Raw genomic sequence first — 72,089 nt, 5'->3', positions numbered from 1 at the left:
TAATTAATTCACAGAATCTGAGCCCCAGCTTGGTGGGTGGAGCCCTGTGCCCCACTTGGTGCTCCCAGCAGAAGTAGGAGGATCACTGAGTTTGAGGCCAGCCTGGGATACAGAATGAGATCCAGGTCAACCCAGGATAAAGAAAAACCCTACCTCAAGACAAAAGAAAAAAGTCACAAAGATTAGCAGGTAGATAGTTCAGTGGTTAAAGGCACTTGCTCTACAACCTTCTGTCTCCCTAGCACAACCCAAAGCCAGAGGTAAAGTAGTTTATTGTTCTATAATAATACTTGCCTAAGGAAATGGGAATTGCAGCCAACAGAATCCCACAGCTCATAGGAAAGACTGGCCTTTCCAGGAGCAAAAAAAGTGAGACCTTGTTTTGGTAAAGGTAAATGGAGAGGAGAGCCATCCATCCCCAGAGGTTGTCCTCTGACATCCACATATGTGCGCACACTGACCCTCCATAATCAATTAAAAGAAATAGCAACTCAAAAGTAGAGACTTATTTTTTATTGCAAGGAATAATTATATGTAAAATAATGAATGCAAATCACAAGCACTTATGTTAAATAATGACGTGGTTAATTAACAAAGAAAAGATTGTAAAAGTTATTTGCAATTTGTGATATATTAATTTAAATGACAATGGAGTACTTTGTCCCAAATACCAATGGGGAATCAGTTGGCCCATATCTAGAGTTTATGAAGATGTGGACCAAGGGAAATTGCATTATGCCTCTGTTTCTTAAAATTAGAGGGAAAATCAGGACATCAGATCATACTGCTGACTATGGATTCTAGAAAACACTAACACATGTATTTTACTAAATGCATTCAAGAGTATTTATAGAAACAGTGCTAGGAAGGCAAAAGAATAAGTGAAAAGACACCAAATGGCAATTCTCAGTAGAATGTAAATATGGTCTAATGTGTGCATAAATATTCTACACAGTTAAAATAGCTAAGTACATTAACATGAATGAAATTCATGAATACATCATGTTGAATGTCAGAAAATCTCAGAAGAATAAAATTGTAAATAATGCATATATAATACAGAGAAATTAGAAAATGCTTAGTATAGCAAGTCATATTCTATGAAACAAAAATATAAGCAAAATGTAATTTGCTCTGAAACTCTGAAAATCTCTTACATCTGAGCATTTTGTCAATGAAGAACACAGAAATGGAGGCTGAAGTTTATCTCTTACTTTGAGGTCATGAGTTCATAACATCTGAAATTCATGTCAATCCATGATTTTACATATGAAATATTACAACATTTTCAAAAATGTTGATCAATCCCATTAAAAATATTCATATATATTTATATTGAATGTATTCTCTAAAGAATATGTAATTAAAAGAAATACTTCTCTCAGGTTGGCTAGCAATTTTGTTACTTAGTTTCTTCCTTAAAATCAATACATATGGGGCTGGAGAGATGGCGTAGCGGTTAAGCGCTTGCCTGTGAAGCCTAAGGACCCCGGTTCGATGCTGGATTCCTCAGGACCCACGTTAGCCAGATGCACAAGGGGGCACACGCGTCTGGAGTTCGTTTGCAGTGGCTGGAAGCCCTGGCGCGCCCATTCTCTCTCCCGCTCTCTATCTGCCTCTTTCTCTCTCTGTCACTCTCAAATAAATCAATAAAAATCTTTAAAAAAAAAATCAATACATATGGGCTGGAGAGATGGCTTAGCAGTTAAGCGCTTGCCTGTGAAGCCTAAGGAGCCCAGTTTGAGGCTTGATTCCCCAGGACCCAGGTTAGCAAGATGCACAAGGGGGCACACGAGTCTGGGCATCGTTTTCAGTGGCTGAAGGTCCTGGCACGCTCATTCTTCCTCTCTCTCTCTCTCTCTCTCTCTTCCTCTCTCTCACTCTCAAATAAATAAAAAATAATTTTAAAAGATCAATACATATGGGCAGTGGGGACATATGCCCATCATAAAATCTTTGAAGAAGATGTATGAGTCCTGGGTTTGATCTCTACAACATATATGTGTATGACAGTCAGGCTTTTCTAGTAAAATAATTAAACCATAGAGTCTTTGTTCTTTAGTTTTTTTGAGGGAGGGAGTTAGTATTCCACAAAAATTACAGATTTTCGTGTAAATAAATTTGTTATTCAACAAAGTTTTCTTTTGTACCTAGAACAGGAAACAGTTGTTTTTTTTTTGTTGTTGTTGTTTTTTTTTTCACTTACAGGTTTCATTTCTTTCCTGACTGATTAGCCAAAACATTTCAGGAATCTCTGCTGTCATCCTCATCAAGGTACAGATCAAAGCTATTGCAGATGAGGACACATTAATACATTGAATTAAGCAAACTGAAACCACTAAATGGTGATTTTTTTATGAAGAAAATTATTTATTGATTTGAAAACCAATAGAACTGATAATGATTTGCTATACTTAAAGCTATAAAATATATACTTAGTCACTGCTGAATAAAATGGCATTGAATTTCTTTTTAAAAGGAAACGTTTGTCAGTGCTTGAAACAATGCCATAAATTATTTTACATTAAATTCTCTCTTTATGATATTTATAATATATTTTGATAGTTATAGGTTTTCAGTAAACTACAGTGAAAATACAAACTTCCTATGCATGATATCAGTATTTGCCAGTCCCTATCATCTATCAACATCTCACTTCAGTGTAGATACTTAATAACTTACTTCATTTGTAAATAATTGATAAGCCAATATCAACAAGATTAATGCATTAAAATCAACAATATTCCACAGTTAAGGATCATCTACTTCTTGCCACATTTTTTTTGTCATGACAAATAAACAATGACAAGTATTAGACCATGAAGAGTCACAGGCAGTATTTATCCTGCTCTCCCATACTCTCTCCATTTGTCTAGCCCTTCTACCCATTGTTTCATATCTACAATAAAAACAAGTTTGCCTTATTATTTATGGCTATTTTATTTACATGTATAAACCTTCACTGCATAATTTGAAAATAACACTGGTATTGATTTTTTCAAAATATTCAAACTTTAAGATGTATATTATAAATATGTACATATTCAGATGTATATATGTGCCCATACATATTTAGATATTAAAAATAAGCCCAAATAGATTTTTGATAATTATATTTTACTTTAAATAATATTATAGTCCCTAACAAAATAATAAGGACAAATGAAAATTTTTCAGTTTATTCTTAAAGCAAAAGTATAGCTCAGGATACCAGAAACTAAACATGAAAGAAGCCTCTCAGAACACAGTAAAAGCACAATTTATAAATCACAAAATAAAAAGTATCTGACATTTTTCATGATTGGCTATTACATAAGTAACATTCTTATACTTATGTTTCCATCAGAACATTTTAAGCTGATTTGTCTATATCTGTTTGATTTTATTTCAATGAATTATTCTGACAGGGAAATAAAACTTGCATTCTGTGTTTCATTTATAATCAGAGCTAGTGTTTTAGGAAAATCAGGATGACAAGTTTAGCTGGTGATTGGCCTTGGCTGCTTATTTCATGAAAACTACATTTTATCCACTTCTCTGTACATCTTCTTAATTAAACAATTAAACAAAAGTTCAGGATGCCAAAATGATAGTAGGCATTTGACTTTTATGCTTTTTCAAGCTTTGGAACAAAACCAAAGCATACTTTTGTTGTATTTTGAGGTCTAGTGAGTGGCTTCTTTGTTTTTGCAATCTTGGTTTTGGGTCTCAAAGCCCTGCACACTCATCATTGAATATTAGTGTTATCCCTTGAAAACACCATTAATAAATCTTCTCTACTAGGAAATCAAATGAACTGGGTAATGCACACATCATCCAAGTCTGTTCCACTCTGATCACATAGTGTAAGCCTTAACAATCAACAGCAAAATAACAAAGGTGGATATAAAAAGAAGCAAATTAGTGAGTGAGTGAAATATGAGATGTTTTCATAATATAAAGTACATGGTACTGGGATAAAGTCTGAAAGAAGTTTGTGAACCAAGGGTGGACTTTTAGGGATGCAATAGATAAAAGAACTTTTTAAATAAAATGACATAGCTAGGTGATTCCTCAAAGGATCAATCAGACTGATGATACTAATGGCTGCCTAAACCAAAGTCTGTGTTTCTAATGATAAGCACTTTAAGTTGGTTATCAGGGAGTTGCATGCATGATGTCAAAGTGTAGCCTAGAAAGCAGTCATGTTCTGTTCAGAATCATGGCATAGACTGTTGTTGGCAAAGTGCAAGGCAGTGCAAAAACACTGATATGTTGGGTAATAATCAACTCTTCTTACACTAAATAAAGGAAAATTCTAAAGTTCTTGATTCCTTTTCTTGGAATAAATACTTCCCTTTGGACTATTTCAGTCTACCAAATGTTGAGGACCAAAGAATATAGGGTTTTATACTCCATGCAAGTAAACTCAAGAGCACATGACACTCTTGTGAATGCCGTCAATCACATGATAACAACATTCTTCAATTGGAGAAAAGGGGTGGCTTCTTATTCAAACCAATACCAGCTTACAGTATATCAGAATTAGTGCACTCTATTCAAATCTCCAATTCAGAAGAACAAAATACAAAACTGTTTAATACTTGCATATGTACACAGATTCAGGAATTTCTCATAATGTGTAGTAAACAAACCAAAAAGTCTCAAGGGGAGGATATGGTTATATGTAAAACAAATAAAATAAAACAGGAAAATAAACAACCACCTTTATCTGAACAAGATAACCACCTTTCAAATTTGTTGTCTATACACACACATGTCCTTGAAAAGACAACAAAAGTAACTTGTCATTTCCTTCACAAAAAAAATCAGAAAACAAATACAAGATCATCTCCCATGAAAAGTTATTTAAGGTGGTGTTGGAAAAATGTGTGTCCAGTGGCCTACTCTGGGTCAAGACAAGGTATTTCAGGGCAACACTCAGCCAGTAATGCTACAGTAAAATTCTACATGTAAGTTTAGTACCTTAGTGAATAAAATCAATAATGTAATTGCAATATAGTTCATTTTTAGTTGTCAACTCTAAAATTTTTTAAAAAAGGTTACCTATATTATGTCATGATAAAACAAAACAAATAAAATAACCTTACCAAGTCAATAAAATATTAAATTTTCATTCCTGAATGATAATAGGTTCAGAAAGATAAAGATTAAAACTCTATGAGTTCTGATCACATGTGAGATTTCAAAGCATATCCTGTAATTTTCCTATCATAGAAAATGAAATATTTTGGCCTTAGCACAGTTCTAACCCAAATATTTTAAAAAAATAGATTAAATGAGCACAATGTAGTAGTTCATTTTCATAAGAGATCCTTATGACTTTCAAAATAAATGTATCTTGGGAACATTGTATTATCCTGAAAATAGGTAAAAGAAGGAACTTTGTCAATCATTATTTTTTCATTGAGCAGATCTGTGTAGTTCCTTATATTTTTATTCCCTTATGTCATTGCATTTGCTGCATTGCACTAGCATTATCAATTAAGTTGGATGCCTTTTAAAACATTGATGGCTTTTCTCCAGAGCTGCTCCTTCAAATGAGTTAGATGATTTGAAACACACACACACATATACAGATATGCACGTACACACACACACACACATACACACACACACAAACACCCTCCCCACAGATGTGCATGTGTGTACATCGGGTCTTACTTGTTCACAGAAATTAAGTCTAGTATATGGTCAGTGCTATCGTACTTTTTCCCTTAGTGCATGACATTGTTCTTCTATAAATGGATTGAAGCAACTATCTTAAATCGTGCTATAGATAGCAAAGAACATATTTATCCATCTATGCTTTCCTTGTGTTCATCATAATGTCTGGAACACTGAAGTTACTTATGTATGCCTTACATTCATTCCAGCTGAAATTAGTGCAATCCAATCTTGTTTTTCTCATAGGCTACCCTAGTAGCTCCCTATTCTTCCATTTATTGCTTGCTCAGATTTAATAACATCACCACTCTATTTAAGACACCCTTGTAAACAAAGATAACTTTCCAATTATCAAATGTTGATAAATTCAGTAGATCAGTCTAACAATATAATCCAAACTTCTGTTTTTCTTATTTAAAACATTCTTTTGGTGAGATGGAAAAAAGATTCATCATATGCCCTAGGCTGGGTTTAACTTGTGGTGTAGCTGAAGCTACTTTCAAACTAAGAATCTTTCTGCTATCATCCTGTCATGTATGACCTTATGTTTGCCTCACCTTTGTGCATCTGGCTTACACAAGATCTGGAGAATCAAACATGTATCCTTAGGTTTTGCAGGCAAGCACCTTAACTGCTAAGCCATCTGCAATCATCCTCAGTACTGAGATTACAGGCAGGTATCACTACTTCAATTTCTGATGTTTTTAACCTAAACTACACAATATGATAAAATTTTATGCCTGTGTTTGTTTTCAAACTCATTTCAACATTCTTCTGTTTCTTCCCACAGTGGGAGGACATCTTTCCAGCAGGTCAATTTGATATGCAAATTTCTCAACATAGGTACCACTCTTTAGAAATTTGCTTCTGTTTATGTCCTACTATCTCATTTTCTCCATTGCTTCCAGTAAAATTATGAACTTGATGAAAGGACCTTTGTGAATATTGCATTGGAAGGAGCTGCTTTCAGACATGAAAGCCTATTTATTACTTTATTTCTTGTTTAGTTAAAAGATTCATGTAGGGCTGGAGAGATGGCTTAGCGGTTAAGCGCTTGCCTGTGAAGCCTAAGGACCCCGGTTCTAGGCTCGGTTCCCCAGGTCCCACGTTAGCCAGATGCACAAGGGGGCGCACGCATCTGGAGTTCGTTTGCAGAGGCTGGTAGCCCTGGCGCGCCCATTCTCTCTCTCCCTCTATCTGTCTTTCTCTCTGTGTCTGTCACTCTCAAATAAATAAATAAATAAAATTATTAAAAAAAAAAAAGATTCATGTAGGGCTGGAGAGATGCCTCATAGCACTTGCTTACAAAGACTGACAGCCTGGTATTAAATTCCCTAGTACCTACATAAAGCCAAATGCACAAAGTGGCATATGCATCTGGAATTCATTTGCAATAGGAAGAGGTCTTGGCATGCCCATACTCACTCTCTTTCTCTCCCCCATCTCTTTTTATGCTTTTTGGTCTCTCACTATCTCTCTCAAATAAATAAAAATATAAACAAAAGATTCATCTATATTTACCCTTATACTCTTATGGTATACCATATATATATACACACACACAAATTTATTTATTTATACAAATCTATGTGTATGTGTTGGGGATTTTTTTTGCACTTTTCATGAACTGTGTTGTTGAAATATAACAAAGTTAGTTGTTTTTATCTATTTAAATTTTTTAAATTTTTATTTATTTATTTGCAAGGAGAAAGAGAGAGAGAAAGAGATAGCAAAAGAGATATCAACTATAAATAAACTCCAGATACATGCACAGTTTTGTGCATCTGAACTATATATCCAGCCCCTTAATATTTTATTAAATTGACACTTTCGTTATTTTTTTCTGTTTTGGTTTTTGAGGTAGGGTCTCACTCTAGCCCAAGCTAGAATTCACCTGGAATTCACTATGGAGTCTCAGGGTGGCCTCGAACTCATGGCAATCCTCCTACCTCTGTCTCCTGAGTGCTGGGATTAAAGGCGTGCAGCACCACGCCCAGCTTCATTAATATTTTTAAGGAGAATAAAAATAAGTGCCACAGTATTAAATCAGAGTATAATATAAAATTTTCTAAATAATATCCCATTGTATTTTATTTTTATTTATTTATTTTAGAGATATTAAGAGGTAGACAGAGATTGAGAGAAAAAGAGGGAGAGAGAGAAACAATGGGCATGCCAGAGCCTCCAGCCACTGCAAACCAACTCCAGAAGCATGCACCACTTTGTGCTTCATATGCCATCTGTGCATCTAGCTTATGTGGGCCCTGGGGAACTCAGGCCATCATATTTTCTTATTTTAGAGAGACAGAAAGAAAGAGAGAGAGAGAGAAAGACATAGAGAATTGGTTCACCATGTCCTCGGCCACTGATATTCAACTCCAGATGCCTGTGCCACCTAGTGGGCATGTGCTACCTTTGTGCCTAAGGCTTACATGATATCTGGAGAGTGAAACTTGGGTCCGTAAGCTTTTCAAGCAAGCACCTTAACTTCTAAGCCATCTCTCCAGCCTTTTTTTTTTTTTTTTTTTGAGAAAATGTTCTATAGCCTAGGCTGGCCTTGAACTTTCTATGCAACCTCAGATGGCCTTGAATTTCTGATACTCCTGTTTCATCCTCACCAACTGGGATAACCAGTATGATTCACGACGCCTAGTTTATGTGGTACTGGAGATCAAACCTGGGGCTTCCAACATATGGGAAATTATTCTATCAATTGAGCTGTATCCCCAGTCAGTCCCCAAAATGACTCTCTTCATAGTTATAAATGGCAATACTCATGACTCTTAAAATTATCTCACATCTAGTTCTTTATTTTATTTTGTTTGTTTGTTTTTTTGAAGTAGGGTCTTACTCTATGTCAGGCTGACTTGGAACTCTATATGTAGTACCAGGGTGGCCTCAAACTCAGGATAATCCTCTTACTTCTGCCTTCTAATGACTGGGATTAAAGACACACAACACAGTGCCTGGCTACATCTAGTTCTTAAGTCTGAAAACAAAGATGATAAGTATAATAAATACAATTTATTTTTGCAATTTGATATTACCCGGTCAATTTGCTTTTTAGTTCCAAAAAATTAATCAAAAATCTCTGAATTTCATAGATTAACATAATTAAATGTTTCCTATTTGGTAGGGTATTGAAAATTCCATCCACATAATCTATTGTTTCTGTATTTTTCCATTTCTCCTAATGGAATTCAGATGCATTTCTCACTTTGTGTATCTGACTTTATGTGGGCACTGGAGAATCAAATTCATGTCACTAGGCTTTACAGGCAAGTGCCTTAACTGCTAAGCCATCTCTTCAGCCCTTGTTTCTATGTTTTTAATTATATCAAAGTGTTACTTCATTAAAGGGCCTTCAGAGATAAAATGTTGAAATTTTAACAAGGTATCCAGTCAATGTGGCTTCTTGTGATAGTGTATGGATAAGACTAACCAAGCTACATCATGACAAAAGTCTTTATCTTACAAAATCAGATATGTATAGCTCAACTTCAAGTGTAAAAATGCATCTGTATTGTAGTTATAGATGCTATAAATCCAAATATAAATAAATAAAGTTGCATTAGTTACCTTCTTGTTATTGGGACAAAATACCTGACAAAGATCATTGTTAGAGAGGAGGGATTTATTTAAGCTTCTAGTTCCAGGTTCTAGTCTACCATGATGGGACAGGCAAGGAAGGCCCAACAGCAGGTGCATGGAGGAGAGCTGGTCACATCTTGGCACAGTTGAAGCAGACTGTAATACATTCTGGTACTCAGGCTGTCTTCCTTTTTCAGGGCTAGCCAATGTAATGCTGTTGACCAGAGACAGGATGAGCTCTTGAACATTAATTTCTTAACTCAATCAATGTGTGCCATGAAGCTAACTTAATTTAGACAGCTTCACATAGGCATTTATGAATCCTGTCAAGTTAACAATCAATATAAACTATCATAGATTTTTTTGCTTGTTTTTTTGAATCCAAATAAAAGTGGTGATGAAGAAAAAATCCCTAAAAACTTGTAACATGTTATAGATTTTAATTTACTTTAGCAAATATTCAGTACCTATTTTATCCTATTATACTCCAAAAGCAAATCAGATCATACTATAGCTAACACTAGTTCCATTATTTCTCATTTTCTCAAGACCATTAAAACTAAGTCATCCATGAGGACTAAATTTGTAAATTACTTTCTCAAGCTATATTATGTATGCTAGCACATGTATTTTGCTTGGATTGCTATCTAAATATTACTGTTCATGAAAACTGAAATTAAAAATATCATTTTAACCTTAAATCAGTATCTTTGAAATGCTGAGAAATATGAATAGCTCAGTTTATATTGATGGTAGCAACAGATACAATGACAATTTGCTCCAATCTCTAGGAATTCATGCAATTCACCTGTTACTGAGGAGGAACAAACACAAATGTAGACCTAATGTAAACCTTCACCAAATTACCAGTTACTGTCAGAAGAGCCTTGTGGAGAATACTATACAACCCTGTAAGGAACTAAACATCCTCTAAAAATAATTTCAACAGAAAATCAATTCATTAAGATTGACATAAGTCATCAAGACTAAGTATAAATTTCATGGTGCTGATAGTATAGTGAAGTGATTCCCAAAATAAAGGCTGAGAATTTAAAGATGACTTAAGGACAAAAGCAAGCATACTATAAAGTATAGGATAAAGGCATTGAAAGATGTCTCTCAGAGGTGCCACCTCTCAAAGGTCACCAAAGCTCCACTGACTCATTGGCTCCAGGTTCTTTGTTTCTCAAATTCAGGAATGATTAAAACAGACAATGAAGGATGAGTACTAAAGAATAAATTTCATTGCAATGAGAAACCAAATTTAGATCAAAAGATTATTAGAGAAGGGAAGTAAACTGTATTGTATGGAAAACAGACAGAAGATCTCTCCAATGGGAAAATTCCATATAAGAGAGACTCAAAGAGAGGTAAAACTTATAAGGTAAAGAGGTAAGCAAAAGCAAGCATAAAAAGATGAGCTGAGCCTGGCGTGGTGGCGCACAACTTGAATCCCAGCACTCGGGAGGCAGAGGTAGGAGGATTGCCATGAGTTCGAGGCCACCCTGAGACTACATAGTGAATTCCAGGTCAGCCTGAACCAGAGTGAGACCCTACCTCGAAAAACAAAACAAAACAAAACAAAACAAAACAAAACAAAACAAAACAAAACAAACAAACAAAAAAAGATGGGCTGAAGCCAGGCGTGGTGGTGCACACATTTAATCCCAGTACTCGGGAGGCAGATGTAGGAGGATTGCCATGAGTTCAAGGCCACTCTGAGAATACAGAGTGAATTCCAGGTCAGCTTGGACTACAGTGAAACCATACCTTGAAAAAAAAAAAAAAAAAAAATGAGCTGTAAAGGGAGCAAGGAAAGAAGGAAAGGGTAAAAGGACACATACATGTGATATGTGTACAGAACAGCAGAGAATATTGGAGATAGGGATATGACTAGGGTGGGGAATTGGGGAGAAGGGGGATGAACATAAATTAAAACAAATTGCATTTGAAAATGCTAGAATGAGTAATACCTAAATTTCTATATGCCATCTAAAATTTTTCTATATGAAAACTAAAGAAATAAAAAAAGTTTTCATAAACAACAGAAGCAAAGTGAAAGAAGCAAAAGTATAAAGCTCTCTGTAACAGAGATACTTTCCTCATAAAATGTCCACATGTCTCCTTTTTTATCATCAGTCCTCATGGTGTCCAGGGGTCTCCTTCCAATCAAGGCATTACTTGGTTTCTGTTTGTCTTGGTGTCAAGGCCAGTGAGGAATTGGGTGCTCACTCACAAGCTTTGAAAGTGTGAAGTAAAGCAGAATTTACAATGAATTGCAAAGGGTGCTTCCTAGTTTGTTTTTTTTCTTCTTCTTTTTATTAGTTATGGACATAGTCAGTATGTTTCCCTTATCCCTGCCCCTCTCCAAAGGGTCCCTACTCATTGGAGATGGTCATTCCCATGGGGGTTGTGGGTTATGCATTGTGAGGGCAAGCCATCAGTTATAGGGAAGAAGCAATGTCTTTGTGCATAATGTCCCAGCTTGTGGCCCTAACAATGTTTTTACCACAGCTCTGTCCTTCCTCTTATCTGGTCATCTTGGCCATTTCACATCTAGCAGCAAGACCTCTGAAACCAGTTTTTCACTTAGTGAAAGGGATTGGATGCTAGCATGATGCTGATGAGGCAGCTCAGTTGATAATTTTGTTCAGTTCATTATGTTCTTTCCTTGCAAATGTGAGAGCCCAGTTCTGATCACTGGAAACACAGATAAGTCTGGCTGTAGTAATGCAGGAGTCTAATCCCAGTGTACCTTGTGGGAGATAGGAGTGGTCAAGGAAAATCCCCAAGAGCTCATGGAGCAACTAGCCTGGTGAGCACACTGCTGAACAACAGACACTGCCTGAAGCAAGGTGGATGGTGAGGACCAACACCTGAGTTGCCATACCATGTGTGTACCCACACTCATGTGTAATTACAATTCACACACAGATACACACCTCATGCATAAAGCTTGAATCAGTCAAGTCCCGTTAGTTCTTTGGTATGCATCACTACAAAAGATGGTGAGGTAATAACCTGTGATTAGAAAGCAGCAGCTGAACTTCGAAATGTGTCATCTTTCACTCAGCTTTATAGATTGTATTTTGATTTTTTTTCTCTCCATACCTGAGTTTAACTCACACTGCTGTGCTACATCTCTTCCGGTCTGAACAATCTCATTGGCATCTGTAGGAAACAGTATCAAACATTTATTAAAGCTGCTGTCAAAAATTTCAACCTATTCCTATCTGTTTGAAAAAATAATAAATTCTTTCTTCATCGTTTTTGAAAACTTACAAAACCAAGATTTAATAAAGTGTTTGGTCAACTTCATCAAAAGCATATTGAAAGTACAGTATCAGAAAAAAATGTAGGAATAATTGACTTTCACCTCAGTGGAGCTAGGGAAATAGAAACATTTACAGAGGTCACAATATTTTCCTATAATGTATTTTTTTTTCAATTCTTGTTTGATGATTTAATTTTTTCAGATCTAAAAAGCTTCTTGGAAACTGAAAAAGAAATTTAAGTGGGCTGAGATCAACATATGAGCTCACTTTATTTATCCCCAAATTTCAAGGGCTTAGAATTTGTATTAAGCATATTTGTTGAAAATCCTTTAGAACGCAGACTTTATATATAGAACAAGGAGATGATCTCCTAACTAGAAACACTTTTAATGTGATTTACAGCTTTAACAATGCTAAAAAAAAACTCTCAATCATGAAAAATAAATTTTAATGTTTGTTTTTACTGTTTAAAGCCTTAAAGTTTCTACATACTTTTACTAAAAGTAAGAATATTCCTAAAATTTAATTTTTGCCTGTTAACTTTTCTACTTGAATTAATTGAATATTTAAAGTCTTAAAACTTAACACATATGGCAGGTAACTTAGGTTAGAATACAAATCAGGCATTAGAATGAACGTTTATTACCAAATGATTAGTATGAAAGCTAATGTAACTGTGCTGAGGTGAGATGATCTCCAGTCTGCAGCTTTACTGTGTATATGGTTAGTATCTCATTGCTGGGATGAACTGTCAGCATGAAGTAGCTGATTGGAGGAAATGGTTTATTTTGGCTTGTAGTCTTGAGGGGAAGCTTCAGCAGCGAAATGATGGTAGAGAAGACACAGGTCATCACATCTTTCTGCCCAGCAGCTGGCAGAAAGCAGGAGTGAGGGAGCTAAGCTATAACACCCCCAAGCCTAACCCCAGAAACACACTTCCTCGTGGAGAGCTCCACCTTCAAAATTGCTACTAGATGGGACCAAGTATTCAAACCACACAAGACTATGGGATATATTTCACATTCAAACTGTTACACCATGTTAGACAAAGGAAGGCACAATTATGCACACTGAGATAACTCAAATGTTTGTCACTGTTTCTCAACATTGTAACATATCCTGGGATGCTGAAGTAGTACTCCAGACATTTTAGCTTGTTTTGCTCAATATGCCAGAGATTTTTTAAACTATATGTTTTATTGATTTATTTTTGAGAGAGAGACAGAGCACAAGAATTGGCATGCCAAGGTCTTTAGTTACTGTACAGCAACTCCGGTTGCATGTGTGCAGCTGGCTTGCATGGGTACTGGGGAATTGAATCTGGGTCCTCAGGCTTCTCTAGCCTAAGATCATTGATTTTTTTTTTTTCAGTAAAATATATTTTATTGTATTTAGATGGACCTCATTGACATAATTTATGATTTATGTAAAATTTTATGAACAAGTTTGGTTTTCAACTTTTTAATGCATATTTAAAAAATTATGTATATATTTTAATTTAATGATAATGCCTTCCCATTATCTTCTTTTGTATCCAGCACCCATTTGACTGACTTCCTTCTGTTTTTCAAATTGTCCATCCTCTATTTTGATGTCTATTTTTCTTCTTTGTCTTTTGCCAACATTCTCGTTGAAATGCTGATGTACTCCATATTGTGCAGGTCTTGTGGTAGGAAGCAGCTGGTCCCCACCACAGGGTCATTAATACAAAGGTTATTTCATCTCCAGAGTTCAGAGCTCACAAGTGCTCTTCCCCACCCTAGACCTCTGACATTTTTCTGGCCCTTCTTCAGTTCTCTAAGCAGGAGAGGGTATGATAAAGTTCTCAAATACCACTTCTTTTCAGCAGGGTGACAGTTTGTGAGCATTCCCAGAATTTACCATCTGCAAAAAGAAGCTTTTTTGCCAACAGTGAGAGCCAACACGAAACTATGAAGACAAGCATACTATAAGTTACAGGGAAAAATTTGTGGAGTATACCTTAATTTAATCACACAATAGGAATAGATTCCTCCTGAGGATCTACGGTCTTCTCATCCATAGTTTTTTGACTAGGTTTTTAGTGCCAAGCATGGATTTCTTACTGTGGAGTAGGCTTTAGATCCAAAAAAAAGAGCAGTTTGTTACCCCCACAGCAGACCTGCCACTATTGACCTTATCAACATTATTTCCTCATCTTGTAAATGACTCTGTCCTGTGCCCCACTTTCATGCTCATTATGAGAGTTGCACTTTGAGATTGCCTCTTTCCTCATGCATGGAAAAAATCTAAAATTACCATGTGAGAAGGATATGCATAACCCAATAATCCCAGAAGCTCCAAATGATACTTGGCCAGTGATGAAAAATGAATACTCTTATTTTTCTACTTGAAATTCATCAATTATGAGACTTCGATTGGTAAAAGGAATTGTTCTTTTTTTTTTTTTTTTTCCATTTTGGTTTAAGAACCAAATACATGACCAGTGAAGACTTGTTTTCTTATATTTTCATCTGCTTCTCCTCATACCATGACTTTAACACAACAGACAAGTAGCAGAGTTCACTTAGCAAGACAAAGATCTTGAAATACACAAATATTCTATTAATGGCATTGAAATTTGTTTTTTGTAACCTTGAGAGCACTTAATGCTTTTAGGCAGGCATTGTGAGTTATTTTAATAGATACACTAATAAAAAAGCAGAGAACATTCAATTTTCTCATTGTACTAAGCTGAAAATGTAGCTCTCTTTACTCGTTGGCTGCAATTAATCATGATTATAGTGTTTGATTGCTTAACACCTACAGGCTATTACAGAAAGACTGCCTTCTGAGTGCCGTAGGACCAACATTCTATTCATGTAGTACTTAATAGTGATTTTCATCATATGGATGGCTAGAATTGTGTATACTGACAGACAAATGCATTTTGTAGAAATAGGTAGTTCAGAAACTATCAATAATTTAATGACACAAATTTTAAAATAACTGAAAATATATCCACAGCAACACTGCTGCAAATATGCCTAATGAATACCAAGTTCTTTGTACTTTCTTTAAAAGGGTTAGGGGTACTATTAAAGACTGTGTGGAGGTAAATAAGAAAATTAAGATGAAGTTATGTAAATGCTTTCCTAAATGGAGTTCTCCTCCAGCCACAGGTAGCACACATACGTTCCTCATCCTCATTGATGAACAGAATGCTCTTGTGTGTGGAATAAAATCTGTTAATACTTTCAAAAATGAAGTCTCATGGTTACATTTATATAATAATCTTCCCACAGTTCTTCAACCGTGGGAAAACAAGTTTTTATTTGTAACCAGTTATCAAATGATTTTTAAGAAGAATGTTATATACTTCATGAAACACTTAACAATAGGATATTTTAATATTTTAGAAAATGTAGGAAGGTAACCAAAGAGAAACCAAAAAATCACAAATGCAAGGAAGAAATAGAAGAAAGGAAGGGAGGGATGAAAGGTGGGAGGCATCGAAAAAAGGTGGGATATACTGAAGGAGGAAGAACCTAGTTATTCTATGAAGGTACTTAGATGTGGAATGTGCATATATATTTAGCAAGACTACTTAATGAATGTTAAGTACTCTAGTAAAAACCATTTCATTTATTATTAAGCCATTACATGGCAAATATAATTGACTCAAAGCCATTTGGTAACATTCATTTAGAGTTAATGGCAAGCAAATCAAATATCTTGTGTCATTCAATTTCTGCCTCTCCATCTGAATATCATATATGATGATATAAACAAAAGTAATGCTTTCTCCTGAGCTTCTGCAGCCAATGACTGTATATCAGTGCTCTTATAATAAGTGTGTGGTGTGTATGTGTGTGTGTGATTGCACATGGGTAGTATGAGTGTATATAAATTTAGACAATAGCATTTTTTCGTGAATATAAATAAGAACACTCACCATCATTTGAAATGAAAGACCTCATCATAATTTACTAAAGATCAATTCCTATGATTTTAAGCATTAAAAGAGCTTAATTATTAGACTATTTAATATGTCTTATTCAATCTTATTTTTAAAATATATATTTAATTTTGTGAAAAAGAAACTGGATCAAAGATAGTATAGCTAATATTATTCCAAGATGCAACCTCAATATTTCATGTTTCCCCTGATAAATTGATACAATTTTTTTAAATATATCTTAACTGTAGTTTTAAATTATTAGATTCTTTAATAAATTGAGTTACATGTGATTTATGATTTTGTTACTGAAACATATAAATGACTTGAAAATTGTTTTATAGTTGCAAATAAAACAATCAGCCAAATGAGAAATATAAATGTATAAATATATACACTGATATCTCACAAGTATGAAATATAATATTAACTATAATTTTGTGAATATTGTAAAAATGGCAGCCTTACCAAAAGCAATTTACACATTTAGTTCAAACCCCATAACAGACACAGAAAAACAATCCAAAAATTCATTTGGAATCACAAAAAGTCTTGAATACCTAAAATAATACTGAGCAACAAAAATAAGGCTGGTGGTATCACCATACCTGATTTTAACCTATACTACAGAGCCATAGTAACAAAAACAGCATGGTACTGGCACAAAAGCAGACATGTAGATCAATGGAATAGAATAGAGGACCCAGATGTAAGTCCAGGTAGCTATAGCCACCTGATATTCAATAAAAATGCCAAAAAAATACTCATTGGAGAAAAGACAGCCTCTTCATCAAATGGTGATGGGAAAACTGGACATATATCTGCAGAAGGATGAAAATAGATTCTTCTCTCTCTCTCCATGCACAAGAATTAAGTCCAAATGGATTAAAGACCTTAACATCAGATGAGAAACTCTCAAGTGGCTAGAGGAAAAAAAAGTAGGGGAAACCCTTCAACATATTGGTTTTGGCAAAGACTTTCTGAGTATAACCCCAATTGCTCAGGTAATAAAACAACAGATTACTCACTGGGGCCTCATGAAATTACAAAGATTTTGTATGGCAAAGGACACTGTGAATAAAGCAAAGAGGCAACCTACAGAGTGGGGAAAAAAATCTTTGTCAATGTGGGGGTTCTGCCAACTCCTAAGTATATCTATCCCAATTATGCATTCTGGGACTGGGGAAATAACCACAGGGTGAGTTGGGGGACCCACTGGACCCACTGTCAGTCTAACATTTCCCAAAACTCCATTGATCACCTGACCTCCATAAGCACCTACTTTTACTAGAGGGCCATGGTGCTTTTTGGGGTCTCCTGGAATCAATGTCAATTCAGAGCCAGTGTCCAGTAGGCCCTGAAAGATCTGATTATTTCCTTTCTCCCAGTGTACAGTTACTCTAGCAAAAGGCCACAGGTCCCTCTGAGGAAGGATAGGTGTAAGCTTAATATTGAAACTTTCGGTAGTTGCAGGAGGGTCCTTCCTCGAGGGGACCCAGCCACCCCTTCAATAAAGGGGCTCAGGATCTGTAAACTGCCTCAGGTCTGGAAACTAAGAGCTCTTGATTCTCTGTTGCTATAATTCAAAGTGGCTTTATGTTCCCTTGTTCTGGAACTTTTCTGCTTATACAGACCAAGCAGAAACTCAGTAGGCTTCTTACCTATTTGACTTCTGGGAACACCATGATTAATCAACTAATTCCAATGGTCCATATAAGTCATACCTTTATGTGCATAATTTCACCTATGCTGTCTATTACAAAAAACACATTCACCCTGCCTTTGGAGATTCAGTGCTGCCACTTGGCCTTTGTTTCCCTGAGATCCAGTTATACCCATTGCATCTAAATCACCTAATGCAGCAACTGCAGCTCCCACTGTGAAGTCTTCTTTACATAAAAGACCATAGGGGCCTTTAAGTATGCTGGCACTCCCCTCACAAATCTGTTTCTTATAGTCTTAGTGAAGGCCACATCTCATATACATCTCATAGAGGATTAATATCTAGGATATACAAAGAACTCAAAAACTTAAATAATAAGAAACCAAACAAGCTATTTAAAAAAAAAATGGGCTATAGAACTAAATAGGGAGTTCTCAAAAGAAGAAATATGGAAATCAGTGTGGAGGTTACTAAGACAGCTAAAAATAGATCTACCATATGACCCAGCTATAGCACTCGTAGGCATATATCCTAAGGACTCATCGCATTACCTTAGAGATACTTACCCAATCATGCTTATTGCTGCTCAGTTCACAATAGCTGGGAAATGGAACCAGCCTAGAAGTCCCTCAACTAATGAGTGCATAATGAAGATGTGGCACATTTATACCATGGAGTTCTACTCAGCAGTAAAAGAAAATGAAGTTATGAAAAAAAATTTTCATTTGCAGTCTTATATTATTCTGATAAGTATATACAATGAATCAAAAAGTAGCAATGAGTTTTTGGTAGCTTACAATGATTAAATAAATTTTTAACTTAAATGATGGTTATTGTAAGTTGTCTGGGAGTACTTACTGTTACATCTTGTTACCTCATATTTGATAATATACAGATGGTTATTCAAAAATTTTTCTTTTGTATATCATATTGTGAGGCAAATTGATATCAATTTGAGCTTATGTTCAGATAAATCAAAAATCTTGGATGGTTTATCAGAGTATAGTTTATGTGGCTAAATAGATGATAATGAATAAATGATAGATGGTAAAATATAACAATGCTAGAAAGATAAATGATGATAGATAGATAGATCAATAGATAGATAAATGCTATGTGATAGATAGATGTCACTATAGTAGGAATCGGTGACTTCCTTGGAAAGCGGTTGCATTATAACTCTCTTGCATGTAGTGTCCTCTTGCCTCCTTACTGTCCCTTGCTCTTACCATGGGATGCACTCTGCCATGTCCTAACTCAGGACGAAGTCTTTTATCGGATACCAGAAATTGATATGTGGTTTCAAAGCCTTCAGAACTTTAAGAAATATATATATATATATATATACATATATATATATATATATGTATTTATATATACATATACACATATATATTTATATACACATATATATTTATATACACATATATTTATATATGTATATATTTATATACACATATTTTTTTATATTTATATACACATATATTTATATATACATATACACATATATATTTATATACACATATATATTTATATACACATATATTTATATATGTATATATGTATATACACATATATACATATATACATATATATACATATTGGTTTTTTGAGGTAGGGTCTCACTCTAGCCCAGGCTGACCTGGAATTCACTATTTAAGCTCAGGGCGACCTTGAAATAATGGCAATCTTCCTACCTCTGCCTACTGAGTACTGGGACTAAAGGCATGTGCCACAACGCCCAGCTCACGAAATATATTTTTTTTAGCTTGAATTATCCAGTGTTTTGTATTCTCTGATAGAAATATAACACAATTGAATAAAATTAAATAGAACATCTTTTGTGTATCTTATCTTTTCTTTGTTTTAATATTAAGTACTAGAGGCAGAAAGATGTTGTTATAAATAACTAAAAGCAATTATTGATTCTTTAAGATAAAAGAGTAATTATTAAGTAATTTTTATTCTATCATTTTTGTACATTATGATAAAATATGCATACTTTAGTGGAAAAACAGGTAAAAGATATCTTAATGCCTGCATTGCTCTTATATATGTCAATAAATGATGCACCTTTTTCTATAAAATATTTTATTGGTATGAAAATTATTTGTTTAATCATAAATTATAAGTTATATCCAAATTTGTAACAAACACTTTAAGTGTGGATGCCTTTCCTCAGCTATATCTAATTTTTTATTAGGTATACAATTTTAGATATATTTATGTTCTAAAAAATTTAAACTGTATTAAACAGCTTTAAAAACATTTGAGGTTTAACACAGGTTTTAGGAAAAAATGGTCAGAAGGATAAAACTGTTTTGATTAGATTAACAGAGGGACATTCATAATAGAGTGACATTTAAGACCAGAGCAAAGCAAACAAACAAACAGAAAAAACAAACAACCCTATGACTAATTCACTCATTTGGAAATACAGGGGGAGATGTACTGAGGAAAGTCAAAAATGTAAAGATGGTAATACGCTCTATATTTTCCTAAATACTTTTTATGAACTTTACTTTCTTGTACAAATATAGCCATTTTATTTCCCTTTCATTTATTTATAAATTGATTCTCTATTATTTTATTAAAGTACTTATGTATGTATATTAGAACATAAATTTCAACCAAAGCAATTTTGAAAAAGAATACAGCTTAGTATTCTCAAACTTCTTGAATAAAAAATACTAATCACAGATTCATAACAATCAAAATATCATAGTATATTAATGCAGACATATAGACTAATTGAATGATACATATATTATATATTTCAGAAATGAATGTTCTGTTTCAGCAATAAATTTATTACAATATTGACAAAGGAATAAAATCAGGCAATATGCATTAAAATATGTTCTACAAAATATAGTTAGGGGATATTTGAACATAAGTCAAAACGAAAATAGGAAATTCTAACATTCCCAAGAGTAAGGCTATTCTTAAAACAGGAAAGAAATTTTTCTAAAAAGTTTGAGAAAAATATGGTGAAGTTGGAATCTTTGTACATTGTGAGTGGTAATACCAAATGACATTGTTAGTATGCAAAACATTATTGAGGTTTCTTTAAAAGGTAAACATAGAATGACCTTATGTGGGCTGGAGAGATGGCTTAGTGGTTAAGATGCCTGTGAAGCCTAAGAACCCAGGCTCAATTCACCAGTTCTCACGTAAGCTAGATGCACAAGGTGGCACATACATTTGGAATTTGCTTGAAGTGGCTGGACACCCTGGCATGCCTGTGCTCTCTCTCTCTCTTTCTCACTCTTAAATCAATAAATAATAAATAAAACTATTTTTTTTAAAAAAGAATGACCATATGCTCCAACATTTCCTCAGATTAGTATTTATTTGAAATGAAAGCAATGTCTCAATCAGATATTTGTACACTTGATTTCATACTAGTATCATTACCCATGACCAAAAAGATTTAAACTTGATTATGGGTGCTGGGGAGATAGCTTTGCTGCTAGAGTGCTTTTCATATAAGCATGAGGACCTAAGCAAAACTGATGCTACTTGAGCTTGATTACCTAGAGCCCATGTAAACAGCTGGCTGAGACATACATGGTTGTAAACCCAGTACTATGGAGAGCAGAGATAGGAGAATCACTGAGCTCAGGTAACACCACATATCAGGGTCCAGAGAGAGATAGACAGATGCTCCACCTCAGAGAAGCATTGAGATGAATGATTGAGAGAGAATACCCCGTGTTCTCCTTTGGCCTCCATGCACACACTCACACAGGATAAGTACATCTGCATAACCATAAGCATATACCACGCACACACCCCACACCACATATTACATTTATACACACAAAGTGTAAAATCAAATTTGGCTTATACTTAAAAATAAGTAATATTTAATCTTAAAGCAGAAGGATTTGATAGATGTGACATAGATAAACCTTAAAGAAATTATACTGAATAAAGGCATTACAAGAGAATCATATATGATTCCAAAGTTGTAATTTACACTGGGGGCAGGGGAATGTAAAATCATATTTAATTATGATGGAAATTTATTTTAGGAGATAAAAATTCTTTAAATTTACTATTTGTGATTAGACAACAATGTGAATGAACTTAATTCACTGAATGTACAGTTGGAAATAGCTAAAATGGTAGCTGTGTGATTTTTATTTCAACAAAACAAAAATGTGTATATTATAACATTTGTCCTTTCAATCATAGAACATGGATTATTTAAGCCATTGGTGTTTGATGTTGACTTTCATGTGAGTAGAATATAATAAGAGAAATGTTTCACAGCTACACGTCTTGTATTGGATTGGAGAAATAACTTTCCTTGCTCTAGAAGCCAGGAGAATAATAACATGTGCCAATAATTGCAGGCAGTTTGAATATAAAATCAGGTGATTAATACTTAGTTCCTGGTTAGAAGTTCTGTTCTGGAAGATTATGGAATCCTGAGGAAGAAGCGTGCCTTGCTGAAGGAAGTATGTCACTGGGAGTGGGCCTGACTTGATCTGGCCAAGCCCAGCTCATTCTCACTCCTTTCTCTCTTCTGATTCCTCCATGCTTGCTTTCTCTACCAGGGCAGATATTACCTTAGAACTGTCAGACAAAAGCCTTTCCTTACTTAAGCTGCTTCTGTGTACAGAATACAATACAACAATTAAATATATATTTCAAAACACCAAGAGGGGATTTTGACATTACTAACAATGAAATCATAAGTGTGTGAGACTGTACATTGACCAATTGTGTTATTGCAATCATTACCTATTGCATATATGTATAAAAATAACATATCTCATAAGTGTGTGTAATTTCTATTTAGCAAGTAAAATGAAAATGTACTTTAAAAATAAATCAGGGCTGGAGAGATGGCTTAGCGGTTAAGCGCTTGCCTGTGAAGCCTAAGGACCCCGGTTCGAGGCTCAGTTCCCCAGATCCCACGTTAGCCAGATGCACAAGGGTGTGCATGCGTCTGGAGTTCGTTTGCAATGGCTGGAAGCCCTGGCGCGCCCATTCTCTCTCTCTCCCTCTATCTGTCTTTCTCTGCATGTCTGTCGCTCTCAAATAAATAAATAAAAAAATAAATAAAATGAACATAAAAATAAACCATGCCTTCTTATTTTACTAGTTCCTTGGTCTGTCCAACATTCTCTGTGATGCTAGAACTTTAAAACTGATACAAAACTTTCCACTCAATCTTTATTTTCTTTATAATTTGTACTTCTGAAAGTGTTTTTTTTTAATTCATTTTTTTTTTAATTTATTTATTTGAGAGTGACAGAGAGTAAGAGGCAGATAGAGAGAAAGAAAGAATGGGCACGCCATGGCTTCCAGCCACTGCAAACGAACTCCAGATGCTTGCACCCTCTTGTGCATCTGGCTAACGTGGGTCCTGGAGAATCGAGCATAGAACCGGGGTCCTTTGGCTTCACAGGCAAGCGCTTAACCGCTAAGCCATCTCTCCAGCCCCTGAAAGTGGTTTTTACTGGCTACTATATGCTCTGGAAATTATGACAAAAGCTAAATAAATAGAGATCTGTTTCAAATATTGTTATGTCATTTAAAAAAATTACTTTATAATAGTACAGTGCCAGTTCATTTTCTAGCCATTTCCTTAATATTGTCACACATCCTACATTTACATATTTTATGAATGAATATTTCTACTACCTTTTGTTTTAGAGTCAGTTACATCTTGAAGCAATTAAAATTGAAGATGTTGATTAAATTAATTTTATACATTCAATTTCCAGAATTCTTTTTTTGTTTCTGTAAAGCCAAGTGACTTAAGAAGATGATTTAATGTTTATCTTAGAGTACTTTTCTGGAAAATGTTTTCCTCAGTTTTAAATTATGTGAAACTTCTTTACTTTGCCCAAATTTAAGAGTGCTGTTGATCTTATATGATTATGGAATCCTGAAATAATGTATTTACTGTCTCATACTGTGTCAGATAAACTTCTAATACCAATGGTTTCCTATATTATGTCTATCCATATTAGTAATTATGTTCTAATCTTTGTTCTCATAAATGTTTACTTCATTTTAGAATGGTTGTGACCAAAACAAATTGATAAAAATATTTAGCAATTTTCTATCACTGTGTGACTCCTAGATAATAAATTCTTTTAAACAAACAAATTATTCACCAATTGATCTTATTCTGAACTGCAGAAGACTCATGTGATTACAAGAAAGCTTGTTTATAAGTGTGTGATCATTAGGGTTATGTTCTCATCCAAAGTGACTTCAACATCTTTTTTTTTCCCTTATTTATTTGATAGAGAGAGAAATAGGCTTGGGGAGGGGACAGAAAATGGGCATGCCAGGGCCTCCAGCCACTGCAAATGAACTCCAGATGGGTGTGTCCCCTTGTGCTTCTGGATTACATGGGTCCTGGGGAATCGAACCTGGGTCCTTTGGCTTTATAGGCAAATGCCTTAACCACTATGCCATTTCTCTAGCCTGTGACTTCAATATCTTCAAAGCTTGTTATCCATCTGCTGGGACACCTCAGTTATCCATAAAGATGTTTAAGTACATGATCAATACCCCAAACTTGCTTATAATATAGTGGTTTTTTTGTTTGCTTAAATATTTTTTGTTTTGCATTTAGAGGTTGACTCTTCAAAAGGGAAATATTTTTTTGTTTTAAATTAGTTTTAGCAAAAGACATAATACAACTTGAGTATAGTGATCAAAAACCAGCACCTTCATTCCTGCTACATGAGCAGAGGTAATAGAACTTACCACATAAGAGGCTGCACAAAATTTCCTAGGGATTCCCCAATTTCCTTAAATTTAAAATATAAGCTTGAATTATGTCCAAAATATTTCCAGTTAAAATTATTAGAATTCTGTTAGCATGAGCAATGATTTAACCCCATAATGCTATTATTATTTAAAATGATGATAAAGATTGCAATTTGACATTTATTAGAATGCAAGGAGATGAACCATAATATAAATTGAATATTCCTAAATGTTGGGAACACACTGCCTATAAAGTATGCCTTAGGAGCAAGGAAATCAAGATAAAAATGATTTTTAGTTAGATTTTGTTTCAAATACTATTTGCTTTTTCTAGGCACACCTTTGTTGCCTGTGAAGATAAAGCTGATTCAAGCTATGTCTATCGGAGAACTTATCAGCAGAGATAATGTTTTACCTGAATAATTAAAATGGTATTTATTTTATTTACTGGGTTGACATTTTTCAAATGTGCACCACTAGCTATCTAATAGCATAAAATGTCTCTTCATCCTCATAAGCATGCACTATTTCAAAAATTGTGACAGAATGACATAATATTTCAAAGACCATTTTACCCTGAGCAAAATTTAACATCTTTAGTTTAGAGAGATACAAGGTTTATCTCCGGAAGACATCATCTGCTGTTACTGTGCATGAAATACATTTACCAGAAAAATGGATGGAGGTTACTAGCTAATTTCAAGTGCATAATCAATAATCGTCAAATATTTGAGAATAATTGAGCAATATTGAGAATAATTGAGCACTATATCAGCAAGGTACATAATTTATACTTGTGAAATTTTATACTCAAATTTAAAATTTATACACATTAATATTCCAGTATATAATCATTTAGTACTTTCAGGCTAGTTTGCTCTCCTGAATGATATTTTTCATCACCATTAATGTTGCTGCATCAGTGGCAGAGTTAAAGGAGATTCCCCTACCAGTACATTCCCTGATATAGTCATACCCATATCCATTCTGGAATTTTCCAAGTAAGAAGTATACTTTTCTGCCATCTATGTAAATGGCATCAATCCATCTGAAGCTACTTATTGAAAGACCTTACTCTTAATTATGATACAGCTACACCCATATATCTATTCTCTCACTTCTATCTTTAGTAATAAATTTTAATAAAATCACCAGAAAAAAAAAATGGAGTTTAAAATAGTTATTTTCACCTCACATTTTTTATTTCATGATACCTTGTTCCTTGCATCAAACTTCTACAACTTAGACTGCAAACATATTTCTTTGGTATAATGTTTGCCTAACCAGGCCTGTACTTCTCTTCTATACTTTTGTTAAAAATTTTATTAACATTTTCCATGATTATAAACTATATCCCATGGTAATACCCTCCCTCCCCACCCCCACACATTCTCCTTTGAAATTCCATTCTCCATCATATTACCTCCCCATTAAAATCATTGTAATTACATATATACAATATCAACCTATTAAGGATCCTCCTCCCTTCCTTTCTCTTCCCTTTATGTCTCCTTTTTAACTTACTGGCCTCTGCTACCAAGTATTTTCCTTCTCACACAGAAGCCCAATCATCTGTAGCTAAGATCCACATATGAAAGAGAACATGTGGCGCTTGGCTTTCTGGGTCTGGGTTACCTCACTTAGTATAATCCTTTCCAGGTCCATCCATTTTTCTACAAATTTCATAACTTCATTTTTCTTTACCGCTGAGTAGAACTCCATTGTATAAATGTGCCACATCTTCATTCTCCACTCATCAGTTGAGGGACATCTAGGCTGGTTCCATTTCCCAGCTATTATAAATTGAGCAGCAATAAACATGGTTGAGCACATACTTCTAAGGAAATGAGATGAATCCTTTGGATATATGCCTAGGAGTGCTATAGCTGGGTCATGTGGTAGATCAATCTTTAGCTGTTTTAGGAACCTCCACACTGATTTCCACAATGGCTGGACCAGACTGCATTCCCACCAGCAGTGTAGAAGGGTTCCTCTTTTTCTACATCCCCGCCAACATTTATGATCATTTGTTTTCATGATGGTGGCCAATCTGCCAGGAGTGAGATGGAATCTCAATGTAGTTTTAATCTGCATTTCCCTGATGACTAGTGACATAGAACATTTTTTTAGATGCTTATATGCCATTCGTCTTTCTTCCTTTGAGAATGCTCTATGTAGCTCCATAGCCCATTTTTTTGATTGGCTTGTTTGATTCCTTATTATTTAACTTTTTGAGTTCTTTGAATATCCTAGATATTAATCCTCTATCAGATATATAGCTGGTGAAGATTTTTTCCCATTCTGTAGGTTGCCTCTTTGCTTTTTTCACTGTGTCCTTTGCAATGCAAAATCTTTGTAATTTCATGAGGTCCCAGTGATTAATCTGTGGTTTTATTGCCTGAGCAATTGGGGTTGTATTCAGAAAGTCTTTGCCAAGACCAATATGTTGAAGGGTTTCCCCTACTTTATCCTCTAGCAGTTTCAGAGTTTCAGGTCTGATGTTAAGGTCTTTAATCCATTTGGACTTAAGTCTTGTGCATGGCGAGAGAGAAGAATCTATTTTCATCCTTCTGCAGATATATATCCAGTTTTCAAAACACCATTTGCTGAAGAGGCTGTCTCTTCTCCAATGAATATTTTTGGCATTTTTATCGAATATCAGGTGGCTATAGCTACTTGGGCTTACATCTGGGTCCTCTATTCTGTTCCACTGATCTATAAGTCTGTTTTTGTGCCAGTACCATGCTGTTTTTGTTACTATGGCTCTGTAGTATAGGTTAAAATCAGGTATGGTGATACCACCACCCTTATTTTTGTTGCTCAGTATTATTTTAGATATTCGAGCATTTTTGTGATTCCAAATGAATTTTTGAATTGTTTTTTCTATTTCCATGAAGACATCCTTTGGAATTTTGATAGGGATTGCATTAAATATGTAGATTGCCATTTTCACAATATTGATTCTTCCCATCCAGGAACAAGGGATCTTTCTCCAATTTCTAGTGTCTTCTGCAATTTCTTGCTTGAGTGTTTAAAAGTTCTCATTGTAGAGATTCTTTACTTCCTTGGTTAGGTTTATTCCAAGGTACTTTTTTTGTTTTTGATGCAATTGTGAATGGGAGTGATTCTCTGATTTCATCCTCTGTGTTTGTTGTTCGCATATGTGAAGGCTACTGATTTCTGTGTATTTATTTTGTATCCTGATACATTGTTGTAGGTTTTGATCAGCTCTAGCATTTTGCTAGTAGAGTTTTTAGGGTCCTTTATGTATAGAATCATGTCATCTGCAAATAATGATAACTTGATCTCTTCCTTTCCAATTTGTATCCATTTTATGTGTGTCTCTTGCCTTATTGCTATGGCTAAGACTTCCAATACTATATTAAATAAAAGTGGGGACAGTGGACACCCTTGTCTTGTTCATGATTTTAGTGGAAAGGCTTCCAATTTTTCCCCATTTAGTAATATGTTGGCTGTAGGCTTGTCATAAATAGCCTTTACTATATTGAGATATGTTCCTTCTATTCCCAGTCTCTGTAGGATTGTTATCATGAAGGGATGCTGGATTTTGTCAAATGCTTTCTCTGTGTCTAATGAGATGATCTTGTGATTTTTGTCCTTCAATCCATTTATGTAATGTATAAAATTTATAGATTTGCATATGTTGAACCATCCCTGCATCTCTGGGATAAAGCCTACTTGGTAAGGGTGAATGATCTTTTTGATATACTCTTGTATTCTGTTTGCCAATATTTTGTTGAGAATTTTTGCATCTATGTTCATGAGGGAGATTGGTCTGTAATTTTCTTCTTTTGTTCTATCTTTGCCTGGTTTTGCTATCAGGGTGATGCTGGCCTCATAGAAGGAGTTCGGTAGAATTCCTTCTTTTTCTATTTCCTGGAAAAGCTTAAGAAGCAACGGTGTTAGATCTTCCTTAAAGGTCTGGTAAAATTCAGCAGTGAATCCATCCAGGCCTGGGCTTTTTTTAGTTGGGAGATTATTGATAACTGTTCAGATCTCCATGTTTGTTATAGGTCTATTTAAGTGATTAATCTCATTTTGATTTAATTTAGGTAGGTCATATAAATCAAGGAAATCATTCATTTCTTTCAGATTTTCATACTTTGTGGAGTATATGCTTTTATAGTATGTCCCTATGATTTTTTGAATTTCTCTGGAGTCTGTTGTGATGTTACCCTGTTCATCTCTGATTTTATTAATTTGTGTCTCTTCTCTCTTTCTTTTGGTCAGACTTGCTAAGGGTTTATTAATCTTGTTTATCCTTTCAAAGAACCAACTCTTTGTTTCATTAATTCTTTGGATTGTTCTTTTTGTTTCCATTTCATTAATTTCTGCCATAATCTTTATTATTTCTTCCTGTCTACTGATTTTTGGTTTGCCTTGTTCTTCTTTTTCCAAGGCTTTAAGGTGAAGCATTAGGTCGTTTACTTGCGACCTTTCTAATTTCTTAATATAGGCACTTAAGGCTATAAATTTACCTCTTAGAACTGCCTTCATTGTGTCCCAGAGATTTTGGTATGTTGTGTTCTCATTATCATTTGACTCTATAAATTTTTTTATTTCTTCTTGATTTCTTCATTGACCCATTCATCATTTCATAGTGTATTGTTTAGTTTCTATGATTTTGTGTATGCTGTATAGCCTTTCATGCTACTGATTTGTAGTTTAATTCCATTGTGGTCAGATAGAATGCAAGGAATTATTTCAATTTTCCTGAATTTGTTAAGATTTGCTTTGTGTCCTAATATATAGTCTATTTTAGAGAATGTTTCATGTGCTGCTGAAAAGAATGTATATTCTGCAGCCTTTGGATGACATTTCCTGTATATATCTGTTAGGTCCATTCCTTCTATGACCTCATTTAGTCCAGATGCCTCTCTGTTCATTTTTTCCTGGGATGACCTGTCAATTGATGAGAGTGGGGTGTTAAAGTCACCCACCACCACTGTGTTTGGTGTTATCTGTGACCTTAGTTCTAATAGTGTTTGTTTGACGAATTTTGGAGCCCCCATGTTAGGTGCATATATGTTTAGGATTGTAATGTCCTCCTGTTGGAGTGTGCTCTTAATCAATATAAAGTGACCTTCCTTATCTTTCTTGACTAACGTCGGACTAAAGTCTACCCTGTCTGATATTAGGATAGCAACCCCTGCTTGTTTTCTAGGTCCATTTGCTTGAAACACCGTCTTCCAACCTTTCACCCTAAGATAATGTCTATCCTTTGTAGAAAGGTGAGTTTCTTGGAGACAACAAATTGTAGGATCCTGCTTTTTAACCCAGTCTGCAAACCTATGTCTTTTCGTTGGGGCATCGAGGCCTTTGATATTAAGAGATATTATTGGAAGGTTTGTATTTATGTTTGCCTTTTGTGTGTGTGTGTGTGTGTGTGTGTGTGTGTGTGTGTGTGTGTGTGTGTGTGATTCTTGTTCTACCTGTGCTCTCTTCTGTTAACTAGTATTTGAGTATTGCTTGTTTTTTCTAGGTTCCTTATATATGTGCTTTTCCTTTTCTTCAGCATGGAGGATTCTGTCAAAAACATATTCTGTAGAGCTGGTTTTGTCTTCAAATACTGCTTTAACCTGCTTGTTTATGTGGTGTATTACATTGACAGATTTTCCTATATTGAACTACTCTTGTGTTCCTGGGATAAATCCCACTTGGTCAAGGCGGATAATGCTTTTGATGTGTTGTTGGATTCGGTTTGCGAGTATTTTGTTGAGGATCTTTGCATCTATGTTCATTAGGGAAATAGGCTGGTAGTTTTCTTTTCTTGTGGCATCTCTGCCTGGTTTTGGGATTAGGGTGATACTAGCCTCATAGAAGGAGTTGGGTAGCTTTCCCTGTTCTTCAATTGTGTGGCACAGTTTTAGAAAGATTGGTTTCAATTCTTCCATGAAGGTTTGATAAAATTCAGCTGGGAATCCATCTGGTCCTGGACTCTTCTTTTTTGGGAGGATTTTTATTACTTTTTCAATCTCCATGAGTGTGATGGGTTCATTGAGTTGATTAATCTGCTCTGAGTTTAGCTTTGGTAGATGATATGCATCCAGGAATTTATCCATCTCCTCCACATTTTCCAGTTTTGTGGAGTAGAGGTTTTTGAAATAAGTCCTGATGATTCTGCCAATTTCACTTATGTCTGTTGTGATCTCTCCTTTTTCATTTTGAATTTTGTTAATTTGGAGTCTCTCCTTTTTTTTTTTTTTGCTTGATCAAATTGGCCAGAGGTTTGTCAATCTTGTTTATTTTTTCAAAGAACTAGCTCGTTGTTTTGTCAATTGCCTTCATTGTTTCCTTGGTTTCCAGTTCATTAATTTCTGCTCTGATTTTAATGATTTCTTTCCTTCTGGAGCTCTTTGGGTTGGATTTTTCTTGTTTTTCCAATGCCTTTAGGTGGATGGTTAGGCTATTGATTTGGGATCTTTCTGTCTTTTTTATGAAGGCATTGAGTGCTATGAATTTTCTCCTGAGGACTGCCTTCATTGTGTCCCATAAGTTTTGGTATGATGTGCTCTCATTGTCATTCAATTCCAGGAATTTTGCAATTTCATTTTTTTATTTCACCCACTATCCATTTATTGTTTAAGAGTGTGCTATTCAGTTTGCAGTTGCCATTGGGATTCTTGGTGGTTTTTTTATTGTTGATTTCTAGGAATACAGCATTATGATCTGATATCATGCAGGGAATTATGTCGATTTTCCTAAATATGTGGAGGCAGTCTTTGTGACCCAGTATATGGTCTATTTCAGAGAATGTTCCATGGGCTGCTGAGAAGAATGTGTAGTCTGTGGATTTGGGATGGAAAGTTCTGTAGATATCCGTTAGGTCTAAGTGTTCTATGGTTTTATTGAGCTCTCTTACTTCCCTGTTGAGTTTCTGTTTGGATGATCTGTCTATTACTGATAATGGTGTGTTGAAGTCCCCAGCTATGATGGTGTTGGTGGTTATTTCTGTTTTATTGTCAAGTAGGATTTTTTTTTTTTTTTTAATGAACTGTGGTGTCCCTGTGTTTGGTGTATACAGTTTTATGATTGTAATATCCTCTTGATGGATTGTTCCCTTTATAAGCAGGAAGTAGCCTTCTTTGTCTTTTTTGAGTTTTTTTTTTGTTTGAAGTCAATTTTATCCGATATTAATATAGCTACTCCTGCTTGTTTCTTATTCCCATTTGCTGGGAATATTGTTTTCTACCCTTTCACCCTGAGGAGGTTTCTGTCTTTAGTGGTAAGGTGGGTTTCTTGAAGGCAGCAGATTGAGAGGGCTAATTTTTTTGATCCACCCTGTTAGCTTGTGTCTCTTGATGGGTGAATTAAGCCATTAATATTTAGGGTGATGACTGTGAGATTTGATTTGATCCCTGCCATGTTTTGTGGTAGAGGTGTGTTGGTGTTTTCATGAAATTTGAAATTTTTTGTGTCTACTCTGGGTTTGGTTGTTGTGATCTGTTTCTTGTAGGCATTTGTGTTTGGTTGTTTGCTTCTTCTCTGTGGAGAATTTCCTGTAATACTTTCTTTAGGTTTGGTTTTGTGTTCATATAATTGTAAAGCTGAGTTTTGTCATGGAAAGTTTTCCTTTCACTATCTATTATAAGGGAGACTTTTGCCGGGTTGAGTAGTTTGGGTTGGAAGCCATAGTTTCTTAGTGTTTGGAGAGTTTCATTCCAGGCCCTTCTAGCTTTCAGGATTTCCATTGAGAAGTCTGAAATAATTCTGATGGGGTTTCCTTTGAAAGTTGTGTGCTATTTTTCCCTAGCTGCTTTTAGGATTTTCTCTTTGGTGTCAATGTTTAGAGTCTTAATGATAATATGTCTTGGGGAGTTTCTCCTTTTGTCTAGTCAGTTAGGAGTTCTGTTCACTTCTTGTATCTTGATAGGACTTTCTTTTAAGAGATGGGGGAAGTTTTCTTCAATTATTGTGTTAAATAAGTTCTCCATGCCTTTGGTCTGAAAATCTTCTCCTTCTGGTGTTCCAATGATTCTGATATTAGGACGTTTAAGTGTATCCCACAATTCCCTCATGTTCTGTTCACAGGAACTTTTGAACTTACTGAAATTTTTGCAATCTCACACTGTTTCTTCCATCCTGTCTTCCAGATCAGAGTTTCTATCTTCCACTTCACTGACTCTATTCTTGAGAGCCTCTAGCGAGTTTTGGACTTGTTCAATTAAGTTTGCATTTTCTACTACTTTCCTGTGTATCACTTCCATCGCTCTGTCCAGCTCCTTTTGCACCTCATTTTCTGATTTTCTTGATGATTCTTGGAAATCATCCTTGCATTTCTTTATGTTTTCATTTAGTGTGGCCAGCTGATTTTTCAGGTCCTCTTTTTTTTCACTCTCCCTCAACTCTCTTAGCTTTCTTTGAATTCCTTCCAGTGTCTTATCATATTGCTCTAGCTTAGTGATTGTAGCATCCACCTGATTATCTGCCCTTTGTAGCTTTCCTGCAAGTTCTAGCAGTAGGTTGGTCAGGGTTGCATTGCTCATAGCTTCCACTTGATGTTCTGATCCTAAACACTCTTCTATGTTTTGCTTAGATGTAATCCTTATTGGACTGGGTGATCTGTCTGGATTTTCTTGTATTTTATTTTTCGTGTTATTTCTTTTGCGCTGTGGTCTACCCATGTCAGTATATGGGCAGGTAGGTGGGTGGGGCAGCCTGGGCTCTAGCTCAATGAGAATCCAGGGCAGCCTGGGGCAGTTGCAAGAAGCCTGGGTTTTTGCTCTCTCTTGCCACAGCCACCTATCTACTGCCTGACAGGGGCACCAAAGTTGCCTGAATTCTCACCCAGTAATGCACCAAAGCTACCTGCCTTCGAGCTTGAAAGGGGACTGAGGTAGCAAGCCCTGAAGCTGCCCAAACTCTGGCTAGGAACACTGGGACCTGCAAACTGTCTGCAATCTCCCGCCTCAGGGGAGGGGGGGATGGGTGGCAATGGACAGGTAGGGGATGGCACCTGAGCTGGCGCTTGTGACTCAGTGTGGGCTTGTATGGCCCTTGCTGTTGGACGGGGCCTGCTGCACATGCAGTTGTAGTGCAGAGGCACCTGATGTGGGCATGGGATCAGGACACAGCAGAGGCTGGCAGGCAGCAAGTGATCAGAGCACAGCAGCGGGCTGTCTGGCAGCCGCCTAATCATGGCAGAGGTGGCACCTGTGGGTTGGCGAACTGAGTACAGTGTGGTGGGCCAGCGCATGATCAGAGCACATGGTGGAGTTCCCCGCATCAGCGCAGTGGGCTGGCAGGTACTTGACGGGCTGGCCAGCGTGCAATCGGAGCACAGCCGCTTGGGGCGCGGGGGGCGATGGCTGTATGGGGGGGGCAGACTACCCACCAGAGGGGGCATCCGTGTTTCCCTGTTTTTTCCCCACTCTGTGCCCTCCCACTGGCAAGAAGACCTTGATAACCCTTAATTTCTTGCCTTTCTTTCCCCGGTATCTGCAGAATAGCTAGGCGGTCGCCATCTTGGCCAGAAGTCTCCAGTGTACTTGATACTTTTGATAAAGATGTTTAGGTCTATCTTCATGAAGAATATTTATTAAAATCCTCTTTATTTTCTACTATTATATGTCTAATTTGGGAATATAAGTAATAACATTATGATGTTAATAGGCAACATTAACAGATGAAATTTTTCACTGTCAGCCATGTCCTCTAATTAAGCCATCTACTTCTAGATGGTTCAATACTCCCTTTCCATGAAGTTTAAATTTGTGAATTAAATTGTATTAATAATCATAGGATCACATAAGTTATTTATTTGCTCTTGGGCATGTTATGGGTGTGATGTTCTTATCAAAAGTTTGAAGTATGAAATGTCTTGTTTCTACATGTTAATTGTATTTGGGATTTCTATATACTTTTTATTGGACAAACGATATTGGACATTTGATAAAGTGGTATTGCTGCTTTGTAGACTTTTCAAATATCTTTCTTTTTCTCTCTCTGTGATTCCGATGGCTCAATGTTTGAACTACAATCTTGAAGACTCTAGTTGCTTAGTCTGTCTGCTTCATCTATCTTACTCTTTTGTCAGATCAGATAAATTTTGTTCTTCAGGCTTACTGATTCACATCTCAGCTTTTCCATTGGGCTGCAAAGCCCATCCACCAAGGTTTTAATTTCAATTTTATTTTTTTTATTCATTTAAACTTCAGAATTTCCATTTCCTCAGTGTCTTTGCTGATGTTATTTGGGAAGACTATTCTCATTTGTTTTAAGTATGTTTAAATTGCTGTTTGAAAAACATTATTATTTATTATGACTACTTAAAATATTAGTCAGATGTATTTCAATAGATAATTCTAGCATTTTGATTTTTTCCAATATGGTAATATTTCCTTTTTCACTTAGAAAGCTTTTAGGATAGTGGTATAAAATTTATTTCTATGAAATGTGGAAATATGAGCCATTGCATTACGAGCCACAGACCTCCTTCAAACATTTCCTCTTGGCTGGCTGGACTGTCTGACTCTGCTTTAAGGAAGTAGGAGGGTGGGTGTAGTTTTTGTGAGTCCAAGTAGAGAAGTCTAGGCCTCTATGCCAGCCTTTAGAGTCAGTCAGTATTCAGGGGAAGGTCACTTCATTACTGCCAGGAGAGAAAGGGGACCCAGAGATGCTATGTGTATAAAACATATCATTAACATTGAAGACATAAAGCTGTTTAACTTTTGGCCTTCTAGAAACATTTGTTTCATAACATGGGAGAAAAAGTTATGGCTACAAAGGAAATCTGGAATCCCAATAATGAAAGAGAGAATGAACATTCTTTTTTTTTAAATTTAATTTATTAGTTTTCTTTTCAGCAAATACAGGCAGTTTGGTACCATTGTTTAGGCTCATCTATGATCTACCCCCTCCCATTGGACCCTCCTTGTTGATGTAAATGGGTCGTGCATTGTGGAGTTAGCCCACAGTTATTGGTATGATACATGTCTCTGCAAATCATGACCCAACATGTGACTCTGACATTCTTTCCGCCCCCTCTTCCGCAAAATTTCCCTGAGCCATGTTGGGTTCATTTTTGGTCTGCTTCAGTGCTGAGGTGTTGGGGGCCTCTGAGGCTCTGGCTCTCTGATTTGGTAGGAGTTGATTTTTCTCTGTGTTGGTCTCCTTCCCCTTTGTGCTGGTATCCAGTTCACAGGAAAATATCACCCTTGCTTGTTTTGCCAATTGTTCTTAGTTTCAGTTGGGCCCCTTTTGAGGTATGCTGGGGCAGCTCTCTCCTTAGGATCTGCATCTATCTGAAAAAGAGAAGCAGATTCTCCAATGGAGAGTAAGTTAGCACCCGGAAAATTGAGATAACACTTACTTTTTTGATAGAGAGTTTGATAGATGTAGGCCCTCTTGTACCCCATGATTGATGGTTGCTTGATATTGGAGAGTGGGCTTGTGTTTGGGTATGGTTCTGACCTGTTTTCCAGCTCCAGCTATGGGTCTAGTACCACTGAGGGGATCAGTTAGCCAAATCAAGAGCAGTTGGTTCCTCTCCATGGCTGTGTGCCACTATTGCACTTGTGTGGGCATCACATCAGGTTATTTGTTGCTAATTAGGTTAGACAATGACTTGCTTGGACAGATATTGGTCATTTCCCCCAGTCGCCCATGTAGCACCTTCTGGCACTAGACACGCTGGCTGTCTGGGGACTGACTCTCTCCTGGCTTCCAGCCATGCCATTCCATTTTACGTGTCAGCAGCGTATGGAGTCTTCAGCAATAGGGTCTTACCACTGGCCTTTGGTGGGTCATCAAGTACTCTGGCAGAAGTCTGTCATTGTTTTGGGAAACCTTGTAGGTTTCTCTGATCAAAAGCTCATTGCTATTGACTGCCAGCCAAAGGCTTCTTGCCTACACTTAGGAGTTTCCATGCTCAAGCTGGCTTGATGTATGAACCTCTAGGCAACTAAAATTCTTTCTTCTGGAAATACTTCCCAGGGCAAATTTGCTAATATTATGGTTGGTCTATTTCTTTTGCATTATCTAAATCTAAATGCCTCTGAAGGAAAAACAAAAAAAAAAGCTAAGAGACTCACAAAATGCAGATTTTTTTGTGACAAAATATCTTCTATCATATAGTGTATCTCTCAGTGAATTTTATATTCGTTTTATAAGTTATGCCTAAGGGTTTTGATGGGAATAAGAGCAAGGTGGCACCTACTCCACAGACATATAATCAGGGCCACACACCCAAAAGAACACCAGCACCAAAAAATCTGTACATGCCCTGACAAACACTAATAATATGCAGTGGAAACATCCTGTAGAGACATTGTACTCTCAAGAGACACAAAATGTAGTGACTATTAAGGAATACCTTCCAGCCTTGGATGAGAGAAATCCAGAAATGCCAATCATTTCAAGTAACAAGTCTCACTCACTTCCTCTCATTCAATATGATGCTTAAAATAGAAGAGTGGGGAGAAAAAGACCTCAAACCTAACTGAAGGCCTATCCAGATGGGTGGGTTCTCTTTTAGACATATATGAATATATACATATACATATGTATACATATATATATATATATGTATATATATACATATATACATATATATATATCTTTATATATATATATAAAAGACACACACACACACACACACATATATATTCCAACATATACAAATCTCTAGTCCAGTAGACTACACCTTTGGTTACCTCTCAGAGGGCTTACTTTCCCTTTTCCTGCTGTTCATGTTTGTTATCTCTCTTGTTGTTAGACCACAAACTCCAACATAGAAAATAATACTTTTTATTTCACTTAGGAGGGATAGAGCAACCATATTTACTCTAACAGAACCAAATTCAACATCTTTCTTTTCCCTTTTTATTAGGGGGGGGTTGAGGTAGGGTCTCACTCTAGCTGAGGCTGATCTGGAATTCACTATGTAGTCTCAGGATGGTGTTGAACTCATGGCAATCCTCCTATCTCTGCCTTCCAAGTGCTGGGATTAAAGGCGCGCGCCACCTCGCCTGGCTCTCCCCCTTTTTTTTTTTTAATTCATCAATATAAATAGTACAAAAGAAGGCAATTTCAATAATGGTTTAACAAAAGAATGAGGAAAAAAGTTTTTAAACCAAGAATTATGTAGTGAATAGTAAGTGTGATCTACAACTGAAAATGCAGTGGAAGGACTGGAGAGATGGCTTAGCAGTTAAAGTTCTAAACTGATCTCCATACATCTTAGGGAAAGATCGGCCTTCAAACACACCTTGGAGTGGGGAGTGTGGGGCTCCAAGATTCATCCTCAGTGGCATACCCCCATTTAGCAGGGATCTGTCTGCTAGGGGCTCAAGTTACAAACTTAATCACATTTGAACTACCATAATTGTTCTTCACCATTAATAACTTTGTATGTTTGTCTTGTTACATGGAATAAATATTCCATATCCAAAGTCATTTGGACCCTATCTTTGTTTTGTGTGTTTGTAAATCGCATTCTTTAAAAATCCATCCCAGGGCTGAAGAGATGGCTTAGTGGTTAAAGCATTTGCCTGCAAAGCCAAAGGTCCCCAGTACCATTCTCCAGGTCCCATCTGAGCCAGATGCTCAAGGGGACACATGTGTTTGGAGTTCGTATGAAGTGGCTGGAGGCCCGGTAGTGCCCCATTCTTTTTCTCTGTCAAATAAATAAATAAAAATAAAAAGTTTTTTTTTTTTAATAGAAAAAAGAAAGTGCAGTGGACATCTTCAGATAAACAGGAATTACAACTTTAAAAATGTATACCATTTTTATATAATTTTGACACAGCCAAAATAAATAATCAAGATAACTGAGTGGTATTTGAAAACTATTGTACCTTTTAAAAGTTTCAGCTTTATGAAAACATCAAGGAAAAGAAATAGCTACCCTAGACAAACATTGTATGAGGAAGATGGAGGGGTAAGGGGTGGGATAGAAAAACAAAATAATATCACAATTCTATATTAATTAAATTTTGAACCTGAATTTATTAGATAATTATGAGGATAAAATAATTATTTTGCTTGTTTGTTTATTGTTACTTATTTGAGAGCGACAGAGAGAGAGAGAGAGAAAGAGGAAGAGAGAGAGAGAGAGGGAGAGAGAGTGTGATTATGGGTGTGCCAGGGCCTCCAGCCACCATAAATGAACTCCAGATGCATGCGCCCTCTTGTGCATCTGGCTAACATGGGTCCTGGGTAATCGAGCCTCGAACCAGGGTCCTTAGGCTTCACAGGCAAGCGCTTAACCGTTAAGCCATCTCTCCAGTTCAAAAATAAATATTTAAATGACTGCCTAGTTCAAACAAATAAAATGAGATGTATAAAAATTTAAATGTGATAAAAAGGAATCAAGAAAAATAACACATTTAACAAATGGAAAGATAAATTATACTAGGAATGCATGAGAAGTAATTGGTATAATTAGAAAAAAATATGTTAACAATGCTAACTCAAATTTTTAATTAAGCATCACTAGTGTTATCACAGAACCACTTTTTATAATGTACTAGGCCTGCTTCCTAGTTACTAAATTCTATGTATATGTTACAGTAAAGCTGCGAGGTCCTGTGATTATAACACTTTTAAAAGTTAAGGGCAAATCTTTGGCCTTACACAAAGACTTACAATTCCTAAGGATAGAATATTTATAAACTTAGTATCTTAAATTTTTAGTGATTATGAGGCTTTACATATTAAAATTTAACAATATCAGCTTCACATTTTCCTTTGATTATTTAGTGTTGATGCCCCAGTATACTACAATGCATGTGGCAATTTTGATCTTGTGTAATCTCTTTTCCAAATACCTTCTACAAATGCAAACTATTTTTATGTGGTTTTTTTTTTAATTTGTTAGAGAAGATGTGAAGAGAGAGAGAGAATAGACACACCAGGGCCTCCATCTCCTGTAGATGAACTCTAGACACATGCATTCTACTCTGTATCTGGCTTATGTGAATCCTGGGGAACTGAGTCTGGATCCTTTGGCTTTGCAGGTAAATGCCTTAACCACTAAGCAATATCTTCAGCCTTATAAATGTAAACAAACTTTTGATGATATATAAACACTCCTTAAGTGATTCTACATCTGTAATGATTTGGACAAAACCAGAAAATATCTTTAAACATAACAATTTATCTACTAACCAACAAGTTCTCAGTAATAATAAATTCTCAGTAATAAATTCTCAGTAATAGTAACAAATATCCATTCAAATAAGTATCTACTATGCATACCCAATGACACCAAAAGAATGATAAAATATGAAAGGGATCCACTTTATACACAAAAGAAACATGATACCTTGAAGTATTTCTACAATGCAAGATCTTAGAACTTGGTATAGATAATTAGCATGTTTAGGTTTCCTCATATGGCTCAAGTCAGAGGAGAAAAGGGGCAGGCTGCCGTTGCTATACTATTATGCCATGAGGGGATAGCAGGAAGAAATGCAAAAAGGTCCTAGATATGGGCCAAAGCTATAGAATGTGAGCTGCTATTAGACCACAATCAAGGTCAGTGAAGCATGGACTTTCTCAGAGTGACCAGAAATACTCACTAATCCTCATCTCAAGAAAAAGCTTCAAGTAAATAGTTTCTATACAAATCCTGCTAAAGTACATAGTTTCTTAGTAGCGATAACGTGAATTTTGTATTCTCTTAAATGTTACCTAGGTCTGATTTCTTATCACATAAACACCCATATTATAGAAAACAGAAAAGGAGACATGGTTAAAAAAGCAAAGAATATCTGTTGTGATCTCTCCTTTTTCATTTTGAATTTTGTTAATTTGGAGTCTCTCCTTTTTTTGCTTGATCAAATTGGCCAGAGGTTTGTCAATATTGTTTATTTTTTCAAAGAACTAGCTCTTTGTTTTGTCAATTGCCTTCATTGTTTCCTTGGTTTCCAATTCATTAATTTCTGCTCTGATTTTAATGATTTCTTTCCTTCTGGAGCTCTTTGGGTTGGATTTTTCTTGTTTTTCCAATGCCTTTAGGTGGATGGTTAGGCTACTGATTTGGGATCTTTCTGTCTTTTTTATGAAGGCATTGAGTGCTATGAATTTTCCCCTGAGGACTGCCTTCATTGTGTCCCATAAGTTTTGGTATGATGTGCTCTCATTGTCATTCAATTCAAGGAATTTTGCAATTTCATTTTTATTTCATCCACTATCCATTTATTGTTTAAGAGTGTGCTATTCAGTTTCCAGTTGCCGTTGGGGTTCTTGTTGGTTTTTTTTGTTGTTGATTTCTAGGAATATAGCATTATGATCTGATATCATGCAGGGAATTATGTCGATTTTCCTAATATGTGGAGGCTATCTTTGTGACCCAGTATATGGTCTATTTTAGAGAATGTTCCATGGACTGCTGAGAAGAATGTGAGTCAGTCCCAGACAATCAGCGTGTCTAGTGCCAGAAGGCGCTATATAGGCGACTGGGGGAAATGACCAAGATCTGTCCAAGCAACACATGTTTAACCTAATTAGCAACAAATAACCAGATGTGATGCCCACACAAGTGCAATAGTGGTACACAACCATGGTGAGGAATCAATTGCTCTTGATTTGGCTAACTGATCCACTCAGTGGTACTAGACCCATAGCTGGAGCTGGGAAACAAGTCAGAACCATACCCAAACACAAGCCCACTCTACAATATCAAGGTACCATCAATCACGGGGTATAAGAGGGCCTAAACCTACCATACTGTCTATCAAAAAGTAAGTGTTATCTCAATTTTCCGGGTGCTAACTTACTCTCCATTGGAGAATCTGCTTCTCTTTTCCAGATAGATGCAGATCCTAAGAAGAGAGCTGCCCCAACATACCTCAAAAGGGGCCCAACTGAAACTAAGGACAACTGGCGAAATAAGCAAGGGTGATGTTGCTGTGAACCAGATACCAGCACAAAGGGGAAGGAGATCAATGCAGAGAAAAATCAACTCCTACCAAATCAGAGAGCCAGAGCCTCAGAGGCCCCCCACACCTCAGCACTGAAGCAAACCAAAAATGAACCCAACATGGCTCAGGGAAATTTTGTGGAAGTGAGGGCAGAAAGAATGTCAGAGTCACATGTTGGGTCATGATTTGCAGATACATTTATCATACCAATAACTGGGGGCTAACTCCACAATGCACGACCCATTTTCATTAACAAGGAGGGTCTAATGGGAGGGGGTAGATCACAGATGAGCCTAAATAATGGTACCAAACTGCCTGTATTTACTGAAAAGAAAACTAATAAATTAAATTTAAAAAAAAAAAAGCAAAGAATATGCTTGACTGCAGAAAATTTAAATATAATTTTATTTTCAATATGTATTCTCCTCTTTAAAGTAAAGCATAATTTTTAGCATTACAAAACTTTATTTATCTGTAGTCAAAGAAAATAAGACAAAAATTATGTTTTCGGTTGCTGATTCTACCTGGAAAAGCATCATGCCTAAAATTGAAGATCTGCCAAATACAAGGCACCTGAGTCTCTGGCTTCATGTGGCCACCACACAGCCCTGGCTGCTGACCTCCTCACTTCACATAAGCAGGGGAAGAGAAAGAAAGAAAGAAAGAAGGAAAGAGAGGAAGAAAGAAAGAAAGAAAGAAAGAAAGAAAGAAAGAAAGAAAGAAGGAAGGAAGGAAAGAAAGAAGGAAAGAGAGGAAGAAAGAAGAAAGAAAAGAAGGAAAGTAAGAGAGAAAGAAAGAACAGAAAACAAAGAAAGTAACTCTTACTTTGATAATTTCATTTAATGATTTTTTTTATATTTTGGTTTTTCTTTTTTTTCAATCTAAATTTTTTTGTTTTCTTTTATTTTTATTTATTTATTTGAGAGCAACAGACAGAGAGAAAGAGGCAGATAGAGACAGAGAGAGAGAATGGGTACACCAGGACCTCCAGCCACTGCAAATGAACTCCAGATGCGTGTGCCCCCTTGTGCATTTGGCTAACGTGGGTTCTGGGGAATCGAGCCTTGAACTGGGTTCCTTAGGCTTCCCAGGCAAGCGCTTAACTGCTAAGCCATCTCCCAGGCCCCATTTAATGATTTTTTTATCTTTGTAATTAAATATAACCCTTCTAAATATAAGAACAATTTTAAAATGCCTGTATCTGTGTTCACTGGACTTTAAATGGTTGGTCTAAAATTAGCTTATTTTCTTACTAGCTTGTATATGAGGCATAAAAAAAGTTCAGTGAACTGGGATAAAATGCAAATAAAATTATTTGTTTTTCTGATTTACATATTTATTTATATTTGGTCCCAGGCTAGAACAAGCAAGATGCTTTATTTATTATTATTTTTTTTTCTTTCTCTTCTTATGCTCATGAGCTAAGCAGTGTGAGACAAGTTGCTGAAAAGTTGTAAGCTAACACATGGAGTATCATAGTGGTAATCAAAAATCCAACAAATAGATGGAAAATGTGTTTAAAATAGACACCACCAATTTATTTGTTTATAGCTAAATTCCCCTGAGCATGCTGTTTCTATTTCTTTCTCCCTGATATATAGATCAAACCCGAGATTTTTGTTCTCTCTAGGGATCCTGTTGTGAGGAATAAACAAACAGTTCTTTTCTTTTCTTTTCTTTTCAAAACTTCATACTGTCCTTCACCTTCTATGTTCTTTGCAAGTTTTTTTTTTCCTCATTTAATCTATTTTATGGCACTTTAGTGCCCTACAGGAGTCTTCCACTGCCTTATTTATCTTTTCTATGGAGGATTATTTTAAAGTCTGGCTGTTTAATAGTGACTAAATATAGCAGAGGCCATGTATTAGGACACATTAAACAGACTCCTAGTTATTTTGGAATAGAGGATGAAAATATTGCTATACATTTGATATGCTGTATTATGCTAGTATATCTGCAAGCCTTTTAAGATTATTCATCAAACGGGTATTTTTAAAACATGACACTCTGTGTGGAATATTCTTTGTTAAATGCCAGCACTACAAAGTCTATTAAAATTGGCTTTGCTTTAAAAATGATCAAAAAGGGAGATGAGACTTTTAAATGGAAAAAAATGTAATAAATGCACCTTGGGAACCACTTCAATGGAACTACCACTAGTCTTATTACCTCTTTAAAAGTCTCAAAAACATGTAACTAGGAAAAGAATTTGGGATCAGGACAAAATTACCTACACTCTACAGGAGTTGAATTTAAAAACAGTACAAAGGTTGAAAAGGCTAATGAACCAGTTCAGATCTATTTTCAATGACTGAAAGGTTTGGAAAATTATAAGGCAACTTCATTTACAGAATGGACAGAAGCCCATTTTAATTTCAAAACCTTACTCTAGGAATAGTGGAAGTATGGTGATAGACTAGGAATACAATTAGCTGTTATGAGGATATTCACTACATCTGTGGTGACAGGAAAACCATAGACAATAAATCAGGTGCAAAGCTATGTGTAATGTGTGATGCTGTGATTAGATAAAGAAGTGATACTGAACAGATTTCCAGTTCTGGTGATTATGAGGCATGTTACTAGTGTTAACTTCACCTTGGGGATTAGATTTTGAAGCAAGTGCAATGAATTTAAATTGGCATTTTAAAATTCATATATAGGATGAAGAGGTTAATATGTGAAGCAACATGTAAGAAGCAAAGAATCTGTCAAGGTCTATGATTTACAGTAAAAAGTTATATGAAAACAGGGCTGGAGAGATGGCTTAGTGGTTAAGTGCTTGCCTGTGAAGCCTAAGGACCCCAGTTTGAGGCTCAATTCCCCAGGACTCACATTAGCCAGATGCACAAGGGGGCACACCCATCTGGAGTTCATTTGCAGTGGCTGGAGGCCCTGGTGTGCCAATTCTCTCTCTCTCTCTATCTGCCTTTCTTTCTGTGTCTGTCGCTCTCAAATAAATAAATAAAAATAAACCAAAAAAATTTTTTCTTAAAAAGTTATATGAAAACTTTCATGGAATCCTCAATTAAATATTTAATTCAATTAAATCTTCAATTTAACACATCAAATTACATAGCTATTATATACCTGCACAGTATTTCCAAAGATTATGAATAATTATGGAAAAAATATAAACTATACCAGGAATAACTGGTTAAGACATCACATTTTAAACACCAACTATTTAATCTGGTTATTACAGCTACTTGAAGTGACAGGAATCTTTGTTGATCTGAAATTATTCCCAAGGTATTCATGTCTTTGATAGGGCTTAGACCAAGTTTTTAAATCCATGTTTGTATGCTTTATGAATCAGAATTTTAATGTCACAACCCCTGCCTTTGACATTGAGGAAGAAAGAAAGCAGGTAATTTGTATGGTGCAATGTCCTTCTGAAGAATGCAAATTTTAACCATTGAATACAAGCAAACTTACAAAGTCATGTTAATCATTATTAACTAAAAATACAGTGCAGGTAAAGTAGAAAAATAGGTGCTATTTAATAGTACAACATGGTTTAGGTCCAGGGTGATGATGATTAAAAATTGACAGCCTGCCTTCTTCCTATATAGGCCAAGCAGTGACAAGGACAGAAAAAGCAAAGGTCATTCTCTACATATCACAAGCAGAAGGTTAAGTTGTATCTTAACATGAGTAGTAAAAAAATGGCATAACCACTTAACATAAAGGGTAAGGAGGATTGGAATAAATAAGGAATAATTTTTAGGAAGTCAAAAACTCCAAAAACACAGGAATCACAAACAGCAGGCACAACCAGTGTGTCTGAGACACAGCACTCCTGGAACCCAAGATTCCTAGAGCAGGCTTGCTGGAATGGAAAGGGCTGTGGTTCACTAAAAATTTGCTTGGATTCTTGTTAAAAAGTTTTGATAAAATAATGCCCCGTAGTGCAGAAAGAAACTGTGTAGAGGAGAGTCTGTCAAACCACTGAGAGGTTGCCAGGTCAATGGGAGCTGAGAGTTTCTAGGCTGCTAACCATTGATCTGTGAGTATGGATACTCGTAAGAAAAGTGGCTTGCTTCTCATGGGCTGGGCTGTATGACAGCAACTAAAATTTCCTGAAACACCCTGGTGCAGAAGACACAACTCATGCTATATGAACTTTCCTGAACCAGGAAAAGTAACTCATTCTCTCTGTAACATGTTTTATTTTATTTTATTTTTTTCTCCTAGAATTTGAGTAAGTATAACTTCATGGTGCAAATCGGAAGAAAATTTCAAAATGGTCCAGTTTATTTGCTTTTTTTTTTTTTTTTAGGGTAAGTAATGGAAGATAAATTTAGATGTTGTAGAAAAGAAATTCGTTGCAATTCTTAATATTCACCCCCCCAAAATAAAAGTATAAATGTATGACAGGTTTTTTATGAATGTCCATAGAAAATTTCTTTATATAGTAAAAACTTTAGGGCTGGAGAGATAGCTTAGTAGTTAAGCACTTGCCTGTGAAGTCTAAGGACCCTGGTTCAAGGCTCCATTCCCCAGGATCCATGTTAGCCATATGCCCAAGGGGCCACATGCATCTGAAGTTCGTTTGCAGTGGCTGGAGGCCCTGTCACTCCCATTCTCTCTCTCTCTCTTTCTCTCCTCTGCCTCTTTCTTTCTCTGTTGCTCTCAAATAATTAAATAAAAATAAACAACAAAAAGTTTAAGCAATGAAAACCCTTCTCAACCCATCATTAGGAAATTAAGTTGAGATTTCTTCATTCAATACTTCATAATAAAGTGGAATAACTTATCAATACATGGAGAACAGAGATAGAACAAAAATATATTCAAGAAGGGGTCACACAGCAAATGTTTACATTGAATTTTTCTTAATTTATGTGAATATCTTAGTGCTAATCTACAGACCTGTTTTCATAAATGGTAGTTGAATGGGTTAACAGGGCAGCTAGGGAATTTCTTGGGGTGGTAATAATAATATATATTTGGCTGGCGATTTACTACATAAATTTACAAAACTTTCAATGTCAGCATTTAGAATGTCTGCAGTGCATTTAATATATATTGTGCCTAATTGAGAAACTATTAACAGACATATATCTTTGTTATTTGGTTATTATAACTTAAAAAAGTAACAGAACCTCCTAATGCTTTCTAAATATGTTGCTATCAAATTTCCCAGAGAGGTATCAAACATATTTGTAAACCAGTCACTAACATTTATAATAATAATAATAATAATAACAACAACAACAATAACATTTAAGTAACACATCAATAAATGGATCCACACAGTGCACAATCGCAGCTTTAAGAGACTGGGTAGGCAGGGAGTTAGACGTACGCAACCAAGGAAGTGCATCACACCTTGCTAGCAGTGTCCACTGAATGTCACAATGCTGCTTAATGGGAAAGCATCCCTGAAGTCACAGTCAAGTCAGAACAGAGGCACCAAGGCACTATTTCTAATTGCTACACATGTGCACTAAAGTAGTGTCTGTATCCCCAAAATGTCCTCGCTTCATTCTAATATTATTTACATTGAAGTTTTATACAACACTGTGGGCTTTCAAGGGGATCAAGGGAAGACATACACTGAAAGGGAATCAAGCCTGCTGTGAACTGGAAGGAGTCATCCTACTCCCGTGATACCCATCTCATACATATTCATGACACTCAGCTTACAATATAGCAAATCAAAGATCCAGTATTACTACCCGCCCTTGGTTTGGCCTGTTCCCAACTTTTTGGATTGCATTATAATTTGCTTCACTTTTCTGAGTAAACATCTGCCTAAATCATTTGTATCTCTCAGATAATTTCCTTCAAAAATACAAAACCAAGAACTTAGCCAAGTAATATCAGTATGTAATGCACTATCAACAATACAATGAAACATTTAATAATTCACTTAAAAATTTTTTGTTTATTATTTTTATTTATTTATTTGAGAGTGACAGACAGAGAAAGAGGCAGTTAGAGAGAGAGTGAGAATGGGTGCGCCAGGGCCTCCAGCCACTGCGGACGAATTCCAGATGAGTATGCCCCCTTATGCATCTTGCTAACATGGGTCCTGGGGAGTTGAGCCTCGAACTGGGGTCCTTAGGCTTCACAGGCAAGCGCTTAACCGCTAAGCCATCTCTCCAGCCCTAATAATTCATTTTTAAATGGGTTAGTAAGTGAAATATTTTATCATTGCAACGTAGAGAAAAACAGTATTAATAAATTTTGACTTCTGTTTTAGCTTAGTAACTCTCCCATAGACGGGATTAAACATACAAATATTGTTTGTTGATACTGCCAATAATTCAGTGATGAGCTCTTAGGATCCTATGGATTTTTGCTTTGATAGGTGTTGAGTGTCCTCAGCATCTGTCTCCTTCACCCTGACACTGATTGTCAGGTTCACCATGGAAGCAGAAATCTTGCTTGTCAACCCACTTCCTCTGTGATTTCATCTGGGCCTGGGCTGAAATGAATGAAATAAATGAACCTGTGAGGGTTCATTTATTTCCTTGGGTCTCACAATCATCTGCAAAAGAAAAACAGATTTTTCAAAGCTGAGTGAAGTCAGAATGGCTTAAATAGGATATGATTTAATTTAATTTTGGAAAATTTTGATAAATATAGGCCTGATTTTAGCCAAAGACTAGTGGGAGCTTGACACTGGAGAGCATAATCTTTATCTCCATGGTATTCTGACCTGGTTTCCAGTTCTAAATATGGGTTCCTTTCCACTGAGTAGATCGCTTAGCTAATCAGAAAGCCATTGGTTACCCACCAAGGGCTGAGTGCCACCATCGTATTGGTATATGTTTTGTCAGGCTGGTTGCTTCCGAATAGCTTAGACCCCCGCTTGCTCACACACTTGTTGGCCACTATCTCTCATGGTAGTGCTTTCTAACACTAGGCAGGCTGTCTGGGGACTGGTCTCTTCTGGATTCCACCCAGGCCTTTCTATGTTTTGGGAAGGCAGCATATGGTGTATTCAGTAATAGGGTCTTACTTTTTAGCTAATCCTAGAGGGCTTTTTTTCTCTTTAGCTATTGCAGAATAGTTCTTTTCAGTTTTGTTATTTGTCTTAACTTTATGTTGCTGGGATAAACTTCAAAACCAGGAGCAGTTTGTGGAAGGAAGATCAGATTTATTGAAGCTTACAAATCTAGGGAAAGTTCCATAATGGCAGAAGAAGTTGGCCCCCTTTCACAAGACCATGTAGAAAGAAATGCCACCACCAGGACTATAAGCAAGAATACTTCAGGAACTCTAGGCAGAGCTAAATCTCTCTGCCTATCTTTAGAATGGAATATATTTTCACTCCCACATCTTAAGGCTAAGACCCTAGAATCTTCCTACAGTGATACCTCTTCCAGCCCTGTAACTGGAAATCCAAGAAGCATTAATAAAACAATCTACTGGGGGGGAGGTCCATTCAAACTACCACAGTGTGATAGTTAAGGTGATTGTCAACTTGATCTGTTTAGTAATCCACAGGCTGCTTCTAGGAAGGATCAACTAAAGGAGGAGGTCTTTCTCCCAGGGTGAGCCCTTCCCCCAGAGTGGGCGGCCCCGCTCAGAGAGGGACTTGATATAAGGAAGCTCTGGGTAGAAGAGTTCCCCTTTTCCTTCCTTCCTTCCACTTGGCTGCCGGAACTGCTCACTACCTTCTAGCGTGGATTGAAGACCAGTGCGGACTAAAGACCAACATCAACTGAAGACCCACGTGGATCGAAACCCAGCAGCTCCTCAGGAAGCCTCCAGGCTTTCCGGCACCATCTGCAGTGCCAGGTTGGGACTGCTGAGGCATCTGGCCACGTGGACTGAGCAGCTACAAGGTTCGGTGATTCTCAGGCCTGCAACTGCTATTGGACTACTGTAAGCTAATCCAATAAATTCCCTTTATAAAATAATTCATTCTAGTAATTCTGTTCCTCTAGAGAACCCTGACTAATACAGATTTTGGTACCAGGAGTGGTTCTAGAGAAACAGAATTGTAAGGATGGATTTCTCTAATGGGCTTAGTGCTATCTGGGGTTGGTTCTCCAATTTCAGTGCTACCAAAGGCCCTACTGGTGATAAGGAGAGCGCCTGTACTGGAAATAAAGAGGGCACTAATAATCCATGGTGTGCACTATTTAAAGAACTCCACGAGATAGATGTATTTGGGTGACCCTGACTCATGTCTTGTGAGGAGCAAGGAATTTAGTGACTCTGTATTTAAAACATGTGAATATTTGTGGAAAAGTAAGACCAATGATGAGGCTGGTTGGTTGCTTTTAGCTTCTCTAGACAAACTATTGAGGGAACAGAAGAAGCTCAAAAAGGAAAATTCCAAGCTTAAGACCCACATACATGATCTCAAGGTTTCCAAAGGTGCCCTGGAGGAGAGTCTCCTCTCTAGTCAGAACAGGGCTCAAATTGCAGAAAACCAAACCCAAGCTCTCATTGTGAGATTAGCTAACTTGCAACGTAAGCTTAAATCCCAGCCTCACCAACTATCAGAAGTTAAAGTGAGGGCACTGATTGGAAAAGAGTGGGATCCTGTGACTTGGGATGGTGATGTGTGGGAAGACCCTGAAGAACTTGGGGACATTGAAGTGGTAGACTCTGAAGAAGATGTTTTGGTTGAAAATATGACCTGCCCTCCCTTAGTACCAGTTGTATCCCCACCCCCACATCCTGAAGGATTATCCTCTCCTCCCTTGCCTGGGGGAATTCATCCCTCTTTGTCTGAGGAATCAGCAGAAAATGCTGGTGATTCTCAGTTCCCACCCATCTTTGCCTCTAGGCCTATAACCAGACGAAAGGCTAGGCAGGCTCCTAAAGGTGAGATAGAAAGTGTGACACAGGAGGAGGTGAGGTACTTGTACAGGCAGAAGCATGGGGAATATGTGTGGGAATGGATTTTAAGGGTATGGGATGATGGAGGAAGAAACATAAGATTAGATCAGGCTGAATTTACTGAAATGGGCCCATTGAGCAGAGATTTTAGATTTAATAATGCAGCTCATGCAGTTGGAAGGGGTGCCAAGAGTTTATTTGATTGGTTGACTGAAGTATGGCTCCAAAGATGGCCTACTGTGAATGAGCTTGAGCTGCCTGATATTCCTTGGCTTAATGTCAATGAAGGGATTAAAAAGCTCAGAGAACTTGGAATGCTGGAGTGGATTTGCCATGTAAACTCATCTTTGCCCCCACAATGGGAGCAACCAGAAGATGTGCCCTTCACTAAGACCATAAAAAACAGGTTTGTGAGGGGAGCGCCAGCATACTTAAAGTCCTCTATCATTGCTCTTTTATGTAAAGAAGACCTCACAGTGGGAGCTGCAGTTGCTGCATTAGGTGATTTAGATGCAATGGGCATAACTGGATCTCGGGGTAACAAGGGCCAAGTGGTAGCGCTGAATCGCCAAAGGCGGGGTGAACGTGTTTTTCATAATAGACAGTGTAGGCAAAATTATGCACATAAAGGTATGACTCGTATGGACCTTTGGCATTGGCTGATTAATCATGGTGTTCCCAGAAGTCAAATAGATAAGAAGCCTACTGAGTTTCTTCTTGATCTGTATAAGCAGAAAAGTTCCACAGCAAGGGGACATAAAGCCACTTTGAATTATAGCAAGAGAAAATCAAGGCCTCTTAATCAGTTTCCAGACTTGAGCCAGTTTACAGATCCTGAGACCCTTGATTGAAGGGCTGGCCGGGTTCCCTCGGGGAAGGACCCCCCTACAATTGCCAAAAGTTTCAATATTAAACTTACACCTCTCCTTCCTCAGAGGGACCTGCGGCCTTTTGCTAGGGTAACTGTATGCTGGGGGAAAGGAAATAATAAGACCTTTTGGGGCCTACTGGACACTGGCTCTGAATTGACATTGATTCCAGGAGACCCCAAAAAGCACCATGGCCCTCCAGTTAAAGTAGGTGCTTACGGAGGTCAGGTGATCAATGGAGTTTTGGCGAATGTTAGACTGACAGTGGGTCCACTGGGTCCCCTAACGCATCCTGTGGTTATTTCCCCAGTCCCAGAATGCATAATTGGGATAGATATACTTAGCAGTTGGCAGAACCCCCACATTGGATCCCTGACTTGTGGAGTAAGGGCTATTATGGTTGAAAGGCCAAATGGAAGCCATTGAGGCTCCCACCACCAGGGAAAATAGTGAATCAAAAACAATATCGCATCCCTGGAGGGATTTCAGAAATTAATGCCACTATAAAGGACTTGAAGGATGCAGGGGTGGTGGTTCCCACCACATCTCCCTTTAACTCTCCTATTTGGCCTGTTCAGAAGACAGATGGATCCTGGAGAATGACAGTGGATTATCGGAAACTTAATCAGGTGGTGACTCCAATTGCAGCTGCTGTACCAGATGTGGTTTCTTTACTTGAGCAGATTAACACGTCTCCTGGTACCTGGTATGCAGCTATTGATCTTGCAAATGCTTTCTTCTCCATACCTGTCCATAGGGACCACCAGAAGCAATTTGCCTTCAGCTGGCAAGGTCAGCAGTACACATTTACTGTTTTACCTCAAGGTTATATTAACTCTCCAGCCCTGTGTCATAGCTTAGTTCGCAAGGACCTTGATCGCCTGTCCCTTCCACAGGGTGTCACATTGGTCCATTATATTGATGACATAATGCTAATTGGATCAAATGAGCAGGAGGTGGCAACCACTCTGGAGTTGCTGGTACAGCATATGCGCATCAGGGGATGGGAAATAAATCCATCCAAAATTCAAGGACCTTCCACCTCAGTGAAATTTCTAGGAGTTCACTGGTGTGGGGCATGCAGGGATATTCCTTCTAAGGTGAAGGACAAGTTGTTGCATTTGGCCCCTCCTACCACTAAGAAAGAAGCACAACATCTAGTGGGCCTATTTGGATTTTGGAGACAGCACATTCCTCACTTGGGTGTCTTACTCCATCCCATATACCAAGTGACTCGGAAAGCTGCTAGTTTTCATTGGGGCCCAGAACAAGAGAAGGCTCTTCGACAGGTGCAGGCTGCTGTGCAGGCTGCTCTACCCCTTGGGCCATATGATCCAGCAGATCCGATGGTACTTGAGGTTTCAGTGGCAGACAGGGACGCTGTTTGGAGCCTTTGGCAGGTCCCCATAGGTGAATCACAGCGGAGGCCCTTGGGATTTTGGAGCAAGGCCCTGCCATCATCTGCAGACAATTATTCTCCCTTTGAGAGAGACAGCTCTTGGCCTGCTAATTGGGCCTTAGTGGAAACTGAACGTTTGACAATGGGCCATCAAGTTGCTATGCGACCCGAGCTGCCCATTATGAGCTGGGTGTTGTCTGACCCACCAGGCCATAAAGTTGGACGTGCACAGCAGCAGTCCATCATCAAGTGGAAGTGGTATATACGTGATCGGGCTCAAGCAGGCCCTGAAGGTAGGAGTAAGTTACATGAGGAAGTTGCCCAAATGTCTATGATTGCTACTCCTGTTGCAATGCCTTCTGTCCCCAAGCATGCACCTATGGCATCATGGGATGTGCCCTATGATCAACTGACTGAGGAGGAGAGATCTAGGGCATGGTTTACAGATGGTTTAGCACGTTATGTTGGCACTGCCCAGAAGTGGACAGCTGCAGCATTACAGCCCCTTTCTGGGACAACTCTGAAGGACTGTGGTGAAGGGAAGTCTTCACAATGGGCAGAACTTCGGGCAGGGCATATGGTTGTGCATTTTGCTTGGAAGAAAAAATGGCCAGATGTGCCGTTATACACTGACTCATGGGCTGTGGCCAATGGTTTGGCTGGATGGTCTGGGACTTGGAAGGAGCACAGTTGGAAAATTGGTGAAAAGGACATTTGGGGAAGGTGTATGTGGATAGACCTCTCTGAATGGGCAAAGGATATAAGGATACTTGTGTCCCATGTCAGTGCTCATCAGAAGTTGACCTCACTGGAGGATGACTTTAATAATCAAGTAGACAAGCTGACCTGTTCTGTGGATAGTGGTCAACCTCCTTCCTCAGCCACCCCTGTCATTGCCCAATGGGCCCATGAACAAAGTGGCCATGGTGGCAGAGATGCAGGCTATGCATGGGCCCAACAACATGGACTTCCACTAACTAAGGCTGACCTGGCTACAGCTACTGCTGAGTGCCAAATTTGCCAACAGCAGAGGCCAACTCTGAGCCCCCGATATTCCTCGGGGTGACCAGCCAGCAACCTGGTGGCAGGTTGACTACATTGGACCTCTTCCATCATGGAAAGGGCAGCGTTTTGTCCTTACTGGAATAGACACTTATTCTGGGTATGCATTTGCCTTTCCTGCACGTAGTGCTTCTGCCAAAACTACCATCCGTGGGCTTACAGAATGCCTTATCCACCGTCATGGCATTCCACAGAGCATTGCTTCTGACCAAGGAACTCACTTCATCACCAAGGAAGTACGGCAGTGGGCTCATGATCATGGAATTCACTGGTCTTACCATGTGCCCCACCATCCTGAAGCAGCTGGCTTGATAGAACGGTGGAATGGCCTTTTGAAGAAACAGCTACAGCGCCAACTAGGTGGCAACAGCTTGGAGGGCTGGGGGAGTGTCCTCCAGCAGGCTGTATATGCTCTGAATCAGCGTCCTATATATGGTACTGTTTCTCCTATAGCCCGGATTCACGGGTCCAGGAATCAAGGGGTGGAAATGGGAACGGTCCCACTTGCCATCACCCCAAGTGACCCGTTAGCTAGATTTTTGCTTCCTGTTCCCGCAACCTTACTCTCTGCTGGACTACAAGTCTTTGTCCCAGAGGGGGGAGTGCTTTTGCCAGGAGACACAAAGAACATTCTATTGAACTGGAAGCTAAGACTTCCCCCTGGTCACTTTGGGCTCCTAATGCCCTTGAGTGAACAGGCTGAGAAAGGAGTTACAGTGATTGCAGGGGTGATTGATCCAGGGGGAAATTGGGCTGCTCCTCCACAATGGCGGTAAGGAAGAGTATGCCTGGAGTGCAGGAGATCCTTTAGGGCATCTGTTAGTGTTACCATGTCCTGTTGTCAAAGTCAATGGACGACTGCAACAACCCAATAGAAGTAGTGTGATAAATGGCCCAGATCCTTCAGGAATGAAGGTATGGGTTACCCCTCCAGGTAAAGAACCAAGACCTGCTGAGGTGCTTGCTGAAGGTGGAGGGAATACAGAATGGGTAGTAGAAGAAGACAGTTACAAATATCAGCTAAGGCCACGTGATCAGTTACAGAAACGAGGACTGTGATTGCAATGTTTCTGTCCTGCCTTGATAACAGAGTGTTTGTATCTACACCAATATTAAGATTGTATCATTAGCTAAACTGTTGAATTTATACTAGACCCATTGTAGTAGAGACTAAGCTTATGTTTGGGGGAAGGTTTTGCGGTTCCGGTTGTACGTGGGATAGTTCTGCGACGTTAGGCGGAATTATGAGCTTGTTACTGTTTTCATTTGGAAAATAAGTATGATGTAAGGAGACATGATTTGATGCCAAGTTGACAAGGGGTGGACTTGTGATAGTTAAGGTGTTGTCAACTCGATCTGTTTACTAATCCACAGGCTGCTTCTAGGAAGGATCAACTAAAGGAGGAGGTCTTTCTCCCAGGGTGAGCCCTTCCCCCAGAGTGGGCGGCCCCGCTCAGAGAGGGACTTGATATAAGGAAGCTCTGGGTAGAAGAGTTCCCCTTTTCCTTCCTTCCTTCCACTTGGCTGCTGGAGCTGCTCACTACCTTCTAGCGTGGATTGAAGACCAGTGCAGACTAAAGACCAACATCAACCGAAGACCCACGTGGATCGAAACCCAGCGGCTCCTCAGGAAGCCTCCAGGCTTTGCGGCTCCTCAGGAAGCCTCCAGGCTTTCCGGCACCATCTGCAGTGCCAGGTTGGGACTGCTGAGGCATCTGGCCACGTGGACTGAGCAGCTACCAGGTTCGGTGATTCTCAGGCCTGCAACTGCTATTGGACTACTGTAAGCTAATCCAATAAATTCCCTTTATAAAATAATTCATTCTAGTAATTCTGTTCCTCTAGAGAACCCTGACTAATACACACAGTATGTAACGTTTCCATCCTGCACTTGCAGCCATTTCAGCAGATCTGTACTTCCCTATAGTGCTTCAGCTTCCTCTGTGCCAGTCTTTCCATTTACCTTGTTCTCCAAATTTAATAACATCTCTAGCCTGAAATTTTTATTTGGAATACTATCATTGGTAGGTGGAGAGGGACTTTTGGAACAAGCATTTTCCCAACACAAAGACCATTAGAGATTCACTCAGGGTGACTGATGAGAAGTGAGTGCTCTTTTCTGGGGTTCTACTACTAAAGGTTAAGCATCAAAATAAGCACTTTCTGCTTCTGGACTAAATAAATTGTCTATCCTTACATGCAAATGTTTGTGTTCATGTTCTGTTTGAATTTTCAATATCAGTGCTGCCAACAAGGAAAGATTACCAACCAACAAGTTGTAGGGCACTTTATATCTGTTTTTCAAAAAGTGAATGTGTAGTGATCATGGACACAAACAGAAAATTATTGGCCTCAGTGACTTCTAACAACTAGGAAGTAATATCACCTACTGTACATAAATAAGCACAGAAAACCGAGCAAAAGTGTATGTCAACTTTATCTCTGTGTCAAAGCATGTGGAATATATTGCAAAATGATAAAAGTAGTGGTAAAACAATCCTACACAAATACTGATGTGGTTATAATTACAAAAATTTTAGAAAATTAATTTCAATATAAATGTCACCACCATTTTCATAAATTCTTAGAAAGTAACTAAACTAAAACCCTCAGACATTTTCAGACTTATTATTTTCACATGAAAAGGCTAATACATGAGAATAAAGTCACTTCCTTTGACTTTGCAAAAAAGTATGCATGTGATAATTAATCAAATAAATGTGAGACTCAAGTGTAAAAGGGTGCAAGACTTTTGCTAAATTCAGGAATAATTTAAGAAATTATTTTCAAATCACATAGATTGAATATTTTTATGATCTTTCAACTTGTAATCTAGAATAAGAAAAATAAATGGTATTTGATTTGGACTAACAATAATACCAGTATCCATAAATGTCATGATAACTATATGAAATGCTTATAGAAGTAATCAAAAATATTATAAATTTCCAGAAAATTATAATATACAAATTTTGTCTGAAAGTAAAAAAAAAAATAGAAAAATATTTTGAACAATGTGTGTTTAATTGTACAAGATATCAAAACAGTAAAAATGACAAAAGATTTCACAATACTTGTATATTAAAAACTATAAAATATTGTTTATATACATTAAAGAAACTTGTATTACTAGAGAGCATGGTCATGTTTATACAAAGGAAGACTCAATTTTCGCCAAACTGATTTTATAAGTCAACCCAAATCTCATGGAAAGATAATGACAGGGTCATGATAGAACTTATTTGAGAAAGCAAATGATCTCAGCATATAAAATTTTTCTCAAAAAAGTTATAATAATATTAGAATGCCTTACTGTCCTATTTAAATATCTATTACAAAGCTATAATAATTATAAATAGTGTGTATTGGTATTGAGTGAAATTTATGATGAAAAGCACAAAACAGAGGATCAATGATCAGAACCACCTACATCACAATAACTGCCTGGAGTTCAGCTAATGCTCCCATCCTACTCAGGACTGCATAGCCATGTAAAGCAACTTGCTCTTTTACTCTACACTAAAATTAATTAACTCTCTGTGTATTTTAGACTTTAAAAAATAAGCAAAACCATTTCTGGAAAAAAAAAAAAACAGAAGAAAATTTAATGTATACACACACACACACACACACACATTAGTTTGGAAAATGATTTGAGGGGATTAACAGTAAATAGGATTTAATAAAATTATTTTAAAAAACCAACAAAACATATGCATATACAAATGTTTACTATAAACTTAGAAAGAAAATCCTTAAAAAAGTATTATGCCTTCAAATATAGCCCATTCTTAATCCAATTAAAACAGACAAAATCATTTGAATAGCAATGTCACAAAAAAGGTGTAGGAACTGAGCATTGTGGTGCACACCTTTAATCCCAGCACTTGGAAGGTAGAGGCAGGAAACTCACTGTGGTAGTTCGAGGCCACCCTGAGGCTATGAATTCCAGGACAGCCTGAGCTATAGCAAGACACTACCATGGAACTGCCCCCCTGAAAAAAATAAATAAATAAACAATGTGTAGGAAAGTAAAGCTATGAAAACCTGGATTTTATTAGCCTTCAAGGAAAACCAAATTTGAAAAGTGTAAAAGTTACTCCATGCTATAAGAATAGCTAAAGTAAGCCTTACAGCAAATGTTGGCAAGACTGTGGTACCTCTGAAAGTCTCTCTAATTAGAGGGAAATATCATAAATATCACAGGAGTTGGAAGATGTTCATTATTAGATTTTTAAAATATGAAAATATACTCCTGCCTCTCTAGGGCCTCAAGAAACACTTAAGGTATGCTTTAAGAAGCTATGTAGACAATTAGAGTGATGGATTCATGGTTAAGGCACTTTCCTGCAAAGCCAAAAGACCCAGGTTTCAATCCCCAGAACAGTTCAAGAGCTGGAGGCCCTAGAACACCCATTCTCAATATCTCTATTTGCCTCTTTCTCTATCTCAAATAAATAAATAAAAACTTTTAAAAAGATATTTATACAAATGTTAAGAACAACTTAATAGTCAGTAATTGAGAACTACCTAGATGTCTATCTACAGATAGATTTATATAAAGTTTGTGAACTCTACACAGTGGCAGAATAGGTAGTAATAAGTGACATATTCTTCAAAATATATATAGTTGCCAAAGAGAGGGAGAGGAAAGGAGAGAAAGAGAGGTGGATACAGAGAATGGATGTGCCAAGACTTCTATCCACTGCAAACAAACTTCAAATGCATGCACCACCTTATGCATCTTGCTTACATAGGTCCAGGGGAATCGAACCTGGGTCCTTTGGCTTTGCAGGCAAGCCCCTTAACTGCTAAGCCATCTCTCCAGTCTATAAATGACATACTCTTTATGTAACCAAGTATGTTGGATCATCTGAAAATAATAGAATGGAAAATCTAGACCAAAGTATTTTCTATTGGATTGTATATACATACTTTAATATAAAAAATATAAAATACTTTAATATAAAAAATAAAATAAAAAATATAAATCTATATTGACAAAAAGTAGTCATCTGCTATTGAGAAAGGAAGGGAATATCAGAAAGGAAAATTAAAAGAGAAACAAACAATTACTTTGCCTGTATTGGTGGTGTTGAACATGGATATGTATGGAATATACCATCATATTTTCTACTTCTAGAGCAGGAACTTTATCTTTACAATTTACTCCAAAGATTTTAAAACAAAACAACACAAAATGTGAATAAATAAGATAATAATCTAAGTTTTCAAGGTACTTGTATAACTGTGGAATATGTGGATGTACATATTCTTATGTAAATGTATAATATTGTTGTTTGAATTCATGTGTAATTCTGTTCTCATCCTCGTTTCAGAGTTTAGCGTTACCAGCTACAAGCTATTAACCTTGGGGAGGTTACATGATGAATCTTCATCAAAGAATGGAAATAAACATAAGATATACTTTATTGTGTAGTCATGGTGTCATAGAGCATTTAAAAAAGTGTCTTAGCAAATTGTACATAATGTCTTATTTCTACTTAAAAGTAGTCACCAAAGTTAACTGCATATCTTTTCATAAAACCTTTTTTTTGTTATATATACATTTTTATAGGCTATAAAGTAAGATAAACAAACTAACTCATTTTTCATTTAGTATTTTTTTAGTTTCTCTTCAGTAAGAATAAATGGGAGATCATTTGTGTATAGCAATTTTTGATTCCTTATATATTATGCTAGACATAATACCTCAGACCACCACTTTTCCTCTGTTCCACCTCCTCTTCCATGTACCAATCACTCTCACTTGCCTGGAATAATCCAATACCAACAAAGGATGAAGATGAAAGATGAGTCATGTAGAAGTCATCTAACTCTCTGTCTATGCACTTTCAGTGGACTCCCACTGGAATAGCAGCTACTCAAATCACTTTCAATCAACTAGAAAAGTTCAAATAAATTATGAGTGGGGTGGGCTCCCATGACAGAGCAGCAATCCTGCCCAAATCAGTAATAAGCACTAAAAGAATTTCTGGAGCAACAAATATCAGAAGATAAAAAGGTGAAAAAAAAATGGCAAGGAAACTAGGGTCAGGGTTCATTCTGAGATCATTTGCCAAATTAGTGGTCAGAGAGAATTACATTGGTTCATTAAATTACCTTCATTTCATCTACTTTTCAGTTTAGTTTAATGATTTCTAATATGTGCCATCAGAAAACTTCTAGTTACATCTGTATTACTGAAGGAAAATAGAAGTAGATATGAGCAAAGCATGAAGAGAAATAGACAGGTTAATGTTAAGAGTTGAAGGAGGTTTGTAATTAATTGGCACAAAATCACAGTGACAATTCTAGTTCTATTGCACTTGCAGAAAATGAACAATTACATTTTTTTCTGGGTATGAGCAAAGACTAAAGCAGTGGAGAATAATTAATTGGAAGCAACATTAAACATCATGTTCCCTACTCCAGAGGAGGAGCAAAATGATGATGATTTTTCTTGGAAGATGAGCAAGTAAGAAAAATTTGAATGCCAATTAACTCCTGACCATTGGGTCAGAACACTGTTTATTAAGAGTTTCCCTGTCAAATAATTCACAGTACTTCCTGGTGGACTGAGACATTTCCTGACACATTTTTGTGCTTATAATATGATTTAAAAATTAAAACAGAGTAGCTCCATTGTGAATAAACTGGAACTTTTTAAGAATAATAAATGCTTAACTATAATCAGTTCATTTTAAAGATATATTATCCATTTATATTCAATTTATAATATCTTATGATCTAAAGGTATGGATATTTTATTCTCAGGTAAATATATAGCAATGTATGTTCATATATGGAGAGAGAGAGAGAGTCATCTAACACATTATTGTGAGTATGTAACACAGGCAGGTTAAGAGAACACTTAATGGAACCAGATGACTGGTTCAGCTCCCTTATCTGCCATCTGCTAAATGTGTGACCTTGGGAAGCTACTTAACATCACTGCTTCTGTGGGTAAAATAATGTACAATATGCTGTAAAGAATAAAAAGTTTAGTACTGATTGCATGAGTTTTCTATGGCTGCCTTAAGTAATTACTACAAATTTAACAGTGTTAAATTCCATTGTTTTGTTTTGTTATCTTTTCATTAAAAAATATAGGTACAAGTGGATTCAGCTGGTTCTCTTTCTCTTGTGTTTCACAAGAAATAAGTCACAGACAACTTCATGTCACTTGTGGTAGTCTCTTGGGATGAAAGCACTTTCAGACTCATTCTGGTTTCTAGAGAGGAAATTCAGTTCCATATGGTACAAGACTTAGGTTTCTCTCTCTCTCTCTCTCTCTCTCTCTCTCTCTCTCTCTCTCTATCTCTCTCTGCTGTAGATGTGTGATATTGTGAGCAGGTGGTTATGTTTTTTGCCCTCATAAGGAAAGTTTCCACTGAATCTGAAAGCCTGAAATAAAATCTTCTTCAAATAACATATATCTGGTCAGGGGTTTAGTCCCAGCAGCGTAAGGTAACTGCTATAATCGCAATTCACCATATGTAGAACTCAATTGCAGAATTCCCTTATGACTGGAGCTTTAGTGGAATTAAGAAAATGGCTCACACTATTTTCCATTTTTAACATCTGTGGTTCAACGAAGCTCATTTTTTTGCTAATATGTAAACATTGTCTGATTTCAGGAAATAAGTTATTTGGACAATTAATGGATAGAATATGGTAACAACAATAGATGTATCATAGAAAGATTTAATGTGTACATAGAAAATGCTGATCTTAAAAACTGCATAGCTTAAAGATAAGATAAAAAATGACACACACATTAAGTGTATACTTAAAATAACACACAATTCAAGGAAAATAATGAATGCATATAAAAGAGCATTGCTCATTTTTTTCAAGGTTTGATATTGTTGGGTAAAATTATTTAAAAATTCAAGTATTTTTTCTATAAATGTAACATATTATGGATATTTTAAAGAACATAGTTATATGGATACATCATGTGTTAATATCACCTTGTCCCTCCTCCCTACCCCAATTCCACAGGAGATCCTCCAAGTGGGATTTCTAGTATTCCTCGTGGGGTTGTGGGTTATGCATTAAGGGAGCAGCAGTCAGTTATTGTGTGACTCAGGGCATGACGTCCCAACTTGTGCCTCTCACAATCATTTTAACCCCTCTTTTACAAAATTGCCTGAGCCTTGGTGAGTGTATTTTAAGTTTACTTCAGTGATGAACTCTTGGGAGCCTCTGGATTTTTGCTTTGGCATGTGTTGACTATCATGAGTGTCTATCTCCTTCACCCTGGTGCTGATTGTTGGGTTACCATGGAAGCAGCACTCTTTCTTATCTCCCAAATTCCTCTGTGATTTCTTTTGGCCCTTGCTGAAAGGTGAGGGATGGTTTATCTCATCTCCTTGGGTCTTGCTACCTTCTGAAAAAGACAAACATATTCTCTAATGGAGAATCAGCATAGGTTAATTCGGATAAATATTATTAATTCAGGAAGATTTTGATGGATATGTACTCACTTTTAGCCAAAGACTAATGGGCGCTTGACATTGGAGAGCATCATATTTGTCTCCCTATGCTTCAGACCTGGTTCCCAGTTCCAGATATGGGTTCCTTTCCACTGAGCTGTAGTCTTGGCCAACCAGAAAGTCTTTGGTTACCCACCAAGGCTGTGTGCCACCATTGCACTGGTGTGCTTCTTGTCAGGCTGGTTGTTTCTGAGTACCTTAGACCTCTGCTTGCTCACACCATTGTTGGCCACTTTCCACCAGTAGCTCATGCAGCACTTTCCAGCACTAGACAGGCTGTCTGGGGCTTGACTATCTTCCAGATTCCAGCCAGGACTCTCTGGGTTCTGTGTCAGCAGAATATGGTGTCTTCAGCAATAGGGTCTTACCTTTTTACCTCAGGTGGGTAATAAAATGCTTTTTCATAAACCTGTCTTGTCTTTGGGACCACCTCATAAGTTTCTCTAAGCAGCAACTCAATTTATGTAGCACTGATTTCTGGTAATGGGAATTAAAGGTCAGAGCCAATTTGTTTTTAAGGTTAGGCTTCATCCCACCCTTCAAGGAGAAAGGTTTCTATGGCACCCGTTCATTTTGGGTTTAGTTTTGTGTATATTTCTCTCCCTAGCAACCTTTCCCCTCTCCCCAAGCTTCAATTAGCCTATCTGATATGATAACATCTCAAGCTGATCCAGGTTAGAAACTAAAGATGAGTGAGAACATGCTGCATTGTCTTTCTATGATTATGTGTTCAATAAGTAGGATCTGTTTAAAATCCATCCATTTTTTTCTACATATTCCATTGTATCTTTTTTTTTTTCTTCTTACTGCTTACTGCTGAATAGAATTCCATTGTGTATATGTAACAAAACTCCGTTATCCATTTGCCCAATGATGGACAACTGTGTTGATTCCACTTCTTAGCTATTATGCATTGAGTGGCTATAAGCAGACTGAACAAGCATCTCTGTAGTGAAGCAAGGAATATTTAGAGCATATTCATAGTAAGGGAATAAGTAGGTCTCTTTGGTAGTTCTATATTCACCTTTTAAAAAAAATTTTTGCTCATTTTTATTCATGTATTTGAGAGTGACAGTGACAGAAAGAAGCAGAGACAGAGAGAGCATGGGCGCACCAAGGCTTCCAGCCACTGCAAATGAACTCCAGATGCATGTGCCCCCTTGTGCATCTGGCTAACGTGGGTCCTGGAAAATCGAGCCTCAAACCAGGGTCCTTAGCCTTCACAGGCAAGCGCTTAAGTGCTAAGCCATCTCTCCAGCCCCTACATTCATCTTTTTCAGGAATCTTCATATTAATTTCCATAATGGTTTACAAGCTTGTATTTCTACCAACAGTGAATGAGGGTTCCTCTTTCACAATATCCTCACCAACATTTGCTGTTGTTTGACTTTTTAATGAATGTCATCATGACTGGAGTAAGGTGGAATCTATCATAGTTATTTTAATTTGCATGTCCTGATGGTTAGGAATGTTGAAAAATTTTTAAGTGTGTGTAAAACAGTTGTATTTTTTCATCTGAGAACTCCCGATTCAGTTCTTTACCCTATTTTTGAGTGGGTTGTTTGATTTTTTTATTTAGTTTTTTGAGTTATTTGTAGATTCTAGATATTAATCCTATGTCAACTATATATCTGGTGAAAATTTTCTCCGTACTGTGGATAATCTATTGGGACTACTTATGGTGTGTTTGTCTGTGTAAAATCTTTTTACCTTCATGAGATCCCATTGGTTGAGATGTTGTTTAATTTCCTGGGCTACTGTGGTATTGTTCAAGAAGTCTTTCCCCACTCCTATATCATGAGGAGTCCCTTTTATTTATTTATTTTTTGTCCAGTAATTAAAGAATTCCAGGTATTTTTGTATTTTTTTAAAGATTTTAGTTTTACTTATTTATTTATTAGAGTCAGAGAGAGGGAGAGAGAGGATAAAGAGAGTGAGAATGGGCATGCCATGTCCTCTAGCCACTGAAGCATGTACCACCATGTGCATCTGGCTTATGTGGGACCTGGAGAATTGCACTGGGATCCTAAATGCTAGATTCCCAGGTGAGGGATATTTGGGAATTAACACCTCCTAGAGGGAGTGTGTTGTTGGGGTTTATGGGTATTTTAGCCAGCTTCCCCTTGCTAGTGTTTAGCACACTCTCCTGTTTCTGTTGTCCACTTTATGTGGGCCAGGGGGTGATGTCCACCCTGTACTCATGCTATAGTTTTCCCCTGCCATCGTGGAGCTTCCTCTTGAGTCTGTAAACCAAAATAAACCTCTTTTTCCCACAGGCTGATCTTGGTTGGGTGATTTTTACCAGCAATGAGAACATGACTGTAACAGTAAAGTGATACCAAGGAGTGGTATTTCTGCTTGACCCTTGACTGTGTGGCTTTGGCCTTTTGGAGCTGATTCTCAAGAGGAATGTCGAAGGATTTGAAAATTTGGCCAAAGAGATCCCTTGCAGTGCTGTAAGTATAGCATGATGGACTGTTCTGGTCAGAGTTGAAAGACCTGAATGCAGTAAGAAGTATGGACTGTGACATGTAGCTTATGAGGATGAGAAAGAATTTTGCTTGGACTGGGCTAGCAGTTTGTGTGGGAAGCTTGCTGTTAGGCCTGTGTCCTGAGAAGTTGTGCAGGGTTGATGTGAGTAGAAATGACCTGGTGTGAGCAGAGGGATATGGCATAGAATGAAAAATCTTTGGGTGAAATGTTGCTCCTTCAGTTGCAATTGAGAGATTACAACTTTTGAGATTAGACCAGCTGACCTGTACTGGGGCAAGAGGAAGAATGTAGACTCTTTTGAAGGGGCCTGAGTGCTCAAGAAGTGTCCTGTTCTTCAAAGTCTGCTTTATTCCCCCCTGAATTGACAAATTGGCACCCTTCCTGGTATTGTGGAGTATAAGAAATGCAGGAAGGGGAGGGTCATTGAATTTGCAATGCGGTCTTGTGTTTTGGAAATGGCCACGAGCAGTGTGAAGCAGGTTTGTTGGTTGCCTGCAAGGAGATCCCCTGGGGCCATGAGGATGAACCATTGGTTGCAGTAGAGACCCAGTGGAGATGTCAGGACCACAAGATGGCTGCCGAGGAATGCTGCTGACCAGGATGAAGTTTTCCAGGACTGTGAGTAGTGTAGCTGGAGTGGTGGAATTGGAACTCCAGAGACTTGTTGCTGGTTATAAGTATCAGATTTGGAGATTTGTCACTGGCTAGAGTTGGTGGACTTGAAGCTACACAGTTTGATGCTTGCCCTGGTTGTTTTAAATCTTGTATTGGTTGAATGTTTCTTTGCTATGCCCAATGCCATATTTTGCATTATGCATGTTTATTGTGTGCAATTATGGTTTTTGTGGGGGGATTATTTGGTATTATGGCTCAGTTAAAAGATCTTGGACTATAGGGATGTTTGAACATCATTGGAATTGATAAAAATTATGAGAACTTTTAACATTGGATGAATGCATTGCATTTTACATCATGAATGGTTAACAGTTTATGGGGGACATGGGCAGAATGTGCTGGTTTGATTGAGATGTCCCACATAAACCTAGAAGTTCTGAATGTTAGATTCTCAGGGATGGAGATTCGGTAATTAATACCTTCTGTAGAGAGTGTATTGTTGGGGATGGGCTTCTGGATATTATAGCCAGTGTCCCCATGCCAGTGTTTGGCACACTCTCCTGTTCCTGTTGTCCACCTTATGTTGGACAGGGGGTGATGTCCACTCTCTGCTCATGCCATAGTTTTCCCCTGCCATTATGGAGCTTCCAGCTTCCCCTCAAGTCTGTAAGCCAAAACAAATTTCTTTTTAGCACAAGCTGCTCTTGGTTAGGTGCTTTCTACCAGTAATGTGAATCTGACTGCAACAGCCATTTTCACAGTGTTAATTCTACCTATCTAGGAAAATGGAAGGTCTTTCCAGCTTCTCAAGTCCTCCCTGATTTATTTCTTGAGTAATTTTATAATTTCATTATTTAGGTCTTTCACATCCATCCTTAGTGTTATTCAAAGGTTTATTTTTTTGTGGCTATTGAAAATGGGACAGCCTAGCTGATTTCTTTTTCTGTATAGTTGTCCTTTACATATAGAAAGGCTAATGCTTTTTGTCAGTAGCTTAGAGGTTCTGCCCTCCACACGAGTGACTGTTAGCTAAAGTTTTAGGAAAGTTTTTTCAAGTTCTGTTTGATTTTTGTTTACTGGTGTTTGTGTGTGTGTGTGTGTGTGTGTGTGTGTGTTTTATATCATGTCCATCTCTTTTTTGAGGTGTAATTTCAGTTCAAGGTCTGATTTTCTTCATGCTTCATAGAATCCATATTGCATTTGATCATGTCTCCATTCAGATTAATTAGGTTGTTAATTGAGTTGCTTTACTTGTTGACTCACTTTGAATTCATTTATCTCTCTTCTGAGGCTTTTCTTATATTCTTTAATTAAGTTAAGCCTAGTAACAAAAGATCTGTGCACTACCAGAAATTTTGCTGAATTTCATTTTTCTGATTGTTGTTTGTTTGATGATTTGCTTCCAGTTCAGCAAGTCTCTTGATCAGAGTCACACAGCCTATTGTGTTTTCATTTTGGGATTTAATCTCTGTTGCTTTCTCTGTTTTTACTAAACAGTTTCATTGTGGAGCTAGGTATCTTTGGTGTATATATCTCAGTTTTCTGACATTATTTTTTATTTCTTTGCATTGTAGTCTCCCCTTCTTGGGATAAAAGTTATTTTATTTAGTAGGAAACAATTGTTTGTCCTTGTAGGATCTTCAGTGAGTGCTCTGTTTTAAATGTGAACTGGATTGGAGTAGGATGGGGTTATAGCCACAGATGCACAGATTGTGGAAGTTGCAAGAACGCCAAGGGTACCTGGGGAACTGGGAGGTGGGCAGTGGGAATCTCTGTCCTACTCACTCTACTTGCATACACTCTTTAGCCCAGAGGTACCAGGGGTTGGGGAGCCAGGATCCAGGAACCTGGAGCAAGAGGTCAGCTACCACAGTGGCCCATGGGCCTTGTGACTCAGGGACACAGGAATTTGGGGACAAAAATGCCAGTCAGTCAGGAAGGTGGAGCAAAAGGCCTGCTTCTGGAGCACATATGCAGGGTCCAGGCCAAGCCAAGCCAGCAGGAGGGGTACTGGGCTCAGGGAACTGGGAAGTAGGGAATGAAGCAAGATCTCTGGCCTACTCGCTCCACAAGTGAACATTCCACAGCAGGCTATCTTGGCTCTTATGAATTTTCAAAGTTGATCAATGTTCACAACTTATTTTTGAAAAGTTAAATATGTTTTTAAACATATTTTTATAATTTGTCCTACTTTTTTCAGTTTTATTTTCCTTTTTTGATTTATCTGTCACTTTTGCCTTCTGGGCTTGTTGTCATGATACAAATTTGACATGTTACTATGTAATTTCATCTTTATCCTATTTATAAATGAGAAAGAGAAAGAGAATTGGTGTCCCAGGGCCTTATCACACTACAAACAAATCCAGATGTGGTACCAACTTGTGTGCATGTGCCACCTGTATGCATCATGACCTTGTGCATTTGGTTTGAACATGTTCTGGGTAGGTGAACCATGGTCCTTAGGCTTTGTAGAAAATTACCTTAACTGCTAAGTCATGTCTCCAGTTCCTTCTTTTATATTGAACAATTATTTTTACTCTTAAAGATAGAAGATTCATTATCCTAAATTTTTATCTATACAAAATACCAAAAGAGTAGTTAAAAGCACTTGCTTATAAAGCCTACTGGCCTGGATTTATTTCTTTAGAACCTTCTTAAAGCCACATGTAAAAAGTAGCACATCCATCTAGAATTAATCTGGAGCCATAAGAGGCCCTCACAAGTTGCTCAATGTCACTCTTGCTCTCTCTTTCTTTCTCTCTCTGCTTCTAAATGAAGAAATAAAATACTCTGAAAAAGAGAAATTTTTCATCAGGTTAATATATTTTCCTTTATATATATTATCAAACTGACAACACACACAACTTTCTTCACTAGAAGTAAATATCACAGCTTATGAAAAAAAAATCTTGAGAACATTTGTATTTAATAAAAGAAAATGCAAACATATCCTCTATTATAGCACTTCTGCAAAAAATTACAGTGTTTCTTATCTAGAAAATAGACACAAAAGAGACATTTTGTCACCATTTCTACAAAGATATGACAATTTATTTAAATAAGAACACACAGTTAATAAAAGTAAGATTATGGTTAAATGTATCTGTATTTTAAAAAATCAAAGCCAGGCAAAGAGGAACATGCCTTTAATTCCAGCACTCTGGAGGCAGAGGTAGGAGGATTGCTGTGATTTTGAGGCCTGCCTGAAAATACATTCAAGACCCTTTCTCAAAACAACAACAACAACAACAAAAAAGAAAATCAAACAATATATATGTAGCATCACTCTACAATAACAGTGATTAAGTTTAAAATATAGTTAAAAATTGGAAACATAAAAAACTGAAACACAGCCAACAAAATTCTTAGGCCCTTACCCAGGCAAAAATATCTTTACTGACAAAATTTCAGAATCATAAAATTTAAAATATCTGGTGAAGGCTGGAGAGATGGCTTAGTGGTTAAGCGCTTGCTTGTGAAGCCTAAGGACTCCGGTTCGAGGCTCGGTTCCCCAGGACCCATGTTAGCCAGATGCACAAGGGGGTACACACATCTGGAGTTTGTTTGCAGTGGCTGGAAGCCCTGGCGCGCCCATTTTGTCTCTCTCTCTCTCTTATCTGCCTCTTTCTCTCTCTGTCACTCTCCAATAAATAAATAAATGAACAAAAAAAATTAAAAAAAAAATCTGGTGAACTAACTCACAAAAAGAAAGATTTCCAATACTGAGATAAAATGCTCTAAGGATTTGGAAGTATGTTCCCAATTAGTAAATTGGCTCAGCAAAAATAAAATAAAATAAAATAAAAATAATTACAAGTGTTCTTATATAATTGGTGAAAAGATAAATATTGATGTGTACTAGATTGCATAGGAATAGATCCAAATATGAGTCATAAAATATATTTATACACACATATTAGACATATGACCTGATTTTCATGAAGGAAACTTCATACTCAAATGTAGTCTAGATGGATAGATTTGTCTAACTAAATAGTAATGTAAGGAAATGACAAATGATGGTGATGCATTATTTAAGTACAGTATAGAAAGAAAACATTGAGTAAAGCTCATGTGGCATAATGCTACATTGTGAACATGTTGATGCCACTGTAGCAGAGAGTGCTATGAAAACCATTCTGGTGCCCTTTGGTCTGAATTGGTAAGTATACATTAAAATATTCAGTAATAGGCCAGGTGTTGTGGTGCACGCCTTTAATCCCAGCACTAAGGAGGCAGAGGTAAGAGGATCTCCACGAGTTTGAGGCCACCCTGAGACTACAGAGTGAATTCCAGGTAAGTCCGAGCTACAGTGAAACCCTACCTCAAAAGGCCAATAATAATAATAATAATAATAATAATAATAATAATAATAATGTAAAAAATAAAAAATAATAATTTTTATAATTTGTAATGATGCTCTTGAAATTTGCCAAATAATCAAGATTGTATAGTCACATGATATATTACATTTGTGTTTTTTTTTGTTTGTTTGTTTTTTGTTTTTTGTTTTTTTGAGGTAGGGTCTCAGTCTAGCCCAGGCTGACCTGGAATTAGCTATGTGGTCTCAGGGTGGCCTCGAACTCTCGGCAATCCTCCTACCTCTGCCTACAGAGTGCTGGGATTAAAGGTGTGTGCCACCATGCCTGGCTTGTGTGTTTTATTGTACAAAAATGTACACAGAAAAACTGCATATAGATTGTGATGACAAAAATATATAAAATATGGAGATTAAAATAAGTATAGCATACAGTGTATACATAAATAATTACCTAAAATGTGTTACACTGAGATAAACTATAAAATGATATATTTAATAAAATATGTAAAGAAAATAATGTATGCACGCTAAAGAATGTCATTTATTTTTTGAGGATTTGATAGGCATTTTCAAATAATAAAATGAAATAAAAAATGAAAATTAATATATAAATTGAAGCTATTAACATGTTTGTGCCAATGCATGAACAAAAGGAGAAATGTATAGGAATGGAAGTGAACAAATGATAAGACTTCACTTATAGCAATCATAACTGACCAGTAATTGATGAGTAAATTTTATTGAAAACCTTTTAGCCAAGTTACATTGTAACATAATGATGGATTAATTCATTGAAGTATGCACATATGTGAATACTTGCATATAGTCATATACATTATATAAGAATGTCACATGCAATTTTTGCATTTTAAATATGTTCATTATATTAAGTGAAGTTATGTATTAAAAATTCCTTTTTTAGTATTATTTTTTATTGGCACATGCTAATGGGTCCTTTTTCTGTGGTAAACTCCTTGTCTTATTATTATGTATCTAAAATACTAATTTATTAACTTTGTAGAGCCTAAGAATCCAAAAATATCCCTAAATAGTTAAACTCTAGCAGTTTACCATGACTAGCAGTTCTAGCAGGTACCATGACTGTCTTGATTATATCTTTACTTTGCATAGTGTAACTGAAGAAGCACTTCATGCTGATTAATTTGAGTTCTCAAAATTGTCCATGGGGACTTACTAACTCTAGTACAAATACAAAGAGTGTGGGTGCTTATTATTACTTATGCTTTAAGCCAGTGTATTTTGCCATTTTGTAAAAAATCTAATTTTTGAAGTTAATTTATTTGATATTATATATACTTTTTGTATGTCTGCCTATGCAGATGCTTATTTGTATGTATGAATATGGGTATGGAGGTGCCACTGCATGTGTTACAGGTCAGAAGACAGCCCTGGATTTTGTGGTTAGAATCTGATGTTCTCCATAGAGTTATGTGTTCTGAATGCTTGATCCCAAGTTGATGCTGATTTGGGAGGTGGAACCTAGGTGTTGTTGGAGGGTGGGCTCAAGGGTATATGGACAGCTCCCCTTTGCCAGAACTTTGGTCATTATCCTGCTGCTATTTTCCAACTGTGTGGTAAGAAATAATATCCAATGTCTGTTCTATCATGCTTTGCTTACCACAGTGAATCTTCCCCTTGAGACTAAAGGCCAAAATAAATCCTTTCCTACCATCCACTGCTTTTATTTATGTGCTTTGTCCCAACAATGCCACAATAAATGCAACAGGAAACTGGTATCCGTGGAGTGGGGCCATTGCTGCCAGAAATGTGAGTGTGTTTCTTGCCCTTTTGGGACTAATTTGTGATAGGAATGTGGAAGGATTTTGAATGTTGGCCTAACAGATGCTTTGCAGATTTGGTAGACCACTCAGGTCAGAGTTTGAATGAGCTACATTCAGAAAGAACTGTGCAGGCATGGCTTTGTCCAGACAGGCTTAGAAGCTATAAGTCTGAGAGGCTTGCTGCATTCTGCCTGTGTCATGAGGACTTGAGAAGGCCTGAATTTGGAGAAAAAAATGTATGGTGTGAGCAGATGGGTATGGTACATAAAGAAATGAAAGCTTGGGCTAGAGACAACAGCTCAGTTCAACTGAAATTGTTTGAGAGTTACTACCATTGACATTGAGACATCTGATCTGCAGGAATGAAGGCTTCAAAGGTAGGGTGCCAAAATGATAAACAATTGTTCCTGTTCATCAAGGTTGGTTTTGTTTCCCCTGGGTTAGCATGTTTGCTATTCTAACTGATAGCGTGGGAGTATA

This window comes from Jaculus jaculus, chromosome 1, assembly GCF_020740685.1.
Source record: "Jaculus jaculus isolate mJacJac1 chromosome 1, mJacJac1.mat.Y.cur, whole genome shotgun sequence".
Lineage (NCBI taxonomy): Eukaryota > Metazoa > Chordata > Mammalia > Rodentia > Dipodidae > Jaculus > Jaculus jaculus.
The sequence above is the reverse complement of the archived record's forward strand: the minus strand, read 5'-3'. Positions refer to the sequence as shown.